The sequence below is a fragment of the Meriones unguiculatus genome, chromosome 4 (genome assembly GCF_030254825.1).
Source record: "Meriones unguiculatus strain TT.TT164.6M chromosome 4, Bangor_MerUng_6.1, whole genome shotgun sequence".
In the NCBI taxonomy this organism is placed as follows: domain Eukaryota; kingdom Metazoa; phylum Chordata; class Mammalia; order Rodentia; family Muridae; genus Meriones; species Meriones unguiculatus.
In genome coordinates this window covers 44,346,768-44,418,856 of record NC_083352.1, presented here as the reverse complement: position 1 = coordinate 44,418,856, position 72,089 = coordinate 44,346,768, and positions in this window count along the sequence as shown.

The following is a 72,089-nucleotide window of genomic DNA, read 5'->3' as shown; positions in this document are numbered from 1 at the left end:
TTGTCCATGACATCCATCCTCTCTGCAGTAAGACCCACTACCTTTCCCAGGCTCTAACAGCTACTATTTCACTACACCCTCTAAGATTTTCACTGCTTTACCTGTGACAGACAAGAAGGGCTTTGTGTTCTTTGCTCTTCTGTTCTTGAATTATTCCACCTAACACAATCTTCTCTACATCTATCCATGCTGCCACCAACAACATTTCCTGTTCTTTCCCACTTCTGGACAGTATGCCATAGTGGTGTTTTACTGTGTTTGACTTATCTATTTATCCACTGATAAACCCCTGGCTTATTCCATAACCTGGCTATGAGGAACAGTGCTGAAATAAGTATGTGAGACATCAAATTGCTGATGCCATTTTCTTTATGCAAACACACAACATAATAGAATTTTTTTAATGAATAATTGAATAATAGTATTTTCTCGTTTTTAGGAACTGGCATGGTCTTTTTCACAATGGCTAAGCTAACGTGTCACTTTGCAGCGGTTTCTGAGCATTTGTTTCTTCCTGTCAGTAACTTGGTCAAGAGTTTTTAATTTTTAATCTTTCTTATGCTGGCGTTCTAAAGGGCAGGTAATTTGTCAATTTTTGTCTGTCATTGATGTTTTGGTTTGTGATATGTAAGCATGTTTTTGTTAAAATTACAAGTTGGGGATTTTAGTTCATCCACACCTGTTAAGTGTCTTGTGTGGAGCGTGGGCTTTGTCAAGTGAAATTAGTTGAATTCTGAAGATTTTGAGGGGTATAAATCAGACATCCTGGAAGAAGAAGGCACAGCTGCTTGGAGGAGGACTGTTTGCTGCTGGTTCATCCTGTTGCTGTATTTGTTGTTTGTTGATTTGCTGGTTACCGGAACTTCTGGATTTCTGGATAACTGATATTGATATATTCCCCCAAAGAACCTATGACCCCACCCAGCAAGAAACAGCAGACAGAACTCTGTTCCCTGTCCCCACTAACCTTCTTTCCCTCTTACCTGATGTTGGGGAGTTGGAAGGGAGGTAGAAGCATTTAATAACCCTAAATAAAGTGGATTTGTTAAAAAATCTAGGTCTTGAGTTTCTTCATGATGTCATCAATACATTTTGATGTATTTACTTAAAATAATTTAAAGTTCTAAAATTGAATGGAAATTAAGAGCTTGTTTAAGGCTTTTTATGTATTCCATTATACAGCATATTGTATTAATTTGTCTTTAAAGAATTTTATTTTGATTCTGTGGGCTATGTCTGAGCCAGGGTTTTAGGTCCTCTCCATGCATTGTCCTTGGTTGGGGAATCAGGGCCACGAGGGCTCAGTTTTTATGGCTTTGTTGGTCTTGGAGCTCCTGTCCCCTCCAGGTCTTTCTATCTCCTCCTTCTTTCATAAAATTCCCAGCATTCTGCCCAAAGTTTGGCTATGAGTCTCAGCCTCTGCTTTGATATCTCGATCGGTAGAGTCTTTCAGAGGCCATCTGTGATAGGCTTCTGTCCTTTTCCTTGTCTTCTCCTGCTTCCAATGTCTATCCCATTTATCCTTCTGAATGAGGATTGATCATTTTCCCTAGGGTCTTCCTTGTTTGTTTAGCTTCTTTAGGAGTATACATTTTAGTATGTTTATCCTATATTATATGGCTAATATCCCCTTACGAGTGAGTTTATAGATTCGGTATTCAAGTGTGATCCCTAGTAAGGGGAACAGGGACTTTAATGGCATGAACTCAGTGACAGGCTCACTGATCACCTTTTTCGGGGGGGGGGGGGTGCAGACTTGACAGGCCACAGAGTAAGACAATGCAACCAGTCCAGATGAGACCTGATAGGCTAGGGTCAAATAGAAAGGGAGGAGGACCTCCCCTATCAGTGGACTAAGGAAGGGACATAGGGAGAAAAGAGGGAGGGAGGGGGGCCACAGCCAGGATACAAATTGAATAAATTGTAATAATTGATAATAATTTTAAAAATAAAAAAGAATTTTATTTTATTTTTAAATTTGTCTATTTGTAGGTGTATGTACATGACTGCAAGAGACCATAGAAACCAGAGGCATAAGATCCCCTGGAGATAGGCTTCTAGGTGGCTGCCCAAATAAGTACTGAATACCAAACTCAAGTCCTCTGTAAGAACATTACACATTCTTCCCTGCTAATCCATCTCCCCAACACCAATACTATAGAATAATTAATTCCAAGAACTTTCTCTTTTGTAATCAGTGCCTAGGCCTTCATGAGTGTGTATCACATTCCATGAATACTCGGAGCTTGTGCTTCGATAGATAAGTGTATAAATAATATCAAAGTTAGGCATTATTCTTTTATCATCAAGTGCAAAGACGTGGCATTTTCTTTCTTTGAACTTTCATTAAACTTTTGAATCTTTTTTAGCAGCTAAATGATAAATCACACTTTATTCAGCTTCATATTTTCATTAGCCTGAGGATTATTTTACTTTAAAATTAGAAAATTTCTTCATAATTGTCCTTAAAGAATTAAGCATTTTGAACATATCTTTATATTTATTGATTATTTCAGGTACAGTCTGCCTTTGTGTTCACTGAAGAAAAATTCTGGTATCTGTTCTTTTATCTCCCAGGCTGAGTACAGTGTTTAACTTCTTCTGCTTACATGCTTACGATCGCCTGCCCCTCTAAATAAAGAGTAAAACATTAGTATGTTGGTCACACACTATATTTCTTGCTTTGTCTTAGAGACTTTTTAAGAGTTACAAAAAGAAAAGATAAGTGCCAAAAAAGTAAGGCTTGAGCTGTCACTCAATTTGTGTAGGGAAGTTTAATGTCCTCTAGTTTTTGATAGGATTGGTGCCTGCCTAGGAATGTGACAATGAAGGTCTTCCAAAATGATAGACCCAGTCTGTCACTCTTTCTTTTACCTCTTGCTTTTGATATTAAAATTAGTTATCTAATAAATTAGGGTCAATATATTCCATTATTACCATGAGTTACTTCCTTTCCTTTATTATTTACTCATTTAAAGTAGTTCTTGTTCTGTTTCCTTGGTATCAAATATTCAATTTTATTAATATATATATAATTAGTTTATACAACCTAATGGAAATGTGACCTTTGAGAGTTTAAGGAACATAAGCGCTTGGATCTAGCATTTTTGTATGCACATATGAAGAAGATTCTGAAATTAGGTTAAAATAAATAGCTGGAAACATACAGAGACCAGGTACATGGTAGGTCATGCACTTAGAACCCTTTCCTGTGAGGTTCAAATCCTAAATCTGACAGGCTTCCTGTTGTTCGCCAAGGCAGGTGGGCAAGCCTTTTGAAATACTGTGTTTTTCTTATAGAGAAAGTAAAACATACTGACAAGTTTTGTCATCTTAGGAGAGAAAAATAAAGGTCAGTTAAAATGACAGATTGTCATCACGTTGGCACAGAAAAACTATTGAGCAAGGTGAGGTATATTTTCCAGAGCTCAGAAAATATGTCAAACTCTGAAATATTGTTTGCTCAATATCATGTGAGTATGTTTGGGAGAGTAGGGTCTAGATTACTATTTCCATAGGCAATATTATCTTAAATATTCATTGTTCCTATATAGTAGAATATATATGATGTATAATCTTTTAAACATTATGTTTCTTAATATTCATGAAAAACCTCTGGCTGTGATATTAGTAGTTTTTGTCAAATAAGATAAAATGAGGCTGAGATAGATAAAACTATTTAAACACCATGAATCTGTGTTTGTGTAAATTGAGATATATTACATTGAAAGAAAATACTTGACCAAATAGAAGAAGATTTTAAATGAAAACGAACATGAAGGAGGAATTCTATTAGGACACAAGATGAATTAAAAAAGAAAAAACAACAACAGCACATCCTCTTGCAAAGGTTAAAAATATGTTAACCAATTGCTTAATGACTAAGGCATTTACCTCCAGGCCCGACAAACTGGGATGGATTCTAGACCTCCACACTGTGGAAGGAAACATTTGACTCTGAAAGTTGTCCTCTGCCATCCATGTGTGAGCATACACACACACACACACACACACACACACATACACACACACACACACACAAATACACAAAATAAATGAAATGTAAAACATTTCAAGTATATTAATTAAATAGCCAGAATTTTCTTTATAATATCCTGGGCATAAACACCTACAATGAGAATAATTAGTCTTCTAAATATAGCATCCTTCAAAGTTTTACCATCTTCACACATACTTATAAATGTTTCAGGTAAAAATAATCTGCCATGGTTTATTACCAGGTGGCAGAAATGTGAATTGCTTCTCCAAAACTATCATGCTACTACATTATCAGCAGAGCCACTAGGGCTATTTCAACTACACTGTATGTGCATTTACAGTAGAGGGCACAGAGAACATTAAGCCTTCATATTTTAATCTATTTAATTTGGCACAGTTGGTACTGTTCTTTATGAACTGTTAATCTTTTTAACCAATGCAGCAAAATGTCAGTATCTTCCTGCACAGAACATAATAGGCTTATATCCTGAAACAATAACATTGTAATAGCTTGTCTGTTGCTTGGTGGAGCTATAGGATTCAGCATGTTCAAATTGTTGCATGACCTATGTTTAGCTCAAGGTGCTTTGCGCTGCTCTTCACTTCCAATTGGAGGCATTAGCCACAGCTGCAGTGTTTCCTATCTAAAACCAAATGCTTAGTTTAAATTGATTTTCCATTGTTACATAATTTACATTCAATTTCCATTATTAATATAATTAGAAACGGAGAGCATTCACACTTTAACATGAAGTGAGATTAATCATTTTGTTAATAAAAGATTGATTGATTTTCTTTTGTGGTACAAAAGAGCAATGTTCTGGAAAATCATAAACATGTAGCATAATTATTGAGATGTGCACACAATATTTGTCTCTTGATTAGAATTTTTTTAATTTTTGAAATTAAAATAATACAGTATTTCTCCCTTATCGCTCCAACCCCTTCTCTATAAACTTTCTTGCTCCTCTTTGAATCATGGCATCTTTTAAAAACAAATTGTTATTACAGGCATATATGGGTATGTCTAAACAAAACACATAATTCATAAATATAACCTGTTCAGTCGGTATGTTGATACCTGTATGAATGTTTGTTTTTGAGGGTGATTAATTGGCACTGGACAGCCAACTGGTGTGCTTCTCCTCGAGGTAGGCCGCCTCTACCATTCCCAGCTTTCCTCAATCACCTTTTATTTTATTTTTTGAGTAGGAGTGATACCTTGTGGGTTTTCCTCTGTCCAGTTTGGCATGTCTGTTGATGTCGTACTTGCTCAGCTTGCATCAGCGCAGTCACAATATTGAGACAGCATGATACTTTTTTCAAAGGACACCCTTTTTATGGGACAGATGTAAATGTATTCTACTGAGCTAATTCCTCTTCTGTTACTATACTAGGAATCAACATTTATTTTTTAATCTCTCATTTTAACAAAACTGAATATAATTACCCCGAAAGAAACCAGTTACCACAAAAACAAGTTTGGGAGCACTGTTTGGTAATTCAGTGACCAGCATACTTATTGAATAATATCAGAGATTGAATTGTTCCCCTGAGCTTGACTTACAGCATTTCTATCCCTTTGTGTACAATGGTGAAAATAAAGAACTTTAATTTGTGATCACTACCACTTGTTATAACCAATTAAAAATTTCTCATCAAGCAAGGAAGGATTATATACATCATGGTTAAATCCACTTTCGGGTTTACTTCAAAACAACCCAGTTTGGTAGTCTAACCTATGTGACATGAAACGAAAAGTACATTCCATGTATTTCTAAGTGACATGCAAATTTAAAATGTGCTCGATTCATAAAATGCCAACTCAGCCCTTAAAACCTTTGTAAGTCAGCTGTGTTGGAACCATGAAATGGGCTCAGCCATTAAAGGTTAAAGCTCATAGCTAAATATTTCTTGAAGATTATATATATATATATATATATATATATATATATGAAATGTTGCACTGACCTACCTGTAATTCTTCTTTTTTACTTTTTAGACTTTTTACTTATATGTGAAAATATACACGCGTATGCAGTGCCACGTGGTGTTAGAAAGCATTGTGAAATGTGTGTTGCTCTGTTAGAGCAAACACATGTCTCTCCTCAAATAGCAATCACTACTTTATGATGACCACACTCAAAGTTGTTTGTTTGGGGTTTTTTTTGTTTTTGTTTTTTGGTTTTTTTTCCCTGGTACTTAAAAAACTCAGACAACAGTGTCACCTTGTCTAGCAGATTTTGAAATACTCAAGTTTATACCCATAGATCTGAACCATTCTCAGCCTTGGTCAGAGAAGCTTCTTAGTGCAATGGGTGGCGATCAAAACAGAGACTCATAACTGATCAAAGGGCCAAGATTAAGTGATGTTCATCTCTAAATATGACATCTGTACCCCCATTCCAATTCTCAAGACAGAAGAAGAAAGAGGAATGACAAAAAATGTTAAAGGGTACAGGGTTATTTTCTGAGACTGATACTCCAGCCAAGGATCACTCATAGAGATGGCCTGGAACCCCTGCACAGAAATAGCCCATTGCAGTTCAGTGTCCAAGTGGGTTCCATAGTAATGAAGACAGGGACTGCCTCTGATAAGAACTGATTGGCCTGCTCTTTGATCACCTCCCCCCTGTTGGGGAAGCAGCCTTACCAGGTCACAGAGGAAGACAAATGCAGCCACTCCTGATGAGACCTGATAGACCAGGAGTAGAGGGAAGGGGAGGAGGACCTCCCTTATCAGTGGACTGGGAAAGGAGTCCTTGTGGGAGAGAGGGAGGGTGAGATTGGGAGTGGAAAAGGAAGGGAGGTCCTCTTCCTCTTCAATCTGACCCTAGCTATCAAGTCTCATCAGGACTGGCTGCACTGTCTTCCTTTGTGGCCAGATAAGGCTGCCCCCCACCCCAGTGGAGGTGATGAAAGAGCCAGCTACTGAGTTCTTATTAGAGACAGCCCCTGATCCCCTTACTAGGATACCCGCTTGGAGACTAAGCTGCCATAGGCTACTTCTGTGCAGAGGTTCTAGGGGGATACAAACTGAATAAACTGTAATTAATAAAAATAAAAAAATTAAAAAAGAATGTAGACTGGGGACACTAGAAGGAACATGGTAAAATGCTGTCTTCTGTTCATGCTGTACAAATGAACTCACTGTAGATGAGGTTACTTCTGCAAGATCTGCATACAACTGGTGACATCAATAATCCATCTAGACAGGGGATGTGCTTATGATGCCTGTTTCTGTCCAAGAGATTTTTGGCAGTTGATTGCTGAGAGAGAGGGAGAAGAAAGACCCCTCTTCTGCAGTGGGTTAGCCAATGGCAAACTACCATTTCTTTTATTTTTCCTATGTTTTTTTTTAAATACAATTTATTTACTTTGTATCCCAGCTGTAGCCCCCTCCCTTATCTCCTCTCAGTCCCACCCTCTCCCCATTTTTTTCCTTTGCCTGTATCCTAGTCCACTAATAGGGGAGGTCCTCTTCCTCTTCAATCTGACCCTAGCTATCAAGTCTCATCAGGACTGGCTGCACTGTCTTCCTTTGTGGCCAGATAAGGCTGCCCCCACCCCAGTGGAGGTGATGAAAGAACCAGCTACTGAGTTCTTATTAGAGACAGCCCCTGATCCCCTTACTAGGATACCCACTTGGATACTAAGCTGCCATAGGCTACTTCTGTGCAGAGGTTCTAGGTTATCTCCATGCATGGTCCTTGGTTGGAGTATCTGTCTCTGCAAAGACCCTTGGGCCCAGAGTTTTGGTTCTGCTGCTCTCCTTGTGGAGCTCCTGTTACCTCAAGTTCTTTCTATCTCCATCTTCTTCCATAAGGTTCCCTGCACTGCTTTGATATCCTGCTGGGTAAAGTCTTTCAGAGACCTTCTCTGGAAAGCTCCTGTCCTGTTCCCTGTTTTCTCCCTCTTCCGATGTCCATCTTGTTTGTTGTTCTGAATGAGGATTGAGAGTTATACCCAGGGTCTTCTTTCTTGCTTAGCTTCTTTAGGTGTACAGATTTTAATATTTTTATTCAACATAATATGTCCAATATCTACTTATAAGTGTGTGTCTTGCTTCTAGGATACCTCACTCAGGATGATCTTTTCTAGTTCCATCCATTTGCCTGTAAATTTCATGATTTCCTTGTTTTTAATTGTTGAGTGGTATTCCATTGTGTTAATGTACCATAAGTTCTGTGCCCATCCCTAAGTTGAGGGACATTAGGCTTGTTTTCAGATTCTGGCTTTTACTAATAAATCTGCTGCAAACCTGGTTGAGCAAATGTCTTTGCTGTATACTTGAGTCTATTTTGGATATATGCCTAGGAGTGATATAGCTGGATCTTGAGGAAGTGCTATTCTAATTGTCTGAGAAAGCACCAGATTGATTTCCAAAGTGGTTGTACAAGTTTACATTCCCACCAGCAATGGAGGAGGGTTCCCCTTTCTCCACATCCTCTCCAGCACATGTTGTTATATGACTTGAGTTTTTTCATCTTAGCTGTTCTGATGCGTGTAACGTGAAATCTCAGGGTTGTCTTGATTTGCATTTTCCCTAATGACTAAGGATTTTGATCATTTCTTTGAGTGTTTCTCTGCCATTCCATACTTCTCTTGTGAGAATTCTCTGTTTAACTCTGTACTGCATTTTTAATTGTATTACTTGATTTGTTGGTGTTTAACTTCTTTATACATTCTGGATATTAACCTTGTCAGATATTGGATTGGTGAAGATCCTTTCCCAGTCTTGTTGGCTGTCATTTTGTTCTGATGACAGTGTCCTTTCCTTTACAGATGATTTTCATTTTCTTGAGGCCACATTTATTAATTATTGACCTTAGAGACTGTGCTGTTGGTGTTCTGTTCAGGAAGTTGTTTCCTTTGCCAGTGAGTTCAAGGCTATTCTCCATTTTTTTTCTTCTAACACTGTGTTAGAAGAAAAAGTGTGTCTGGACTTGTTGATATATTTGATCCATATGGACCTTAGTTTTGTGCAGGGTGATAATTATGTATCTATTTGCATTTTTCTATAAGTAGATATCCAGTTAGACCAGCACCATTTGTTGAAGACTTTTTTCCATTGTATGATTTTTTTTCTTCTTTGTCAAAAATCAAGCATCCGTAGTGTGAATTTATTTCTGTGTCTATGATTTGATTCCAATGACCCACCATTCTGTTTCTATACTAGTAAAATGCAGTTTTTATTACTATTGCTCTATAGTACAGCTTGAGTTCAGGGATCTGTTGTTGTACAGGATTGTTTTAGCAATTCTGGGTTTTTTGTTATTCCACATGAAAGTGAGAATTGTTCTTTCAAGTTCTGTAAAGAATTGTGTTGTTATTTTGATGGAAATTGCACTGAATCTGTTGATTGTTTTTGGTAGGATGACTGTTTTCACTATGTTAATTCCAGTACTCCATTGGCATGGGAATTCTTTCCATTTTCTGATATATTCTTCAATTTCTTTCTTTGAAGTTTTTTGTTTTTTGTTTTTTTCATATAGGTCTTTCACTTGCTTGGTTAAAGTCACACCAAGGTACTTTATGTTATCTGTTGCTGTTGTTAACGGTGTTGTTTCCCTAATTTCGTTCTCAACTGGTTTGTCTTTTGTATACAAAAGAGCTTCTGGCTTATTTTAGTTAATTTTGTATCCAGCCACTTTGCTGAATTTGTTCATCAACTAAAAGAGTTCTGTGGTAGAAATTTAGGGGCCACTCATATACGCTATCATCTGTGAATAGTGATATTTGACATTTTCATTTTCAATGTGTATTCCCTTGTTCTCCTTTAGTTGTCTTATTGTTCTAGGTATGATTTCAAGTACTATGTTGAAGAGATACAGAGAAAATGGACAGCCTTGCCTTGTGCCTGATTTCAGTGGAATTGATTTAATTTTCTTTCTGTTTCTTTTGATTTTGCCTGTAGGCTTGCTCTATATTGCCTTTACTATGTTTAGGTATGTACCTTGAATTGCTGATCTCTCCAAGACTTTAAGCAGGAATGGGTTTTGGATTATGTCAAATGCTTTTATGACATCTAAGGACATGATCATGTGTTTTATTTTTTTTTCTTTCAGTTTGTTTATATGGTAGATTATATTGACGAAATTTCGTATGTTGAACCACTTCTGCTTGCCTGAGATGAAGCCTACTATTACATTTCTTTTATAAATAACTGTCCTAACCATTCATGTCCAAGGGAATAGAATTAAGTTCAGTGGATCTCACACATACAAAAGATGAAACTAGGAAAGATAATTGTTAAGAAGAGATTTCAGTGGGAGTGAGATTAGACAGAGCAATATGACTATGAATAAAATATTATATATTCTTGGAATAGTTAGGAAACAAATAACAATGTACAAAGCTGAACCAACAGACTAATTTTCTGTAAGCATCCAACTACTATCAGAAACCAGATCTTCTCTCCTACTTGCTTTTCTTTACTTTTTCAGATTTCAGTTTGGTTTTGTGACTGGTTAGGCAGAAGCATTCCCATTTAAAACAAAGATAGAATGGAATATATATTTAAACACATATACAGATAGCATTGGCATACAGTCCTGTTTCTCTAGTAAGCGCGAAAACTTCTGATCTTTGTAAGTTCTTTTTGGCCTTGGGAATGCAAAATATAACCCTTCAATCCACTTGAATGTTCTTTTATCTACTGATAATTAAGTGTTGTTTTGTATTTGCTGTAATGAAGTAAATTTAAACTCACCAATTTAAATCATTCAAACCTTATTAAAATAGTAGTAAAAGCTGTTTGTAAAGCTCTATGGACTTTTTGAGATAAAGTGATGAACTCGTTATAACCCATAAAATTATGATTTCTGATTTTATAGGTTTCAAAATTATTATATGTACCCAATCTGCTGTATAAATTTTAAGTAATATACATAATTTGTTTTTTATACCATACCAAATAGAAGAAGACATTTTCAACTTACACTAAAAAACTAAGTTCAGAAATTTGACAGCTTGGTCATCTTTCTATGACCCTGTTCTATGTTGGAATACTTTGAGGAATATCTGTATTGTTCTTTTCCTAAAATATTTGTTTGTTTGTTTTTGTTTTCCTTGCATTTAAAATATACTTTTTTTCTTATATAATATATCCTGATTACAAGTTCCTTCCACTCCTCCCAGGTCTTCATCACATTTTCTTCCTTTCAGATCTAACCCAGTTCTCTCTGTCATTAGAAAACAAACAGGCTTCAATGGGATAGCAATAATAAGGTAAAACAAAAACAAGGACATAGGACTTGGACAAAACAAACAGAAGTTAAGAGCCCACAAGAGGGCATAAGGAACACAGAAACACTTGCACACTCAGGAATCCCATAAAGCATTGACCTGGAAACCATAATATATATACAAAGAACATTTAGGATGAGAAGAAAAAAGGAAAATTATATATGAATAAAATAAAATAAAAATTAATAAAATAAAATTGCAAAGAACAGGGAAACTCATGACACCAACTAATGAGACAAGAAACTTTCAAAGATGATTTTGAGTTCATTTTCTGTTAGCCCATCTACTCCTTAATTGAGTTTGTTTTCACAGTGAGACTCCTTCGGATGAAAGGAATATAGAGGGGAGCAGCCCATTATGGGATTAAGAATATGCCCTACAGGCTTGCATATAGGCTGATCTTACAGAGGCATTTCCTTAACTGAATTCCCTCCTCCCCTAAGTCTCTAGCTTGCGTCAAATTAACATAAAACTGTCCATCACAGCTTTGCAAATCAATATAGCTGGTACACATATGAACTCACAGAACCTGACAGAGCATGCTCAGGGCTGGCTGAGCTCTATACCTGTTGGGGTCCTAGAGCTGAAAGAAGCAGACACATGACCCCAGTCCTAACCCCAGTCCCTAAACACTTGCAAATAAAATTATAGTTTCATCCACTGAAGATGGGATCAGGAAGTGAGGTGGTATGCTACAGAATTGGGGGTAAGAAAGGAGGACTGGATTTGGAGAAGCGGTAAAAGGTGAAGATCTGCAATTAACCTAACTGCTTCCCTGGCCTGTGAGCTTAAATATTTAACTTAGTGATCTTACCTATGTATTATTTACACGTGTATATGTACCTATTGAATATAGGAACATGTGCCATATATGTGTGCGTGTTATCTATCTATCTATCTCTTTATCTATCTATCTATCTATCTATCTATCTATCTATCTATCTATCTATCTATCTATTGTAAAAGGTTTCACTATACAGCTTTGATTGGTCATTATTTAGACCTTGATTTTACAGGGATCTGCCTGCCTTGGTCTAGTGAGTGCTGGAATTAAGGCATGTTTTACCAACTTCCCCGTGGAATGCTTTTTTGTGTGTGACATTTCTAAGAATACTTCACATTGTTTATGACAGTTTCAAAACTAGAGATTCAGTGCAAAGATGTTGGACAGTGGAAAGTGATGTTAATGACTTTTCGTTCTCTGAATTACAATTTCATACTGTAGTGCTGGAGAAATTTTACTTATACTGTAGAAGTGTCATTTAAACTTTGGCCATATGGATCATATGTCACAAAAGAGATCAATAAATTATAGCTTTCATTAACAGTACCAATTGGTAGGTAGCTGTTACACAGTCAGAGATATTAGTCAAATCATTCTGTTGCTTCTAGGCATGTATGGCTTTCAAATAATTAGCTTCTCTATGCTGCAGGTTATTCTTTTTATTATTTTTATTTTTATTATTTACAGTTTATTCACTTTGTATCCCCCCATAAATCCCTCTTTCTTCCCTCTCCCAATCGCCCCTTTCTTCTCCCTTCTCCATCCATGTCCCTCCCCAAGTCCACTGATAGGGGATGTCCTCCTCTCCTTCCTTTTGATCCTAGTCTATCAGATCTCATAAGGAGTGGCTGTATTGTCTTCCTCTGTGGCCTGGTAAGGCTGCTCCCTCCTCAGGGTGAGGTGATCAAAGAGCAGGCCAATCAGTTTATTTCAGAGACAGTTCCTGTTCCCATTACTATGGAACCCACTTGGACACTGAACTGCCATGGGCTATATTTGTGCAGGCGTTCTAGGTTATCTCCATGAATGGTCCTTGGTTAGAGTATCAGTCTCAGAAAAGACCCCTGTGCCCAGATATTTTGGTTGTATTGCTCTCCTTGTGGAGCTTCTGTCCTTTCCAGATCTTATTGTCTCCCCTTCTTTCATAAGATTCCCTGCACTCTGCCCAAAGTTTGGCTATGAATCTCAGCATCTGCTTTGATGCCTTCAGGGTAGACTGTTTCAGAGGCCTCCTGTGGTAGGCTCCTGTCCTGTTCTCTGTTTTCTCTCTCTTCTGATGTTTATCCTCTTTGCCTTTCTGAATGGGGATTGAGCATCTTAGCCAGGTTATTCTTACCTTGAAAGGTAACATGTTCCTCACAGTTACTGATGATTTATATATAAGTTTGCATGTATACAAATTCACTGAAAATGCTTACTAATTAACTGAAATATGTTGATCCTATGTTTGGTAAATTCTATTATACTACATTATCGGGGTTAATCAAAGGAGAGATAGAGAGAGCTAGAGCAAAAGAAAGGATATTACGTTGTGATATTGTGCAAGTTGGCCTAGGACTTACCAGCAGAGAATGTGAACCTGAAGATCATCCTCCCTCCACCTTTTCAGTGCTGCCATTACAGCCATGCATTACATAACACACTTAGTTTATGCTGTGCTGCAGACTGAGTCATTTGTGCATGACCAGCAAGCTCTCTAAAAACTAAACTCCCCCCTTCTCTCTTTGTTTGTAGAACCAAATTGAAAGAGACTCTGAGAAGGAAATTATAAAATTGATTATTGCAGAAGCTTCAAGATATTTGAGCAGATGTTATCCACTTTAGGAAAAAAAAAAAGAAGCATGGTACTGATCTAACCCAAACCAAAGAGAGCTGGAAGCCTGTGAATATGTCTGGATTCTGAGGGTGCTGCATCCAAGGGTATTAATTTGAATATAAAAATGTCTCTGAGGAATCTAGGATGGTTCATTGGGTAAAGACATCTGCTGCTTAACATAATAAGTTGGATCCTGACACATAGATTTTAAAGTAACAAAAATCAAAACAAAATGCAGGAGTGGTCACCTGGCACTGTGACCCCAATGTGATAGAGACTGAGACAGGAGAATACTGGGCCTAATGGCCTCCAGCCAAGCTACAGATTCAGTAAGAATAGAGTAGAAATTGGCAGAAAAAGAAGCATGATGTTCCCATTGGATCTCCATGATTGATTAGGGCTCTTGTTGTCCCTATCCAGGAGTGAGCTTCAGTGTGCACATCTGTAAACACGAATGTAGATGCATTACAAACAGCACAAACCTCAACTCCACTGTTCTCAAAGACTTCTGAAATGGAGAAGATCTTCTAAGCACTATGTGGTTTCAGGCTACTGACTAATAACTCTCCCATTAGCCTTGGATAACCACGTTTCTTCTGTTTCTGTGACATTGCTACTTTAAGAATGTAGTTCACTAAGAATAATATACTATTTATCTTTGTGTGTGGGTGGAACAACACTATGTATAACACCCTCCAAGCTCAACTGTGTCATGAGATTTTGAAAGTTACCACTTTTTTGTCTTAGTTACTTTTCTTCTTACTGTGACAAAATATTTGTATATGCACATTTGAGTGTAAGTGTGAATACCTATGCACGCTCAGTAAGAGGCCAGACAGAATGACAGATTCCTTACTATAAGGCTATTCACCTTAATGCTTCAAGTCAATGCATCTTATTGTGCCATCATCTCACTATTTCTGCTAGACTGGCTGGCGATAGTGGTACGTAAATTTACCTGTCTGTGCCACCTGTATCACCCTTACCTAGTGTAGGCGTGAAAGGCACAGAAATCTAGGTAGGGCTTTTGATCTGAATGCCAGGAACTCAAACTTAGTGCTTCATCCTTTCAAAGCTATCTCTTTGCCAGTGAGCTATCTCTTCAACCTCAGGTCTTCAATTTCTATTTTGTTGATAGTTTCAGGAATTATTTGTTGTTCCTATTTCTTATGTTGCATCAAGGACTGACTTTTAACAGTTACTTTACTAAACAGAGAATAATTACTTTTGCCGGGCATCCTCAGTAGAGTAACATTGATTTAAGCCCTGCTTGGCTATCTCTGATGCACCACGGTGACACCCAGAGAAGACAGGGCCACCTTGAAGTATAACTACTTTCTTAACGTTTGTTCATCTTTAGCATCATTACCTAAAATGCTTCATTGTGAGAGCAGACAATGTGGGCTCCAAGAAAATGCAGCAGATCCTCACGTCCTTGCAAGGGAAGGCTGTGTTTCTGACGGGCAAGACCACCACTGCTGGTCAAAGCGGCAAGCTGCTGCCCTTGTAGCTGCCATTGCCCCATTTGAGGTCTCTGTGACACTGGTCTGGGCCCGACAAGTTCTCTTTCTTACAGGCTTTATACATCACCACCAAAATATCCAGAGAGGTAACACTGAAATTCTGAACAGTGTACAGCTGATAAAAACTGGAGACAAACTGGGAGCTAGTGAAGCCTCAATGCCTAACATCCTAAATATAGATCTCTTTTCCTTTAAGCAGGTCACTCAGCAGGTACTTGACAGTGGCAGCATTTACAGCCTGGAAGTTCTCGGCACTACAGAGAAGACTCTGTATACTTGTTTCCTTGAGGGTGTGGAAAAGGTTGCCAGTGTTTTAAGGCAGATTGGTTACCAGACTATCCTTCACTGTTGCTTCAGTGCCAGAATGTACCATCAATGGATATAGTGGTTTCTGGTTTTGTCTATGGAGGCAGAGTACATCTTCTGACTTCCTGAAAAGGTCAAATACTTCTTGGCTGATCTGTCTGAATTTGTGGTTCCTGCTCTCCTGTTTTCTTCCTAACTTAAGCAAAAGAGTACATGATCCTAACTGCACACTGTCATATCTTCTGTTTTTAAGCATCTATGTAATACTTCACACATCATATCTATTTGTCTCTTTTCATGTTTGAACTTGAGAATAAAGTTTGTCTGACTCTTTTCTTCATGTATGCTTCAATGTGGGAATTCCTTGAAAAACAAGTGGATTATTGACTATTAAATAAACTTTATGATACTATTCGACATAGTTTTATACTTAAAAAATAAGGATAAGCAAAGAAACTATTACCTTGACTGAGCTGTTAGACCAGTAACTGGAATTGTTTGAATGCTGTTGTATTTGGTAGATCATTAAAAAAAATAGTGATAAGAAGTTTAATGCAGTTGAGGAAATATGCAGAGAAATTAGATGCTATAATAGTTAACAAAGCTCCATGGTACTGTGCCTTTGGTTTCACAGCTAATAAGTAGAAATTAGGAGTCTTTTCTGAGTTCAGAGACCTATTTAAAATTTTACATTTTAATGTGGTGAGTTTTATACTTTCTGAGGTCTTCTGCAGTATAATTTTACAAATATTAATTATTCTGAACTTACACTTATAATTTGTATTTTCAAATCTGCTGTATCCTTTTGATTCATTACTTTGATCTTATTTTAGGTTCAGCAATCAATTTCAGTTGAGGTCCTGATCATTCTAGTTAATTCAGTGAACTACAAGATATAAAATTATTGTTAGTAAAATCTCCTCACATTCTCACAGTGGTAGGGGTCAGAGAGAGTTCTTACATGAAATATTTAAGAAACATCTGACTGTAACCCAACCAGCATGTGGGGAAATTACATTATTTCTTGGACTATTTTAACATCAAAGGTAGCTCTGAAGTGAAGGATAGTCATTAAAAGCCGAATTACTGAAAGCGTATCTGGTTAGTGCACTTAAACACATTTCAGCAGACTAAAATAATTTCAAATCTAAAGTGTGATCCAGAATTGCATGTGTCAATTATGCTGTTGTCTGTGGTATTAAAAATGCATGCAGCTGGAGGCTTTAATTACAGGAGATTTCTGTGACTCAGAACTCCGTTGGCTTACATTTTTTTTTAAAATGTTTTTTGAAAAAGTACCTTATCAGAAATCCAAGGAAAAACATTTGTAAAATGCATTCTGCCTCTTTCAATTACCTGCTATTGAAAACTAGAACAACACTAGAGACTGTCAAATGTGAACTGAAAGTGTGGCTTCGCATAAAATTTGATTTTAGTGTTTGCTGAGACTGATCATCTTAGAAACAGCAAAGCTGTCTGTAGGACTTCTCATCTCTAAATCTCCATGTCATTTAAACAAATGAGATGCAGTCTGTTTCAACTTTGTGCCACAGTAAGAATCCAAGACTTTTGCAATTATAGTTTTCAAGTTATATGCCTTTTACATCCTTCACAGACATGCAATGTTTTTTTTTCTGTTAATAAAATTAAACAGTGTCACATATACTCATAAAAATATATTGCTACTAGCATTTTCATAGCAAATTTTTGTTGTCTTATAGAGTTACACAACTTTTCTCTAAGTACCTCACTAATAGGTAGTCTTGTATAACATTATTAAAACATAAAGATTTATGACTTTAACGTGTCTGTTTCAAAGTAGAGGTACAGAAATCAATGAGAAATATGGTGGCATTAGTAAGTAGGCTCCAGTTTCCTTTTTTTTTTTTTTCTGTGATAAAGCACTTTGACCAAAAATTATTTGGAATTAAAGATTTAATTGGTTTGTATTTCTACCTCACAATCTATCCCTAGGCAAACTCATGGCAAAGACATGGCATCATTCATTGTGGACTGCCCTTCCTTGCTTCATTTAGTAATCGAGACCATCCCTATAGAGTATGCACAGGACAATCTGCTTTAGTCAATCCCTCAATCAAGGCGCTCCTTTCACAAGACTCCAAAATATGTCAAGTGGTCAATTAAAGGTTTAGGAGATATATTCAACTAGGTAAAGGACATATGTTCAAGGGTTGACACTATCATGATGATGGATGGTAGAATTATCATACATCTCATGTATGATTACTATTATGTTATAACTTTACTTAATTTTATTAGAAGCTCTGATAAAAATGACTGATGGTAGTTCACTCCTTTAGCTCTCTCTCCTGAGGATGCACGGTTTCTCTTTTTGTGAGGATGCAGTTTTCAAGGCTCCATCTTAACCGCAAAGACAAGGTTCTGCCAGACAGAAAACTGCCAACACTTTGATCTTTCAGTTTTCAGGCACTAAGACTCTGAGAAATACATTGTTTTTTCTCTGTAAATATTTTAGTCAGTAGGATTTTTTTATAGAATCACAGATTCACAAAGTCATAGATCTTAAGAAATTATTAAATCCACTTGCCCTTTAGACAAAAAATAAGGTACAATACGGGGGTTCATTTCTTAGGAGCACAATATATTATGAACATTAATTTTACCTTAACATTAGTTTGTGTCTGAGACACAGGTAAGGCACAAACTCTGCAGAGTGTTTATATATATATGATTATATATATGATGAATTTTGCTCAGAATCAAACAGAGTGCTAGGATAAATCTTTTCTTCACATAACAGTAGAAAAACAAATGTATCACATTAAGTAAAAGTCAGTTTGTCTTGGAATTCTTATTATCTACAGTAGAAGTCTTATGGGATGGAAAATGAGGATATGAGATTGGAAATGACCTATTTTTTTTTTTTCAGATAAGAGTGGCTGTATATAGTGCTGCTATAAAAGATCTATCAAGTTGTCAGGGGATACATATGTGTGTATGTACATATAATGTGTACATATATATGTGTGTATATGTATATATGTATACAATTTAATAAACAAATAAAATACTTTCTATCTTCCTATCAGTCATCTTCCTATCCCATCAATCTATCAACCTATATATCTACCTACTTATATTAATCGTTTATCTCTCTCTCATCAGTCTATCTTACCTATCATCACCTATCTATTATCATCTTATCATCTTATCATCTGTCTAATTACCTATTTTCTAAATGTCTATGTGTCTGTCTGTATTTCTACCTATCTACATTAATGCATAGAAAAAAAAATCAGTCTTTCCAGCATAAGTTTTAAAATAAGTGTTATGCCTTATATTTTCTTATTAAATGTAAGAAAATATGATAGCATTTAATTGCATATTTGTTTACATAATATTATTGCTCTCCACGCTTGATGGAATATACCTTGCTATAATGAGTTACATGAACCTTTGCAGACTGTTGAAGTCTAGAATTCAAAACCACCAAGTTACGATGAAATGCTCTTGGTCAGTATGGGGATACAGACCCTGTTGTCCCCACTGCCATTGACTTAATCCCTAAAAACACTTTATTTTTCATCAGTGATTTCTTTGCAAGAATGACGCTTTCCAGAGAATTTGAAGATATAGTCCTAATATCAAAGAATTTCCTTGGGCGACTTTAAGATGGTGGCAACTAGTATGTACTGAATCTAAGGAGCAGAGACTCCGAAACTCAGAAACTGGTGAGAGGATGGGCAGCTGGATCCAGAACAAGCGACTCTGAAGTTTCCCAGGCTAGAGTTGGGTCAGATTGGGTCACACACACACACACACACACACACACACCACACACACACACACACACACACACACACACACACACACACACTGGATGTCTCCGGGATCTGGGAGTGGTAAACTGTGGACCACCTGCACCTTCCCATGACTTGTTGGCAAGTGCTTAGCCCTAGGCACTGAGACCCTCTGATCCAGCAGCCAGGCAGGGGATCCCAGCTGCTGCCCTGTGGGGAGCATCAGGATCACTGGGACAGTTGGGCCAATCTTATCTAGAGTTCTCTTCACTGCAGCCAGAATCTGAGAGTTGAGAACCCGGGTCCCCTGGGCTTTCCTCATATACCTGCAAGCGTACTGAGTCCCAGACCCTGGGACCCTCTGTCCTAGTAGCCAGATATCTGATCCACCCTCAACCTCCTGTGGACAACATCAGGATTCCTGCTACTGCTTCCCCAACATCCAAGCCTCTGTTCTATGGGTCACCCCATGGAGTCTAGACAAACTATCAACATCAGAAGTGCACTGTTACTGGGTCTAGTATGACACAGCCCAGGCAGATCTGAGTGGCTGGAGCACAGAGTCAGAAAGGCCTGTGGGTCAAGTGTCAGCACATCTGAGACACCTTGCTACTGACACCCATACTGAGCCATTCAGGGCACCAGCACTCATGCACTTTGACCAACTGAGAAATGTGCCAGCACCCACACCAGAGCTTATGCCATGCCCTCCCAGGAATTGCACTTGCTACCTGGCCCTCAAGGCACATTCCCACCCATACTCCTGCACTTGTGCACATGAACCTGCAACCTTCCTTTCTTAGCTGCATTTGAAATGCCAACATCCACCCACAAACACCTGGACCTCTCTCATTATCCTACCATCTTCCTAGACTGATCTAGACTCCAGAGACTACCTGACCCAGTTTGCAGTACAGGCTGCAGGAACAAACAGCCAAGGCTACAGGAAACCAGATTGCTAAAGGCCAGCATAAGGACACATCCGACAGAAATCAGGACATCATGGCTTCCCCCAAAATCAACGAATATTTTAATCCATCAGGGAGAGGGCTAAAACTGGGATACAAAGTGAATAAACTGTTATTAATATAAAAAATAAAAATTTAAATAAAAAGAAATATCTAAACCACCAGAGGAGGTGAATGTAAGAAAGAAAGAAAGAAAAAAGAAAGAAAGAAAGAAGAAAGGAGGGAAGGAAGGAAGGAAGGAAAGAAGAAAGGAAGGAAGGAAGGAAGGAAGGAAAGAAAGAAAAAAAAGAAAGAAAGAAAGAAAGAAAGAAAGAAAGAAAGAAAGAAAGAAAGAGAGAAAGAAAGGACAGTTTGAAAAAAAGATAGGAGTTATATTTTGAACACCTCAAAATTGTCAATAATAAAAAGCATGACTTTCATACTCTTTGTCCAGTTCTTATATATTCATAAAATGGGATGATGGTTGTATTATCATATTTTCTCACCAATGTTTACTGACAAAATTTCTAGGTCCCAGCTTTGTTATCAGAGCATGGTCTTGTAGGGAATGAAGCTGAAAGGTCTAAGAACAGGTATTTCTAAGTACCTGTCAAATACAAACCTCATGAAACTGAAAAGCTTCTGTAAAGCAAAGAAACAATTTTTTCTTTTCACTTTTTAATGATATAGTTAATAATCTTTAATAATAATTAAATAAAGGGCAATATATGAGTCCTTTTACTCCTCATCCTTCTCCAAAGAGGATGAATAGGTTTATTTGTATATTTTATAGTGTATTGGAAATTACCCAAAACAATTCTAAATGATTAAAGTAACAGAACTTCTAATAATAATTCTATAGAAAAGTACAATAAAATAATAAATCAAACTTTTATAATTTTAAAATATTTTGTGTTTTTATATAGCATAATTTTTGTGTTTTTTATACTTAGCATACATATATGTATAGTCTGCTAGCTTATATATTTAATTGTTATTTAAAAATCCCAAAATGTATACTTTTTCCTTGTAAGTATTTTCTTCACATGCTTGCTGAAATCCTGCAAGCATTCATTTCACATCTGCAGTTGGTGGAAAAGCAACACTTTCAAAGACCTTGACTACATAAAGGTAGAATTTGGTAATAAGTACATTTGAGCACACATTCACCTATAAAAACTTATATGTGACCAAAAGAGCTCTTAGATGAGATTCTAAATCAGGTATATTCAGAGGCATAAATACAATTATTCTATGACATTGTATCCTATTTCTAAGGTGTTAAAATGTAAACTTCTCTGATCAGAAAATGTGATACATTTACTTAATAAAATGCTTAAGTGAAAGTATAATCTTTGAAGGACTCCCTTAACAATAATGCTAATATTCATATAACAATACATGATGATATTGTGGCAAAAAAGATTCAAATATATGATCAATATGGAAGGAAGCATTCTGTAATATTAAAGCAACAGATATATGTTCAATAAATTAAATTAAAATATTAGTTGTAATTTAATATTATTTAGAAATGTAGATTAGTAGTTCCTACTCTTAGAAATACTATATTTTCACTACCTGATATTTCCTTGTTTATTATTTTTCTTTCACATAATCTTTATTTAGTACATGAATGCTGTAGAAGCATGGATTATGTAGAAAAGATACATCTTTCTGTAAGCAAAAATGAAAATACGTATGTGATCTAATATTTTTTGCTGTTAGTCTGTTTCCTTTTTATTTTTTATTATAATATTTTTTATTTTTATTAATTACAGTTTATTCCCATGGTATCCCACATGTAGTTTCCTCCCTCTTCTCCTTCCATCCTCATCCTCCCTCTTCTCCACCTTTGTCTCTCCGCCAGTCCACTGATAGGGGAGGTCCTCCTCCCCTTCCATCTGATCCTAATCTATCGGTCTCATCAGAGGTGGCTGCATTGTCTTCCTCTGTGGCCTGGTAAGGATGCACCCTCTGAAGGGAAGTTGGTCAATCAATAAATGGGACCTCATGAAACTGAAAAGCTTCTGTAAAGCAAAGGACACTGTCGCCAGAACAAAATGACTGCCTCTTAATTGGGAAAAGATCTTCACCAACCTTATATCTGACGAAGGGCTAATAACCAGAATATATAAAGAACTCAAGAAGTTAAAACAGCAAAAAAATCAAGTAATCCAATTAAAAAACGGGGTACAAAGATAAACAGAGAATTCTCTGTAGAGAAACATCGAATGGCAGAGAAACACTTAAAGAAATCCTCAATATCCTTACTCATCAGGGAAATGCAATCAAAACGTGATCTGTCTTTTTAATTGTTAACTTGACATGATCTAGATCCACCTGGGAAGAATGTCTCAAGGAGATGTGATTTAGGTCAAATTGTCTGCTGGGCGTGTCTGTGAAGGATTGTATTTCCGGAACTTGCATGGGAAGATGCAGCCTGGAATGGGTGGCCCTTCCCAGCTTATAGTCTGTAGACTTAAAAAGGGTAGAAAAAGCTAGCTGAGCTCTAAACATGCATCCATCCATCATTTGCTTCAGTGATCGAAAAGACGGTGATCAAAAAGCAGGCAACAGAATCCATGTCAGATATGGCCCCCACTCCCTTTACTAGGGAACCCACATGAAGCCCCATGTGCCCATTGGACACATCTATGTGGGGGGCCTAGATCTAGTCTATGCATGGTACTTGGTTGGTGCTTCAGTCTCCACAAGCCCCTCTAAGCCCTGGTTAGTTGGCTCTTTTGGTCTTCTTTTGGAGCTACTGTCCCTTCAAGGTCCTTCTATCCTTCCTCCCACTTTTCCATAAAACCCTTTAAGCCATACCCAAAATCTGGCTGTGAGTCTTGGCATCTGTTTCATTCATTTGCTGTGTGTAGCTTCTCAGAAGATAGTTCTAGGTTCCTGTCTTCCGGAATATTGTTAATAGTGTCATAGGTTGGCTCTTTCTCTCATGGGTTGGATATCATGTTGGGCCAGGGATTGGTTGGATATTTCCTCAATCTCTGTTCTAACTTTATTTCCCTGCGTATCTTTCAGTTAGAGTAAATTTTGGGTTGAAGTTGTTGTGGGTGGATTGGTGTTCTCCTCCCTCCACGAAAATTCCTGTCTAATCTGAGGGTGGTTTCTTCAGTCTCCATGACCACTGCTACTAGGAGTCTCAGCTATAGTCACTGGGATCATCACAGTAGCATACCCTATCCAGTTTGTCAAAAAGCTATCCCTGCCCATGGTTTCTCTTCTCTCTGCAGGTCCTCCATCCTCCTGCCCCTGCTCTTCCTAGAACTGATCTCCATCCTCATTTCTCTCTGTGCTCCATCTCCTTTCTTGCTCCCTCTCTTGAACTGCTTCCTCTGACTAATCTATTTCCAAATCTATTTTTTTTTTCTGATTTGTCACTTTGTCTGCCCTCAATTAGATGTCACTTTAAAATTAATCTTGCTTTGGGATTAAAAGTGTGTTCTAAGGCTGTGTCTGCATTCCAGCCTGAGCACATAGACCTAAGAAGTCTTTAAATGTGATCCCTCTCACCAGAGTAGCCATGTTGCTGAACTAAAATTCCTCTACATTTTAAGTTCCTGCCTTGGCTTTTCACAGTGATGGACTAAAACCCTCAATCATGACCAACAAACTTTCTCCCCTAACATTGCATTTCTTAAGATACTTTGTCACAGCAAGAGAAATGAATTGAAACAACATACCTGTTTTCCATCATTTAACCATCATCTGATTATACATAAAATTGATGCACTGTATTTTCAATTTTCTAATTTGATAAACTCGAATTTAAGGAATGGCCAGAAAAATATATAGTACATTATTTAAATATGTGTTCCATGGTGATGAACAGTATTAATGACATGGGCAGCACAAATACTTAAATTAAACAGCCGAAAATGTAGCAATTATATTCCATCAATGAAATATGCACAAGAAATATTGGCTTTTCAGCTAGGTATTACTTCTGCCTAAATGTTTTTAGAAATAATGAAAAATAATACATGATAAAAATACACATTTTACAGAAGCACTAAAGAGTACATATCACCAAGAGCAAAGGAGATGAGTTATTTCAGGAGGCTGAACAAGTAATATCATCAAGCTTGAATAATATTTTAAATGCATAATATTTTTCTTTCATTGTAATGTTGGTTATATATTTAAATGCTTTTACCTGCATATATGCACATGTATATATAAGTGAAATATTTTACCCAGTGAGCTGAGAAAGCTTGAGATAAATGTAGCAATAGGGAAAACTGAAAGTCTCATCATAGTTTGTAACATCCTTCTGTAATAAATATGGCCCATCAAACCCAGGAGGAGATTATAGAGATAAAGTAGTAACACACAAATTATAAATATAGATTATGAATATAAATATAAATAAACACACAATTACAAATAAATAATTGAATACATGATTTATTGAGAGAAATATTTTTAAAATCTCTACAAAAAAAAGAATTTTAGATATTTTTTGTAGACATTTTACCTATGTTTCTGCTGCATATAATAACCTCTATCCAAAGAATCCAGAACAGACATAAGATTAAGGAAGGTTACTTTGCAGTGGGAGAAACAAGACAAATGCTTCCCTGTGAGATGATAAAAGACAAAGTTAACAGTCATACATCATTTTGGCAGTAGACCCTTGATATGATGCAGTGAGAAAGGTACTTTAATTCAGTGACCTGCTATCAGTAACTATTGTCTTCTTCTGATAGTGGGGAATATTCCAAGTATGAAAAGAATCCTAAAAATATTTGATCTTTACTTCTCAAAATTGTCAAGATCACCAAAATTAGTCCTGAAATCTTTTTTTAGGCAGTTGGGGCCTAATAAAAGATGGTAATTAATTGACTACGAAACTTCCACATAAAATATATTCAGAAAAACTGTGAATATGAATAAATTCTGGAATAGAAACAATAATAATCAATAGTATTTAACTAATATTGGTGCACTAATACTAATGAGAGATATCCTGATCTAGGAGAAATTAGATGAAGGGCTAATTGAGAACTCTAATTATGTCTCCAATGTTCTGTGTGTAGAAAATGGTTATAAAGTAATGTTTATTTATAACTGGGATACTGAACATGAAAGCCATTGTAAGCCACTGGAAAGTTCTGTTTCATGCTGAATGACATATTTTCTAAAATACAAAGCAATATTAGTTTTGAAAGATTACAAAACCCAAGTGCCCTAGCTTTGTTTTTTTTTCTCAGCTGATCATTAGCTAAATAGTCTCCAATTATTCAACATGTAGGATCCATATTCTATACCTACACACACACACACAAACACACACACACACACACACACACGAGTTGCACTGTTTTCAAAGCAGATATGGTTAAACAATATATTTTCTTAGTAATAACCTGCCCAGATTAGCATTGAAAATGCAGTGTTTTTATGAACTTAGTAGTGAAGAGATTGGCATGGTTTTTATGAACTTAGTAGTGAAGCAGGATGGGTAAAATGCTTGGCATAGTGTTTATCATAATCTTATCACTAAAATTGTGATTTTAAGTTTTCATAGTTATTTTCGATCCCATGCTAGTCATGGCCATTTCAATCCACTGAACAAAAATTTATTAGGTTTCTTTTTATTTTGTCTATTCTAGTAATGATATAGCTTCTAGATACTAATTAGTTATAGCAATGTGTTTAATTTTCCTTGCTTAGTAACAATGGTGAATAAGGTTAAGTATTCCACTATTGCTATAATTATAGTGACAGAATGAAATGACAGAAAATAAAAAATTTAAACAGTAGAGAAATATAATGTGTTAATAATATAAACATTTTTATATGTGAATACTGGGAAGTATAGATGGCATGAAATATAGTCCCTCTGGATGAAATACAGATATGCCCTTAGTACACACCTTTAATCCCAAACACTGAAGGTAAAGTTAGTTTATAGAAATAAGCACCCATGTATGAGAGAGATGTCTAATTGAGGAACTGACAGTGACTAATGATAGAAAGATTTGAAAGAATAAGTCAGAGATAGGATATACCCAACTTTCATGAGAAAAGGGAGGAAAGAGAGGCAACTAGAGAGAGAACAGTGCAGAGAGTGAGGAGAGAAGGCAGTTTTACTGGTACAGTATTACAGAGACTGATTGTAGAGAGAACAAGCTAGGCACAGGTGAAGACAGATAAGCCAGAGAAGAAAAGAGAGCCAGAAGATTAGAGCAGATATCTAGAGTTAGTTTGAGTTCAAGCACAGCAATTCAAATTGGCTTTTCTCAGTCATTATGGAGAGGAGGTTGAGCCAGGACAGCTGGGTTGAACCAGACAGTCAGAGTTCAAAAAGAGCTTGAAAGGGTGAGCTTACTCCACAGTAAATCTCAGAGGCTAGGCCTTGATTAAATTGTATGGAGGCTAGAAGCTTCCAGGATTAGGCCTAGGTTAGAAGACTGGGGCAGTAAGCCTTCAAGAAAACAATTACATCTGGAGAATAAAATTCATTTTTTACAGTGGTTTTCTTGTGGTTAAAGCTTCAGAAAGACATGCCTGACTTCCCTATGCTCAATTTCTAAGCTATCGTTTTTTTTTTCAGTTTACATTTCTTATTATGTGAAATAAATATGAAATCTATTGAAAATTACAAAAGAACAAATAACATCTGAAACTATTAATATTGAATTCATGAAAAGAGAGACACCACTATTCAGCAGTAAGAACTTTTCAGTGTTATAAAACTTAATTATGATTTGTGTAAATTATACTTAATAATTACCAGGGCTAGCACAGTAGTAATGTGAGTTGAAACAGTAGAATTAAGACTAAAGGCACATAATTTAGTTCTAACTTGATGGTCTTGAAAATCTGAAAAAGTCAGTAAAAATAAATGGCTTTTCATACTGAGAATTAAAATAAAAATTGGTTGATTATTTAAAAATTAAGAGAATTTAAATTAGTATTAATCTCACATATAGAAACAGTGTTCTTGGTAACTGGTTATATTGTGTGGTTGTTACTGACTACATCGATTTGAACCTACTAGATTAAAAAAGTCACTTCATTGTCTTTTCACGTAGAAAATAATTGCTCTCAGTTTGCTTTTAATCTTGTACAGTCTAAGCAGTACAAGTTGCTGTACAGTAGAATGAGAAAACTTAGATTTCACAGGCTTTCCAAGCATAATCTAGCTCTGCTATGTACTTCCTTAAGTTCTCAACTGTGTCACTGTCTCTGTCTATGCTTCTGTTGTCTCTCCATCTCTCTCTTTTTATCTCTTGCATGCTCTCTTCTTTTCTTTTCTTTTTTATACACACACACATTTAAATTGAATATCTATTCAATTGTGGTAATATTCTGCTTTATTTATAATAAACATGCTATTAAATACTATACTTGATATTAAAGGTAAATTAATATTTATATATTCTATGCAAACAATATAAAACACAGACATTTTATATTTATATATATATATATATGCATTTGTTTTTTGTCTATGTGTTTGTGTGCAGTGTTGTGACCCAAAGCCACATGTACACATGTTCTAGATTGGAATTTAGGGGATAAAAGTGATTGCTTTTTGGGAAAACACATTTTAAAAGCAAGGGCTCCATGAATTCAAGGCTGGCCTTGAAACAGCTATATAGCAAAGGATTACCTTACATTTCTGAACCTCATGAATCTACCTCTGGGTTCCTAAGCCTACCACTATGAACTACTATGCCTGGTTGATGAAGTACTTGAGATTGAACTTGGGATTTTGTATGAACTCCACCCACTTTGCTTCATTACCAGGGTTATTATTTGTGTCTGATTAATAACTATCATGAAACATTTATTATCCGAATTACTACACGGAAAAATCAAAATTAATTAGTTTTTAACTAGCTTTCAACAGACAAATTTGGAACAGGCTTGTTTTTCACACCATGTTTTATTTTAAAAGAAATAAAGTGAACCATGTTTTATTAGAAAATAAAGATTAACTTCAGTTCCCTATGCTTGGCAGAAAGCAGTTGACAAATATAAATAAGTAGAAAAGTACAAACCTATTTATTTTATGTCTCTAGAACATAATGCATTCGACATGGTGCTATTTTCAAGGTGATATCAGTTAATTAAAAAGAAAAATGGCAGCAAAACTCCAAAGACTGAAAGCTTACCTTTATCCTTTAAAGACATGAAACATGAGATTAAGTAACCACTAAAGTTTTCTATGTTTTGTGACTGTATCTGCCTTCTCAAAGTGTTACTGATGTGCATAGAAAAAAATAGCAATTTGTCAATGCATCCCAGCTGTTAATCAATAAGAAAACATTTACCAGACAGAACGAAGACACGAAGAAACAAAAACAAGTCCAATGAAGCAAAGAAAGTGAAGCAAATCTTTAGAAACATTTTTATGAAATTTGATTGTATTCATTCTTATTATCTGTAAGGATTTGGGATTTTGAAATCATATTTTTTTGTTTTTAAGTTTTATGCTAACTCATTTCTCCTAAATTCTATTTCTGGTACTTATAGTAGTGTTAAAGTCATCTACTTTTACATTGATTCATGAATGTATTTTCATATGCATGTGTGTAAGTCCTCATGTATGTGTATCTAAGTTTTCTAATTGTCTAATCTTAGTAAGTATGAAAGTATATGTTTAATATTTCACATATATACTATAGTTAATATACACTATATTGAATATAAAATAAATTATGGATTATGTGATTCATTTAAATTATTATATGACATATAACACAAAATAGCACAGACTACATTATAAATTATGTGGTCTGTATTTTTTTTCCTTTTTTAATTTTTATTTTTTTCTTTACATTTTATTCATTATATATCCCTATTGAAGCCCCCTCCCTCAACTCTCCCAGTCCCATCCTCCCTCCCCTTTCCCGAAGTCCCTTTCCCCTAGTCCACCGTTAGGGGGGAGTTCTCCACTATTGCCATTTGCCCATAGCTTATTAAGGCTCATCAGGACTGCTCAGATCTTCTTCCTCTGTGGCCTGGCAAGGCTTCATCATCATTGGCAAGTGATCAGAGAGCAGTCAACTGAGTTCATGATAGAGGCAGTCCCTGCTCTCCTCACTTAGAAACCCACATGGAGACTGAGCTGCCAATTGGGCATATCTGATGTGGTCTCTATTACGTGTAAAATTACAACATCTTTTTAAATGCAACAAAACAAAGCAGAAAGCCAACATTGCGTAAATAAAATCTTCAGGATGACTGTATTCTACATATGGATATTTCTTTTTCCCAGTGCCATTTAGTCAATTCATTGTATATTCTCCATTGTGTGTTCTTTAAATTTTCATCAGAACCTAATGGATTAAACCAGGTATTGTTGTATGCCTAAAACATCAGCATTCAGAAGGCCCAGAGAGAAAGGTTGTGAATTCAAGTATACCTTGGGACTTGTCTCCAAAACTCTAGCCAAGCAAAGCAAAACAGTAAGTAGTTAGAATAAGGACTTGGAAAATAGGACCCCAGCTTTAAAGATACTAGAAGAAAACACTAGGAGAAGCCTGCAGAGCAATGAATAGCCTAGACTTTAACAGCAGTTTTATTTTAAAAGGATTTAAATACATTATGCTTTATCAAAAAATAAAAATAAACTTATTTTGATCTGTTGACAAAGAAAACATTGGAAGTAAATACAAAAACAAAACAAAAATTCCTCTACTTAATAAATGTAAGTGAATAGTGTAGGTTAATTTGACCATCCACAATGTACTCATACTCACAATTCATTTCATTAAAATTAATTTAAATTTAATTTATTTATATATTTGTGTACATGAGTGAGTGCATGCACACATGGGTATGCAGGTGATTGCAGAGGCCAGAAGAAGGAATGGGATTACTTGGAGCTGGAGTTGCAGGCAATTATGTTAACGAACCCTAAAAAAAATAAATAAATACTAGGAAATGTAGTATAAGAACTAATGTTTAAAAAAACTATCATACTTAAACTGAATGACAGATTCAATGCAATCGCTACCAAGATAGTAACGGAATTCTTCAAAGAACTAAGAACAGCTACAACAAAAACAAAGAAAACTACTCTCAGTTCACATGTGCAGCTGCCTTGTTGTATTGTTTAGACACTATTTCCTGGTAAGAATCCACAATCTCTGTCCCTTAAGCCCTTTTATTCTCTCTTCCACAATAACCCTGGGAATGAGAGGAGGAAAAGCTGTAAATAGGTCCTTTTAAGGATGAGTATTCATCAGGATTTTTTGGTGTTGTTTTTTTTTTCTTTTTTTTTTTCCTGTAACTTTGCTAGTCTTTGAATTAATTAGTCTACTGCAAACAAAAGCTTCTCTGAAGATGCATTTATCTGTGAGTATAACAAAAACTTATGAGGAATAGGTCTAACAGTCTATCATTCAGAAGCATGATAGCAGCATGTTCTCTCCTAGATTCTATGGCCCATCTAGCTACAGGTTCTTGATGAAATAATAATTCTAGCTAAGGTTTTATCTAGAGGAATGGGAGTTAAATTCAATCAGAAAGTAGTTGGTTACTCTCATGAAGTGCCAGTGGGCACTTCCTGTCAGCCCAGTCATAACGGGAGCTTACAGGGTTCACATGTAGGTGAGACTGGTGATCACTTCACCTTCCAAGTAACATCAAAGCTGAAACAGCAGGGATAAAGATTCCAGCTCAACACTAGCTTGATTTCTCGGTGTTCTATGACTAAAGTATGTGTAGTTTTCAGCAAGAGGATCTTATTTTCTATTACTTTCGGGTATCTGAGAGCATTGCCAATAGCCTATAATGTTTGAATGTCTGTGGAACCTCACTGCCAACAATTGCAAAAGGAGTAACACACTCTTGTCACTTTCTTCTCCCTTTCAATCTACTACCATCTTCTGATAGATATCAATCAAACATACTAAGGGAAATGTGCTTCATAACAGAATTAATTTTGTTGTTAACAGAATTCATTATATAAAATTGTAATTCTGCTGTCAACAATCTCACTGAAATGGATTTTCACCAGCCATACATCCCTGAGTGCCAATTGTTTACTCTCTAATTGAACTCTTGCAAACTCTACTTAAGGAATTTACTTGCTGAGGATTTTTTGCTTAAGAAGGTTGTAGTTTCGACTGGCTATTCTTAGGGGAGACAATCTTTTCTGTTTTCAGATCATCCTTAAGACCAACACATCCGTGAAATGCCCAAGGAAGAAACTTCAGTCGATGTATTTTCTTCATGCTCATTTTCTGCCTCCAAGAAATTCTGTCTTTGTGTTCTACAGGAATGCTGCCACTGCACTGTATGCTCACAGATGCACTTACCATTATTCCTTCATGTCTCTCCCACTTTTCTTATGTGCTGTATGAGATGCAACCAAGAATTTAGGCAAGGAGTGAGGTGTTGCTCTATCCTTGTATCTACCCTTTATCTCTTTGCTGTTTTTTCCAAACATTGAAACTTTTTGTCCCAGGAAGATGACAAAGTTTACATTCTCTCCAGTGACTATAGACAATAATAATATAATTTAATCTCTTTGTAATTGATTAATAGTTACCTATAATTTGCAAAATTCCTAGATTCCTGATTTAAAATATACGTTGATTTCCAGAATGAGAGTTACTCTTTAGAACTTCTTTGACATTCTTCTGAAATATTGTAAAAATACTTTAGCAACAACTTTTCTTCCACTACATACTTTCATTGTGATTTTCTTATTATAAATTTGGATGTTTAATTATCCATTGCGTTTAGTTTGGACATTTTAAAAACTGTAGTAGGATGGTAAAACACACAAAAATAAATAAATAAACTATAATTGCTGCAATTTAACCCTGCTATCAAAATTTCTCTGTTAATTAACTAGTTTTCTTTCAAAGTCAAATAGTCAAACAGAGGTTCAGAAACACTTTCATGTGTGAATTTTTTTTCATTTGGCATATTTGTCTTATTTTATGTTTTTAATATCCTCTCTTTTTTTCTGTTTGAATGTATTCACTATCATCTCATTTACTGTTCAACATCATTATTTATTCATTCTATTATAACTGAAAAAAGTGTGAGTAACATAAGGGAAACACATTGATGATCAACAATATTTTTAGTGTGCTAAGGTCTTTTTAGAGGTAAAAAGACACAACTGTTTCTTTCTGAGGTTTAAGTTTTAGCGAAGTTGTCTTTCATCCGAAGAAAAAGCATGTCACATTAAAGTTGTGACAAGCTAGTGACTAGCTAAGGGGCATTCAAGAATCTCAAACATATTTATGTTTGAAATCAAATAAGCATATTTTATTATCAAATGAAACAGTATATTTTCCGCTTATTAGCATTTTATGAAGTACTTTGGCAGAAAGATCTTATAACGTTCATTATATTAAATACAATTTATTATATATGGTAATCCTCAACCTGCAAAGCAAGTGAGTTACAAACATTCCAAAATGTATTTTTGAAAAAAAAAGTTATTTTACCCGTCACTAATAATAATTTAGTGCAGAAAAAAAATCGCACTGTTTATAAGGCTTTAGATGAAAAATGAGTTACAGAAGACAGAACAGAAATGTCATGGCAAACCAAAGAGAATTTTTTGTAGCAAGAGGTTTAACTTTATTAATAAGTTCTTGTTCTGCATACAAAAATGTGGTTGAATATTTATATAATTTAGATTAGTAATTATCAAGGAACTATGTTTTCAATATTATGCTGCCACATTTGACAAAACCCATAACACTTTAAGATAAAAACAACTATGTGTTAAAAAAAATAAGAGATGTGTATTTACTGTGGGAATATAAAATCAAACTAATATAAAGGATTACCATCAGTGATAATGACATTTAAAAACATTTTTAATTCAAGGGAAACTGTTATAACAACAATTTTTTTTTAAAGAATCCAAAAGCAGAATAACACCATCTACACCATAGCTTAATTGTATGAGGATATTTGAACTGATTGCAAAATATTTTAGTAAAATTTTTTGGCCAGGCATGGTGGTGCATGTCTCTAATCTGAGCAGCTCTGGAGTTTGGGCAGGATCAGGCTACACTGTGTGAGTATAGTCACTGTAAGACTGAGATCCTGCCTCCTAATAGAAAAAGATGGGAGGTGTAGACACTCATTTAATCCCAGTAGTTGGCAAGAGGATCTATATAAATATGAGTCTGGTTGGTCTACAAATTGAGCCCAGGACAGTCAGGGCTACACACAGAATCCCTGTTGCAGGAGCCCACCAGCAAAGTTGAACGGTTCTTGAGTCGGGAATGAGGATTGAAATTAATAAGCCAACACACAACACATGGGAACTTTCTGAGAGGCCTTAGCAGAAGCTAAATGCCTTGCTTTATTCCAGACTCCTTTTAAACCAGAGCAAAAGCTCCTCAGCACAATGAGTGAGTTCACAAGGAAGTGAAGCAAAAGGTGTGACTTTGACAAGACATCCCACCTGCTGTCTCAAACAAAAGGTGATAGGCTTGAAATTTCTCACTGACTCCAGGGAAAGTCATGGTAAAAGCAGTCTTTCCGCTGAGATCTAAATATCAAAGCAAGCTGGCAGACCAAGGGCTCCCAACACCCTGTGCTCAAAACAACAACAACAACAAATAAAAAAAAATAAACAAACAAAAGGAAAAAAACAAGTTTGTAAATTTTTAATTCAGAAACAGGAAATATATATTGAATATATTCTCTAGGTAAGTTTCAAGAAAGATATGTTGGATTTTAGGAAGTTTCCTTCAGTTCTGTATTGCTTGTTAGTTATTTTTAAATTGTCTTTATGGATTCTAGAGTATAAAACACTATCTATTGACAATATATATTGCTAGGTTTCCCATTTGACACTATATACCACAAGCAGGATGAAAAAGATGAAAAACATAATTTGCCGTATTTCTTTTTAAGAGTCCATTGGATTCCCATATTAAACGGAAAGTATTGTCTGAATCTTCAGTTTCAAATAATCGCTATCTATTTCTTATTAAAAACATTCTCCTTTCCTTAATTATATTTTTGTGAAAGAAATGTCTCTATTAACAATTCAAACAAATTAAAGGTGTTTGTAACACAAGGTGCAGAAATGTTTTTAGTTTTATGGAAGGTAGACTTTATTTGGACTTATGGTTCCAGAGTCATGATGGCAGAGCCAGCAGAAGTGTCATGTCAAAGCAAGATGCAAATATAAGTTTCTTTTTTTCTCTTCTTCATTTTTTATTATCATTTATTACAATTTTTTCGCCTTGTATCCTGACTGTGGTCCCCTCACTCATATCTTCCCAATCCCACCCTCCCTCCCTCTTCTCTGCCTGTGCCCCTCCCCTAGTCCACTGATAGGGGAGGTCCTCTTCTCCTTCTATTTAACCCTACCCTATCCGTTCTCATCAGGACTAATTGCATTGTCTTCCTATGTGGCCTAGTAAGGCTGCACCCCACCCTCCACAGGGAAAGCTGATCAGAGAGCCTGTCACTAAGTTCATACCAGATAAAGCCCCTGCTCACCTTCCCAGGAAACCCACTTGGAGACTGAGTCTAATGGCTGCATCTGAGCCAGGGTTTTAGTCCTCTCCCTGCATGGTCCTTGGTTGGGGGTATCAGTTTCTGCAGGTTTCCCAGGGCTCAGTATTTTTGGCTCTTTCGGTCTACTTTAAGAGATCCTGTCCCCTCCAGGTCTTTCTCTCTCCCCCTTCTTTCATAAAATTTCATACCTGCTGCCCTAAATTTGGCAATGAGTCTCAGCCTCTGCTTCAATACCCAGATCAATAGAGTGTTTCAGAGGCCTTCTGTGGTAGGCTTCTGTCCTGTTTCCTATCTTCTCCTGCTTTCAATGTTTATCATGTTTGTCCTTCTGAATGAGGATTGAGCATCTTCCTTAGGGTCTTCCTTATTGTTCAGCTTCTTTAGGAGTATAAATTTTAGTATGTTTATCCTATATTAAATGGCTAATATCCAATTATGAGTGAGTATATACCATGTGTGTCTTTATACTTTTGGATTACCTCACTTAAATGAAAAACTTCTGTAAAGCAAAGGACACTGTCAGAACAAAAACAACAGCTTATAGATTGGGAAATGATCTTCTTCAACACTTTATTTGTCAGAGGGCTAATATCCAGAATATATAAAGAAGTAAAAAAGCAATAAACCAATTAATCTAATCAAAAATGTGGTACAGAGCTAAAGAGAAAATTCTCAATAGAGGACTATCAAATATACCAAATATATCAAAAATACCTAAAGAAATGTTCAAGGTCCTTAGCCATCAGAGAGATGCAAATCAAAACAACCCTAAGATTTCACCTTATACCCATCAGAATGGCTAAGATCAAAAACTCAAGTGACAACACATGTTGAAGAGGATGTGGAGAAAGAGAAACCTTCCTCCATTGCTGGTAGAAATGTAAACTTGTACAACCACTTTGGAAATCAATCTGGTGCTTTCTGAGAAAATTAAGAATAGTGCTTCCTCAACATCCAGCTATACCACTCATAGGCATATATCCAAAAGATGCTCAAGTATACTAGTACATTTGTTCAACCATAGCAGCTCTATTTGTAATAGCCAGAATCTGGAAACAATCCAGATGTCCCTCAATTGAGAAATGGATACAGAAATTGTGGTACATTTACACAATAGAATACTACTTAGCAATTAAAAACAAGGAAATCATGAAATTTGCAGGCAAATGGTGGGAACTAGAAGTATAAGAGTTTCTTATTTGCCACACTACAGATAGCCCAACTATAAAGTAAAGAAAGAAAGAAAAAACAATATGAACTAAGTTAGAGAAGAGTCTGTAAGAGCAGTTGTGGGGGGGAAAAAAAAGGAATAATTTCCAAGTTGCAAAGCTATTATTTTTTTTAAAGACATCTTCAAATAGATAGAGGAAAGTGAGTATAGAAAATCAATCTTGTGATGTCTGATTGAAGTATGTTTCCTGAGAGACAAGATAAAGATGTTAATAGGTTTCATACAACCTCAGAAAGCTGCCAACAATAAAAAACAAAAAAACAAACAAACAGAAAAAACACACAAAAAAACCCTTTCACTTAAATTCCACATATTGAATAAGGAGAATTAGCAATTTTTAATTATTTCCTTTTTGATGCAACTGGAACCACACACCTATATGATATTTCTCAAAATGTTTAACTTAAATATAATTTGAAGAAAAAATATGTCCATTTGATCTTAATTCTGTGGTAAAATAAATTAAAACAGAAAACTACATAACTAATCTAGATTCAGTAATAATAACAGTGATGATGATGATGATAATGATGATGATGATGATATGGATAATTAGTTTAAAAAATAAAATGTCAACATCTTAAGAGACTTTTATAATCATCAGGTATAATTTAAACTAAGGACCATGATCCCCTGTTCAAAGGAAGCCCACTGGCTGCTCAGTGTCCAAGTGGGGGCCCTAGTAATGGGAATAGGGGATGTCTCTGACATAAACTCAGTAGCTGGCTCTTTGATCAGATCCCCCTGGGGGGGGGTGCAGCCTTAAAGGCCACAGAGGAAGATGCATGGAGAAGGACCTCCTCTATCAGTGGACAAAGGGAGGGGCATAGGGGAAGAAGAGGGAAGGAGGGTGGGACTGGGAGGAGATGGAAGGGCTACAGCCAGGATACAAAGTGAATAAATTGTAATAAAAAAAAATTAAAACAGCTTTAAGAAGCCCTAGAAAGAAGGCTCAGTGTTTAAGAACACAGCTCTTGTGGAGGACCCAAACATTCAGTGTTCAGCACCCATGTTGTGCAGATTATAAGTGACTCTAAAGAGCTCATACTAAGTTCTCCCTTCCATAAGTACCTCTACTCATATGAACTCACTGAGACATACATACACACATAGGCTTATATATATATATGTACATATATATATAATTTTTAAATAATAATAATGAATAGGGGCTAGAGAGATGGCTTAGTTACTAAGAGCATTCAAACAATGAATCAGTCTGTTTTCACACCCACATACTTCCTCACAGCTGCCTGTAAGAGTCCAATTCCAAGTCACCTACCATTCTCTTCTGTCTTTGCAAAACTCTGTACAGATGCTGTACTCGTAAACACACATGCACTTACACATACACATGAAAATTATATTTATATAATGGTAATAACTATAATGTACCTGCAGAAATTTTTTTTTAATTGAGAACAATTTTAGAACTTATAGAAATTTAGATTCTGAGAATTATTTGGTACTTTCAATGAAATCATGTGTTCTTTTGATCTGAAGTGTAAAAAGAATCTTCTTTTGGGAGATATATGTAATAAAGTGAAGGTTTGAATGTTATTAAATATATAGTTTTAAGTCATTCATCAAAAAATTCATGCAAGGAGAAAAAATACAAATCCATAACATATTGAAAAAAATCTAGTGTACCTAAGTAATACTTTTGACTTGTTAATTGTAATTTATTACACATTTTAATATTGTTTATTAGCATTTATGATAAAAAGTTGAAAACCATTTCATTCACTGTGCATAATTCAAGACATCTATTGTAATAATAGATCTTTTTCTCAATGAAAAAGAAATCAGTACATCTTTCATTTTAAGAAAAATTGCATTAAGATCCAATTAAAATTGGGTTTTAGAATATGCCCTAATCTTCTAAAAATACAATGTAATTAAAATTTAATCCAAGTTTTAGTATTTTAATTATCTAATTTATAATTATAAAATGAAGAAGCTTGAGTTATAAAGAAATTAATGTAGGTTTGGGGAAAGAAAATTTGAACACTCACGCTTCATTTCAGATTATAGAACTACGGCATTTTTACAAAAATAAAGTGAAATCTTTATGGGTATAAAGTTACCAGTATAAATGCATGTTTTGTTTCAATATTTATCAGTAATCTTTTACACAGTTTGGACTTATTAAGGAAAGTTAGTTCACTGGCTTATGGTCTTAAGACAGTATGAAGAGATTTTTCTTTTTTATATTTTTCAAATGTTCATTTTTCCTTCCATGTTGTTTTGAGATGGCAACTACAGTAAGCCTTTAACTTTTCATGCAAGGCATATAACCAATTGCTGTTGATCTTGGTTACTTCACAGAGATTGGAGGTGAGTTCCTATTGCTTAAGAGATCTCACCCCTTTGGATAGAAACCTTGGAAGACTTGAAATATTTGAGCTGGATCTAGCCTGAAACCCTTTTTCTTGCTGATCTATCTTTCATAGTTCCAGAGTGTTCTGTGCAAAGTGTCAGGAAGAAAGCAAACAATAGTCTATCCAGCTGAGATGTTTTAAGAAAGAGGAAAAACACATAGAGTCCCATCCATTAAAAAGTACTACAAGCAACTCATGGCTGATGATAAAGGGAGAATTAGTTCCTCCCACGGATGATCCCCCTAACTGGGTTGAAAGGGTTAGACTAACTTTATAACCTGTATGTCTTCTAAAGCCTTAATTTTGAGTTTTAGGTTCAGGTTAAGCTAAAGCCTCTTAGTACCTTTCTAGAGAATGGAGAAATGTGACCCTATCTGTGAGGACAGATAGAAAAATAAGCGAGCAAGCAATGACCTTCACTCAGAAAAAAGAACGACCAGACCCTTGTCTTCGAGATACTGTTTCTTAGCAACCAACCCAGAGGGCCCCAATCCTTCTTCTGAGTAGATCCTGACCTCCAGCCAAAAGTCCGCAGCCCCAATCTTCAAGGATGCGCTAACCACCCCCATCTTCAATTGAAGCTGCATCCACACTTGGTAGGACTGGCCAAGCCTGAGCACCTAAGACTAACCAATTATCTTACTTTATAGCGTCCTCATCCAATCCTAAATTGCCAAAACTGCAACTTCAAATTTCCGGCACTTTTTCTTTTAAAAACCTAAGGTCTTTGTCTCCTCCCAGTGCCACTCTTTGCTGACCGGCAGGGGTGACCCCATTACACAATGGTAAAATTAAACCTCTTGCTTTTGCAACGAGTCCATGGTCTGTGTGAGTTTCTGGGAAGGGCACGATCTTGAATTCCTGAGCTTTGAGACCCCAGGTCTTACAGGTTATTCAATACCACCTGGAAAGCCCTGAAATCATATACCCATAAGTAATAACAATTAAAAAATGACTCAGCACTTTGTGTGTATATATATTTTACCTATAATTTAAAAAGTACATCAATTTGAGAGGTAATGACAGTGTTTGGGGTAGCATGGAGACAAGGGACATGAAACAGGTAGAGGCAAAAGCAGGAAAAGAGAAGTGCCGTAATTATAATTTAATTAAAATAAAAATAATTATGTGTCTACTATTATCTATAATTTCTTTCTTATTAAATTTCATCCTTCATATATTTACTTTCATCCATATTTTTATTCACATCTTTATGTCATTATACATATAGATTCATTAATATTTTATATCAAAAATACTTTCCCCTTGTATTTTTAAATAAGATTCAAAATAGTAGTTTTGCTAGTTTTTTACATTTTGTTTTGCTTTGATGCCCAGAACCATGCTGGATAGAAAAAATAAAAGATGATGAAAGTCTTTATCATTTCTTAATATGACAGTAAACTCCTAAATATTTATCCCTAATTCTATTTTTTTGAGTATTCTTAATCATATATAAAACATCCTTCAATCACTAAATTATCAGACAGTAAGAAACTTTTGCCATAATCTGAGAGGTATTTTTTATGTACATTTTTTCTAGATTTGACATACTAACATTCTGGTTTTATTTTCTACTTCTATATATATAGGAAAGATTCTTTTTGGATCCTTCTGCCTATCATTGTTCTGATATTTTGATGTAAATTTTATTCTGCTCTTGTTAAAAGCACTGGTAGTCACTCTAGTTTGCTGTTATTTGCAATAGTTTGTATACTGTTGATATTATATTCCCCATTAATGTTTTGGGGGTTTATAGGTGAATTCATATAAACTCCATTTTTAATAATGCTAACATCATTGAGTAACTTATTAATATTTCATAATTAGAAATGTAAATATATGCATGTCTTGTTTTATCAGCCTTGCTGGATTCATTTTACTTTCTTAACATATTTTTTTAATATTTCATAATTTGAGATTTTTTTCAATGTTGCCTTCTCTGTCTTTTATGTGAAGTTTGTTTATATATTAACAAAATTAAGTGGTGAAATATTAAATTTTGTAACATTTTCAAAGAATAGTACTTATTTGTCAATATATTTATATTTTCTTTTTACATTTCTACATGTTTTTCTTTAATCCTTCCATAGTATAAATTTGTCTTCTTTTCTTCTTATGGCTTAGAAGAAATTTTAAAAACTTTATGACCTGTTATCGTGATGTGCATTGCCATACTGATTTTGTTATATTTGGTTGTTGTAATTAAAAAAAAAACAAAAACAAAAAAGCACAAGCAGAAATACTCACAGAAGCATTTATGCTAGCTTAGGTCTGTGGAAAAGTTCAAAATTTGGGTATAGTCATTGAACAGGGAGCTGGAGCAGAAAGCTGCGAAACATCTTCAACTGCAGACAGTAACATGGAACTAGAGGAAAACCATGAACTCTCAAAGCCAGCACTCAGTAACGGACCTCTCTTGAAAGGCTCCACGCAACAAGGGCTAAGAAACCTCTGAAACGGTGTCACCAGTCAAGAACCATGGACTCAGATACTCATGGCAATGGGACACATTGCTTCTTCACACCCCCAAACATAATTGAAGGAATACTTTCATATGGGTAGTGATTATTTAAATATACTATAACTTCTAAGGAATTTTATTCTGGAACTCTGGAATTTTCCAGTTTATTTCATTCCACCTTGTGTACTAGTACTTGTCAGCATAGACAGCTTACTCGACTACACAGTTTTTAGGAAAATAAAATTAATGTGTTGCATGGTACTTGGAAAAAATTGATTTCCATGTTTTATGGTGCCACATTACTTACATAGAATGAAAATTTTACTGTTAACTATATTTTTTAAACACAGTGACTTATCTGTTGAATATATTTGCATTATACATTATATATTTATATTTTTTTATAGTCTGCTAATGTTTGTTATTTTAAAATCAATTTCTCAGCAGCTATAGTGTTTATGATATTATGATCCTGGTATGAAAACCATGCTGTATGTTTTAAATTTGGCCGATATCTTTTGAGAATACTGGTATAGTAGGATTATAAGTAAACTGAATTATGTAAGACTAATGATTTTGTTAGATAACATATACTCATTATTAGAGGTAATATTAATTGGTTTAATGTATATATTTTATGCATTTTCTATGAAATTGTTTATTTTATTTTGTTGTCTCTTTTAAAATGTTTTAACTGATCTGTACTTTGCTTAATAATGAAATATTCTAGATTCGGCAAGATGGCGGCGCCAGGACGACTCTCATTCTGACCAGCAGCACAGCAGGATCTGCATAGTGACCAGTAGTCAGAACTCGCGGCCCTAAAACACAAGTGATTATGTTTCCCAGGTGAGGGGATACCTCACGGTGGGGGATTCAATCAGCTTTAACTCACCCAGCTAAACCACTGAAGAGATCCCAGTTCTACCAGTTCCCTGGGGTGCTTGGTCGCCATCCCAGAGCCACACGCCAGCATGATCTGATCAATGCCCCAGACTGAACTGTGGGCACCACAACATCAGAGACTGAGATTTCCAGTCAAGAGATAACCCCACAGTGCAGGAAACAATTGGGACAGACCTTAGGTCACCCAGACATTCCCTGAAAAAGACTCGGGTTCTGCAGACGCCCAGGAGCCAGCCCAGAGCCTGAGCTGGGGACCCAGGCACTGGCACAGAGCCCTGCCTGTGCACCTGATTGGCTGCCCCAGATAGAACTGTGGGCCCCAGGGCAGCAGAGACTGAGTTTCTCTGTTGGGTGCAAACCCACAGGGAGAGGAATGGCTGGTCTGATCTCAGAGCACTCAGCCAATACCACCACCTCGAAAAGGTCTCAGAAAAAATTACCCAGTTTGGGCAGACTCCCAGGCACCCAATCCCCAGAAAGGCAGAAAGGCTGAGCCACATAAGTCTGTGCCTGTGGGTTCTACTCGCCATCACAGACAGAACGCTGTCCCCAAAGCAAAGACTGGGTGTCCCTGTCAGGAGGAAACCCCACAGTGGGGGGATCATCAGGTCCAACACTCAGGACACCCAGCTCCAAAAGACTTTCTGGATTCAAGCAGACTGTAGGCTCTAGCCTTCTACTGCAGGCATGAGGGCTGTGTTCAGCCACCATTATTGAGTACCACTAGGGCATAGGGGCACACAGCTGCATCCTCAGACCTACAAAAGCCAGAGAGCCATTACAGCAGCCCTCAGATACTGCTCCAAGGATCAACCAGTTATCCCTAGCTAAACTGACAAAACTGTGGGAATCCTGGTTCTTCAAGAAGGCTGTACCCAAAAATTATACCTTAAGAGCAACAGCTGCTGCTCATTAAATTCAGAACAAGAAACCCAGCTGCAGGGCAGCCATCACCAGGACCTCTCCTGATGAGAGGAGAGTCTTCCTGAACACCACAGTTACCATACAGGTACATATACCTGAAGTGAACTGTGACAATTCCTGAGAATCACCACCATTCAGTTGACCATACCCAAAAAACAGAGGAGAACTTCAGAACCCTGCCAAGTAGATTCTCCCCACCCCAGGACTTAGCAGGCACCAGAAATTAACATACAACACCTGAGACAGAGATATGGGTAGAGGCCAGTCAAAAATCACAACCAACAAAAGGCAGAGCAATATGGCATACCCAGAACCCAGTTATCCAGGGGCGGGAGGAGGGAGGGAACCACAGGGGGAATACAATGTGAATAATGTGTAATTATAAAGAATTTAAAAAAGGAAAGGAAAAAATTAAGAAATAATGAAATATTCTCATATAATTCAGTTAATAGAGGGCAAACAACATATAATTTAAAATGGTTTTGTCTTATGTGTAATACTGGGTGTATTTTTTTCTTTCACTAATAGTTTTGTCTTGTATAAACAATATTTAAACTCATTGGAAGATTACTTTTCTTATTTTTTTAGACATTCATAATTTTCATTTGACTTTTAGGTTTCTACATTGGATTTTTTTTTTTCTGTAGTGTCTAATTATTTCTGTAGATTATGTTCTGTGTAATAGGTAAGAAATTTGTAACAGAAGATTTCTCTGACCCTAAATACTTTTTTTTTGGCCTTAACTCAATAATTTTAATCTACTTTTTTCTGGTTTTAAAAAAATCAACAAATGTATGATTTTGTATTTTTAAAACCTTCTAGCGTCATAAAGTGTATTAAATTCAAGTGCTCAGTTTTACAGCAAGGAAAAAACAAGTGTCAAAATAGCTGGAGAAATAAGGGTTCCCAATGTTCCAATTAGCTTCTTGTGATGAAGTGTGTATGTCCTTAGAGTTGAGAAGAATCAACACTAGCCATAAAGAGAAAAAGAAAAAAAAAGTGATACCTGTCAAACGAAACACAAACCTGAAGGCTACAAATATTTTAAGTGATAGACTGAAAATTGCTATAGCTCTAGATTCCAAATACAGAGAGTTAAAATACTTAGTCCTAGAGAAGCTAAACAGCTGGGAGGACCCTAGAGAAGATGCTTAATCCTCATTCAGAAGGGCAAGTGGGATGGATATCAGAAGTGGGAGAAGACAGGGAAAAGGACAGGAGCCTTCCACAGAGGGCCTCTCAGAGACATTACCCAGCAGAGTATTGAAGCAGATGCTGAGACTCATAGCCAAACTTTGGGCAGAGTGCAGGGAATCCTATGGAAAAAGAGGGAGATAGAAAGATCTGGAGGGGACAGGAGCTCCACAAGGAGACCAAGAGAGCCAAAAACTCTGGGCCCCAGAGGGCCTGCAGAGACTGATGAATCAACTATGCATATAGAGGACCTAGACCCCCTGCTCAGATGTAGCCCATGAGCAGCTCAGTCTCCAAAGGGAGCCGGAGCAGTTACAGGCACGAACTCGGCTGCCTGCTCTTTGATCACCTTCCAATGGTGAAGTGTCCTTACTAGACAACAGAAAAAGGATCCAGACAGTCCTGATGAAAGCTGGTTGGCTAGGGTCAGATAGTAGGGAAGGAGAACCTCCAATATCAGTGGACTAGGGGAGGGATTTAGTGGAGGATGAGGGAGGGAGGGTAGGATGGGAGAAAATGAAGGAGGGGGCTACAGCCATTATACAAAGTGAATAAATTTTAATAACTAATACTAATAATAATAATTTAAAAGGGAAAAATAATCTTTTCTACAAACTTGTATTGTTAGAGGTGAGTTTTGTTTATTTACTTAATCTACTATTACTTAGTAAGTTAAATTACTATTTTATTTTTATTACCATGTTAAATTACTTAATTTAATATTTTAGTATTCATTTATGTTAACTAACATATAGAATACTAAATTTCATTATGACATTTCCACACAAAATTTTTCTTGTTGGCTTTCCATTGTGCCCTCTTTTCTAAAAGCCCTTGTACCCTCCAACCCTCAATGGCTTTTTCTCTGTTTTAATGTCATGTATGCCCTACTGTCCTTGCTCTTTTCTTCAGTATCTATTATAAATAAGCAATTGACACAATGATGAGAAGAGCTGCGATCTGAGAACAATGGTTACAAACAAAGGTTGAAAGAGTCTTCCTTACAGTCCTCAGAAGAAAACCACCAGTACCGTTATCTTCAGTGTTTTCACGTTGAGTATTCACAAATATCAGGAGACAAAAAACAGATGATTACTATTTAAACGTTGGTCTTAGCTACATAATGACACTTTCTCTGAGAAAAACAAATAACAAACAAGCAAACAAACAAAAAAATCTTAAAAGGAAGAAGAGAAAGAAAAACAGGAAGAGGAGAAAAGAAATAGAGGGAGGAAGAGGAGAGTGAGTGTGAAGACAGGACACATTAATTTCAGTCGTGTATGTCCTTTCAACTCATTTGTGATATTTCAATATGAAAACTTAGCAAACAAATTTGGGGAGAAAGAATGGGGTAAAAAAATATTTGGAAAATAATGGCTTCTATTTTTTTATCTAATTAGAAAAATGAGCTATGATTTAAGAAAATGGTATAATAATGAATGCTGGTCTGCATGTGAAGCTATTGTAAACAGCTTGTTGCTTTTTTATAAGAAGGGTAAAATTATTAAATATTTATTTTATTTTGCATGCATGAATAGTTTTGTTTGGATCTATGTTTGTACACTAAATGTATGCAGTGCCCAAAGAGGCCAGAAGAGTGTGCCTGAGGAATTACAGTTTCTTTTACACCACATCATTCAGGGAAACGAACTTAGGTCATCTGTCAGAGCAGTAAGCACTATTAACAACTGAACCACTTTTCTAGTCCATTGGTTATTAATTTTTGCATGTAATTTTTTTCTTCTTCAACTTTACCTAATTGTGTTTACCAGTGGTAGGAGTTTTCTGGCATAGTCTTCAAGATCTTTTATTTATGAATCTTATAATTTGAAAACAAGCATACTTTGATATTTCCCATTCCTATATTTTTATCATTTATCTTTCTAATTAATATTATTCATCTAGATAAGACTTCAAGAACCATATTGAACAGGAGCAAGGAAAACGAGCATCATTTTATCATTTCTAATTTTGGTGTGTTTCTGGTTTTCTCCATTTATAATGGTGTTAGCATTAAATATATTGTATATTATCTTTTTAAAATTTATTACTTATTTTTTAATTAATTTACTTTTTATAAATTACAGTTTATTCACTTTGCAGCCCAGCTATAGCCCCCTTCCTAGTCCCCTACCAATCCTACCCTTCTTCCCTCTTCTCCTCCTTGTCCCTCCCCCAGCGCACTGATGGGGTGGTCCTCCTCTCCTTCCCTCTGACTCTAGTTTATTAGGTCTCTTCAGGACTGTCTGCTTTGTCTTCCTCTGTGGCCTGGTAAGGCTACTCCCCCTCAGAGGGAAGTGATCAAAGAGCCAGCCACTGAGTTCATGTCAGAGATAGTCCTTGTTCCCATTACTATGGAACCCACTTGGAGACTGAGCTACCATGGGCTACATCTGTTCAGGGGTTCTAAGTTATCTCCATGCATGGTGCTTGGTTGGAGTATAAGTCTCAGAAAAGACTCCTGTGCCCAGAGTTTTTGGTTTAGTTGCTCTCCTTGTGGAGATCTTGTTCCCTCCAGGTCTGTCTCCCCCGTCTTTCATAGAATTCCATACACTCTGCCCAGCATTTGGCTATGAGTCTCAGCATCTTCTTTGAAACCTTGCTGGGTAGAGTCCTTCAGAGGCTCTTTGTGTTAGTCTCCTGTCCTGTTCTCTGTTTTTTTTTTTTTTTTTCCTCTTCCGATGTCTGTCTCATCTCATTTGCCTTTCTGAGTGAGGATTGATCATCTTACCCAAGGTCCTCCTTCTTACTTAAGAGGAAAAAAAAAAATTAGAGGTGATTACTAAGTAGAAAAAAGCCATCTTTTCTGTACAGGACAAGACAGCTGCAGCTATGAACGCTGCAATAGTGACAGTATTCACAAGACATGAATAAGCTCAAGCCAGGCAAAATCCCAGCATGAGGTGTATGTATGAGCCAGCACATCCTCATCCCTAATGGAGAAACTATTTGCAACTGATAGCTTCTAAAAGAGTGAGAGTATCTGCCTTAATGATATGACATCTGTTAGATCCAGGAGTGCTTGTGGTAGTTCCCAAATCCAATAGCATTTGGCCACACAAATTGAACTCGGTGTGTTGAAAAAGGGAAAAATAAATAAATAAATAAAAACACACAGTTGGGTAGATGAGGAAGTGGATGAAAAGAATTGGGAGAGCAGGTGAAGAAGATTCAAATAAATTGTATGAAATTCACAAAGAAGTGATAAAAATGTTGTTTAAAAATAGATAAACGTACAATATATTGACAAATTTGTTGTTATGTTTAGTCTTTTTCATATAAAACAATCAAATCAATGTGTGCTGTACTTCAAGTACATGATAAAGTTATCATGAGTCATCTGTGGCAATAAACATCCTTTGCTTGACAAACACACTAAGTGTAGTGAGACAGGCATCAATAACATATGAATTCTTTTTTTATCACAAACATTTCCTTTATTTCATTTATGAAATGTACACTCATTGATCTATCCAAAAACTTTAAAAAGAATTGTTGCAAGTCTTATACATAGAACATTTTTTTAAAACCCCAAGTACCCCATGGTATATGTACCTCATCTCAGTCGAAGGTGGGTTGCATCAGAGAATGGACTGTGGTTTTCTTTTCTTTTTTTTTTCAATGCAGTTTATTCAGGAACCTTGAACAATCTTCTGACCCTGGGGAAAGCCAGCCCACAGCTTAAATAGCCTCTGGGTAGCCAACCCCAGTGCTGGAGAGATGGCTCAGTGGTTAAGAGCACTGTCTGCTCTTCCCAAGGACCCAGGTTCAACTCCCAGCACTCACATGGCAATTCATAACTGTCTGTAACTCCAGTTCAAGGTGGTCTGACACCCTCAAACCAATGCACATAAAATAAAATAATTAAAAAAAAGAAAGAAGAAGAAGAAGGAAAAAAAAGGATACCATCCACTCAGTGCAATGGTGACTACCTTTAATCCTAGCACTGGAGAAGGCAGAGGCAAGCAGGCAGAGCTGTGTGAAGTTTTCAAGTCTAACCTGGTATACATAGTGAGCTCTAGGACAGGCAGGACTGCACAAAGAGACCCTGTCTCAAAAAGAAGAAAGGAGGAGAAGACACATGAATTCTTAAATAGCTTTATTGTAATGTTGACTAGTGATTTAGTTGAGTAATGGCCATAACAATTACTTACTGTCAAGAATTTAATTTTACTCAAAAGATACAGTTTTATCATAAAGCTATGGATAGTTGCTTTACAAAATTGGTTGAATAATTGTGTTAATGTTATTTAAACTATTCAAAAGTATGTCCACAGTTCAGAGGAAAAAAAAATCAAGATGTTTAGGAACAGCAGTAAGTGGATCGCTGTTCTCCACCTATGGGCTGACTCTTCGCTACCTTGACAATTTTCTTTGTAACAGAAGGGAACAAATGTAGAGATCCACAGCCACACATTATGCAGAGAAATAAAGAGACCTTAGAACAAACAGTGCAAACTGAATGCCTCTGAAAAATTCTTCCCATCAAAGCTTTGGAAAATCTGTGGAAAATGGGCAGAAGAGGGTAAGAGGCAGATGGGATGGGGGACACCAATAAAACAAGGTCCTCTAATTCAACATGAGCAAAGATCATATGAACTCATGAGCCCAAAAGAGCATGTACAGGTCCCATGAGAATCTGCACCAATTCCTCTGCATATGTATTATGGATTCCAATTTAGTGCTCTCATGGGATTCTTGAGTGTTGGAAAGTATGGCTCTCTGATACTTGTGCCTTGTCTTGTTCTCTTTTCCATCTGTTGGTTTGTCTTGTACAGCTTCAATGTGATAGTTTTTGTTTTCTCTTATTATGTTTTATTTTATTACATATTGTTATTATCTCTTTGAAGACTGTTCTTTTCTAATGAGAGAAAGAAATGGAATGGATGAGATGGGAAGGATTTGGCAGTAGTAGAGGATGAAAATGCCTCAATCAGGATACATTGTTTGAGAAAAGAATATATTTCAATAAAAAGGGAAAAACAAAACAAAGAGAAGAAAGACCAGTATCATTTACATGAAATTTTCTGGGTTGTTTCCCCTCAGAGTCAACATATGCTAGCTGTGTTCAGAGGTAGTCAAGGTTGTACCTTTTTCTGGCAGCCAAACTTGGTCATGTGTAAGCGTCTCCCTTGTGGTGTCAGTTTTAAAGGCATGACGGAATCATGGAGAGCAACTGAGAGGCTTGGTCCTATGAGAGGCCACTGGAAAAAGTGCTGCAGGACTGGCAGTGGAAGCATCAGGGGTGAAGGGACCATATAGAAAGTTGAGGCTCTGCAGCATGACAAGAGCCCAGGAGAGGCTATTGCTGAAAGTGCAGCCCAGTTGCTGCAGTAGACTCCAGCATTTTGGAGATTCCAGTACCATGTGAGGACTATCAAGAACAGCAACCGAGTGGAGTGGAGCTGGTCTGAGCCCAGAAGATAAGTTGTGTGTTTTGCAGGTAGGAGAGACTGAGAAGTGATCCAGGCTCTTGGAGAAGGACAGAGCTCATGAGTGAATACCAGATTTTGGATAGTTTATGATCAGACTGTGAGAGTTTGATATTGCTTTGAATGATTGTGACTATGCCCTGATTCTTCCTTTTAGCTGTTCTTTGCTACTTGGTGGGTTCTTTTCTTCACACTCTTTGTCTCCCCAATTTCACCCTCTAACATTAGATAAGAGAGAAACAGGATGCTGGGAGAAAGGAATTAGAAAAATTCCCAAATCTAATTTCATTCTTTTTGTTCCTTCTTTGACTCTGGCTATTAACAAACCGCAGCCAGCAACCACCGACAGCGCCTCTCCAAGCATTCACATATGTACCCTCTGAAAACTTCCCTGGTGCAGGATATTCGATCATACAGTCAACCCGAGATTGTGTACTGGAAAAACCTGTTTCTAGTTGTGGTGTGGCTCAGCCCTAGCACACATTTTTAATGCAAGAGCTTTCTGTAAACAGAATTAAATAAAGGCAACAATAGGGCAAGAGGCAGACCAATTAACCAGTTGACAGGGAGAGAACATAGGGAAAAAAAAAAGAGTGAAAGAAAGTCTGGAGGACTTAGAGACATGCAAGAAGTAGAAAGGAGGACGATTCAGTTTGAGGAGTTCTTAAGACAGCCTGGGGAAGGAGAATGGGATGCCTGTCTGGGATGCCCTCTGAATAGATCAGTCAGTTGGGTGTTTAAATTTGTTAAGACTGTGGTACTTTTTAAGTGTGTAAACCATTGCATATTGTGATGCTTATAATAATGCATGATATTGTGGATTAGCAAAAAGGAAAGGTTGTGACTTTGTAGTAATGTTCTAAGTGTTAAATTAACAAGTGGTAAAACCATATGCTATATGGTTTTATCTCAATTTGAAACAAAAGCCATCTTAGAGGATGGAATCTCCATTAAGAAAATGTCTCCATACATAACATTGTGAGCAAGAGTGTAGGGCATTTTCTTGATTGGTGATTGATGAAGGAAGGCCCAGCCCATTGTGGGTAGAGCTATCCCTTGACTAGTTCTCTTGGGTTTTTATAATAAAGCAGTTGAGCCCATGACAGTTTGCTATTCCTACCCCTTTTAGGATCAGGACTACAATGGTAGCCCATTTAATCCTCCATTACATTGGGTCAGTTCCTTTCTGAAGTATATGGTAATTAAATTAGAGACATAAAACTGGTTAGTTTGGGGAGTAAGTTACTAGAGAGGGCTCTGCTCTAAAAGTAACAATTACATCACACCCCTTGCCCTTTCTTGAATACTATTCTGGAAGAAGAATACAGAACATTGTGAGAACAGGAAGCTATGGGCTTTACAGGGATACATTATTCATATAACGTACCATGTCTGTTGCACACATGAACTCAGTGACTGCCAGTCTATGCATGAAACCTGCCTAAGTTTGAAACAGCCAAGATTCTACCATCAGTTATGAAGGGTCATAAGACATACCATACTTACCTGAGTAGCTATTGATGATTGAAATAGAATTTTGCCCTCTTTAAGGATGTAGCCCTAATATGCTACTCTTGTTTCCCTACACCCCATGTTTCACAGCCTGTATGCCACAATCCCTTGAGGGGTAGCATTTCAGATATCCTCCATATTTACATTACATTTCATAGCTATAATGGAATTACAGTTACCACAACTATTTTATGGTTGGTGATCTCCATAACATGAAGAGCTGTAGTAAACGGTTGTAGCATTAGGAAGATTGAGATCCACTGCCCTAGAAAGCCCTGTACTCACACATTTATAATTAGCACTGAGTGGTCTAGGTGTATTTAAAAAAAAAAAAAAGCTCATGAGGTTGGGAGAGAAAAGTAGTGGTGGTACCAGTGAATAAGGGAGGAATTGGAAGGGAGGGAATAGGGAATATGTTTAATCATTTAATCATTATATGCACGTATGAAAAATCTCTAACAATAAAAACATAAAAGGAATTGAATAAATAATTGAGGATGTTTGCGTAATGTTTGAAAACTAATCTTGATATCCCTATGATTGATTTGCCTTCAGGCAAATAAAACTGCAGACCAAATCAGGCTCTGATATATGCTTGAAATGCCTATTAATGTAACACAATAAAATCCCTTTTGAGAACTTATAATGATATTAAAGATGAAAGTTGTGACTGAAGGCAGACTTTTAAAAATAGTTTATAACATATAAAAATAGTTTATAGCATAAAATAGATTGTCTAAGCTCATAGCCACAGAGAAAAGAAAGGCATAATGATTCTAAATGAAGCCAACCTGAATTTCACATCCGGGATGGCTTTTATATGATATTTTGTGATTGCATGAAGACTACTGATTCCACAAAGGCTGCTACTTTGTAGTAACAATTACACCTATTTAAATCAAAGGGAATTTTATAATTTAGCAAAGGGATTGAATTGAGCCCTGAGTAATTAATTAAAATGACAAATGCTTGTAAATGATGAGCACAGACCATTGTAATTAGATGCTCACCAGGTGTGGTAAATCTGCTGTTTTCCACACTCAACATTGCTTATAGCCAAATGGCAACATGGTTTTCCAGTGCTCATTTGAAATCCTTCTTCTCCGTAGAAAACGAGTGATCCGGTTGCAGCTCTGCTAATAAGAATATTCATGTGAAGATACAAAGATATGATGAAATAAATGACAATAAATGTAGTAGAGAAGTATTACTCTCTGTCGGAGGTAAGGAAGGGAATGAGATCATTTACTTACAGTTGAGAAGAAACGTAATTTATATATTGTCTTTAGAACAAGGTTACAAAAAGTATATTTTGTACCTTTAATTTTTGAAAGAATTTTATATTTTAGTTTCAATTTTAAGACATGTTTTTACTAATTTTCCCAGAATAGACATTGTACCATACTCTAGGCCTGGCATGCTGTGAGTTTGTGATTCTCTTGACTATACCTCTTACACAGCTAGATTTACAGAAATATCATCTTTAAATAACCTGAGCATTGTTTTTCCAAATTTGATTGGTAATTTTCATAAAATGAGAATTCAAAATTATTATTAATTCTGATTGTACCTACTGTGAACTCATCCATAAATTGTCCATCTTTGTTGGAAGATTTAATTTTGTGTACTAGTTCTAGTTAACAAATGCAACTTCTAATTTTTAGGTTCTGTCCAATAGAGAGCAATTGTTTTAATGTACTTATTTAGTGTTAAAGTATTGGTATTGAATACTGATAGATTTAGAGATTAACGAAATTAGTAGCAGAAATGATTTTCTGTAGATAAAAAAGAATGCAGATGACATATCAAAAGATATTACAAGTTAAAGGTTCTTCCTAGGAAGCAGTGATGTCCTTGTGGCTACTGCCTACAGCCCCTGCAGATTGACAAAGGCACTCTTGTTAGGATATACTTAGATAATTGAAAAATAATACCTAAATCTACTCTGTGGGAGGTATCACGGTTTACTTTCCTCAAGTAGCTTTAGACATGTCTGTAAACCTAGCTGTTTAAGAGGTATACTCAGGAGGGTCACACATTCACAGCACGCCTGTCCTAGAGTATGATATCAAGCCTATTCTGGACAAATTTTTTAAAAACTTGTAACATTTGTAAAAATTAAAGGGAGGTTGCACAACATGTGCAATGTCATAGGTTCAATCCCTATTCTTCCTCGTCCCAAATCAGTATTTTACACCTTTATGGAACCTGTTTGGGTTTGCATAGCCAGTAATCAATACTACAGCCAAGATGCAAACAAAGGCATTTCTAGTCCTAGATCCCATCCTACTCCCCAGAGTATTCAAGTGTTTAGATGCCTTCATTTATTTGTCTACTTCCTCTCGTCTCTGACCAACCAGATACACATGTATAAAATCTGCTCATGCTATTCATAGGCACAAGTAGATATAAGACTCTTGTTGGTCACAGCCAGGGTGACAAATTCCTTGCTATCTGTGGTCTTCCCAGAAGCTCATAAATTTCAGCAATGCCATATTTTGGAATTGTTTCTTTCATATACAAAAGACTGACATATTTGAATAATGAGGAGATAAAATTTTTTGATTCTAAATAAATAGCGTGCCACCTATAGTTTCAGTAAAGCAACATTTTTGGCTTATTTGATCCACATTGGGTAAAGGATTATGTGGGCCACACATTAAAACTGCACAAAAACTGATAGAAGCAGATGAACCAAAAAGAGATCCATATTTAATCGCCTTGTTGATAAAACAATGTCCAGGGACAAAGTTGGAACAAAGTTTCCATTTGTTTTGTATTTAACAGGTCACAATAACTTGAGGTTTATGATAAATCAACTGTCAATGAGGAAGCCATTTTTTTCTTATATACAGTTAGATGTCAACCTATATAGGATTTATTACTGATACATAAATGTAAAATTTTCCACTAATAGCAAAATGAAAGGAAAATATTTAGAAATATACTTGGGTGTCATTTATTTGGCTTTCATAATTAGGCAATATTGTTAAGATTAAAATAAGTACATAAAAGAGAAATCTTAACAATATTATCTTAACTTGTAATATCTTAACTTGTAATATCTTCTGACATGTCATCTGCATTTTTTTTTATCTACAGCAAGTCATTTTTGCTACTAATTTCGTTAATCTCTAAATCTATCAGTACTCAAAACCAATACTTTAGCACTAAATAAGTACATTAATATTGTTTTCTCTTAATATCAATCTGTGTTAAGATTGATATTAAGAGAAAACAAGTTACTATAAATTGAAGAGTATAGATTTGATTTTCAATGACCTCTCTACATATCACCCTGGTAAAATCATGGAAAAGAATGTCTCATTAGTATGTTATTTCTCAAAACAGCAGTAAGGTCTTGTCCATGAAAGGGTATTTCTTTTAAGTCTCATATGATTTTGCTATGCTCTATTTTGGGGACAGAGGTTATTTGATTTGTATTTGATGAACTCAGAAATGAAGGGAATATCCTTTTGTTGAGTTTACTGATATTTTTATTTGCTACCTAGACCCACATTCTTGACTAGTTTTTTGACTACAATTGATATCTTGCAATTAACTGACTATATTTTCATTCTTCGCCCTTTTTCTATACCTTTACTCATATTAGCCTCAGTTACTGACTAATTTTTCTTTTAAGATCTTTGTGACAACATTTAATATTCAATTATTGAGCTAATTTACAAGTCTATCTCAAAAAAAAAAAACACAACAAAACTGAAGTTACTTACAAACAGCTCTTTCTATTTTCAGGTACCTGAGACCTATTGTCCACCTGCTGCAGTGGCTGATGTAAATGCCTCAGGACTCCACAAGGGAAGCTACTTTAGAACAATTTCCCCCTTGAAACTGCCACTAATTCTAAGTGCTTGTAGAACTGAGTTCAAGGATATTACTAGAGAAATATAACTTGCCTGCTTAGGAACATTTTTTTTTTTTTTAGAAACTGAAGCCTTCTTCCAAGTGTCAAGTAGATACAAGCACATTTTCCAAACAAAGACAAATTCCAGAAGGAACAGTTTAAAATGACAGAGATTTGCTAAAGGATCTTTTTATAATACCAACTTTATTCTCTTTCTGAAAAACTTAAAGTCATCAAAAAAAATCTTATTTTAAAATATAATTTTTATTATGAATGCATTTAATTTCAATTTTAATATACCAGTCATAGATAGACATTTAGTCTACATCAAAACTATACTTTACAGTACTGTGAGAAGGAAATAACTTATATTTTCCATGTAATATCATAGACCATATATAATCACACTGACAGTAAATAAATGTAATAAAGAAAACTTGAATAAAACACAGTAAAATAGTCTACTTTTAATGCTTAAGTAGCAGCAGGCCATTATTGGATGAGGAGAATGCTGAAAAACTTGTGTGTATGAATCTGAAATCTATTCCTCATGAACATAGCACTGAAAGCCAAATGAGCATCCATGGCTTCCATGAGAATGTGTTCTCCTGAGCAGATTTGCTGCTGTCAAAGCGACTGAAGCTGTTTTAAACATTTCTCTCCTGTGACATTGGGGTTTTCTGTGCAAGGTGACCAATAGAATAAACAAACAAACAAACAAAAAACTGGGCCCAGGGGGACTGCAGAAATTGATACTTCAACCAAGGACCAAGCATGAGGAGAACCTAGACTTCGTGTTCAAAAGAAGCCCATTGGCTGCTCAGTCTCCACTTGTGTTCCCTCATAAGAAGAGCAGGGACTGTCTCTGACATCAACTCAGTGGCTCTTTGATCACCTCACTCTGGAGGGTACAGCCTTGCCAGACCACAGAGGAAGATGATGCAGCCAGCCCTGATGAAACTTGATAGACTAGGATCAGTGAGTAAGGGAGGAGGACCTTCCCTATCAGTGGACTAGGGAAAGGACAGAGGGGGAGAAGAGGAAATAGGGTGGGACTGGAATAAGATGGAGGGGACAACATCTGGGATACAAAATGAATAAACTGTGATAAATAAGTTAATTAATTAATTGATTGATTGATTAATACTATAAACCTTTTTGAGGTATTTCTTGATATCCACCTCCAGGAGGTTATGCTTTCAAGGATAGTGAACATGATTTATTTATCTGAAGAACCCCCAAGCCCGCTCTAATTCCTGTCACATTTAAGAACTCAAACTGTTAACTAAGCAGGGTCACACTAAGTCAGAACCCCTGGCTATGATTTTTTTTAAAGATACCTTAGTTCAATAATTGAATGTGATTGACTTAAAAGTGAATAAAAGATCATACAAAGGAGAAAAGATCCTAAAGCAACAGGTTCCTAATTCTGTGGGAGTCAGATCTCATGGTCTTTACACACATTTTTCCATTCCTGCTATAAGGAAGGGTGAATGGCTCTGTCTGAAGGCACAGATATCATACTGATTCACTTGGTTCGTTGAGTACTCTCTAAAGTTGTCAATGAATTACTATAGGCTGTGAATTTTTAACTGGTATATCTGCATCATGACAGTCCCTTTTGTATCTAAAACTGAAATTCTCAGGTTTTCCATATAAAATATTTTGTGTGTAATAACCTCCAGCTTAGCATAAAGAAGAACCACATGGCAGAAAGGAGTTTCCTCTGAGGATCAATGATGGAAATAAGAAGCCTAGAAAAACAGAATGTGCAAGTACTTATGGGAATTATGGTTGGGATATAGCTCGGATAGGAATAATTAAAGCAAATGACACAGGGTGTGGGACTGGGAGATAAAAGTTGGTTAGAAGGTTTGTTTCTGACCAGTTCCAGTGTAGATTCTCACTAAAATCTAACAGGTATTTCTGTCTTTTATTGATATGGTAGCAGGTTAAGTAATAATCATTACAATAATTATATGTATTAATAGTAGATATCAATAACCAGTTTTTCTACAATACCCTCCATCTCTCTCTATCCTTCCTCCCCACTCTTCCACAGAATTCCCAGAGATCAACCTATTGTTTGGCTGTGGGTCTCTGCATCTGTTTCCAAACGCTGCTGGATGAAGCCTCTCAGAAGACAGTTATGCTAGGTTCTTGTCTGCAAGCATAGCAGAGTATCATTAATAGTGTCAGGGGTTCGCTCTCTTCATTGGGGTGGGTCTCAGGGTGGGCCAGTCTTTGGTTTGCCTCAATTTCTGTTCCAGATTGACTCCTGCATTTCTTTAGGCAAGAAAAATTTTCAGTCTAAGGTTTTATGGGTGGTATCCCTCTCCCCCCACGGGAAGTCCCATCTTGCTACAGGAAGTGGCTACTTCAGACTCCTTACCTCTTGTTGCTAAAAATCTCTGCTAGGGTGGCCTCCATGGAGTTTTAGAAGCATCCTGTGTCCCAGAGATGGCTCCACCACTGATTTCTATTATCTCTCCCAGTCCATCTCCCACTATGTATTATAAATAAGTATTAAATAATTTTATGTGATTTTGTCTATATGTTCTCACATTTCCTACATTTTCACCAAATTCTTTTATTTCCAAACTTTTTTTTTTTTGAGTCAGGGTTTTGCTGTGTAGCCTAGCTTGTTCACAATGCTGGTCTTGAACTCATAGAGATCCACTTCTTTCTGCCTTCCTGAGTACTGGGGTTACAGGTGTGTGCTACCATGCCCAGCTTGTTTTCAGCTTTTTAAAACTCACTAATTTTTAAGACACATTTCATGTGGGTATTTTCCCTTGTCTTTCCATGGTTATAGGTAAAATAAACTTATACAGAAACATTGATTCTTTGGTAATATATACTCTGTTTGTTTCATCTTTTATAATATACCAAAATAATCATGTAGAAAGTATGAAATTCATAAAATTCAACCAAATGAATCAAATAAATCTATGTGGCTTCCATTCAGATAAACAATGACTCACATTTAAAACTCTAATCACTCTAACCAAAATACCATGCTCCAATGTCCTTATAAGATTATCACAGTCATGATGACCAATATCACATCTATGCTTCTTTTTGAAACTACAGCTTCAAACTTCTTTGTCAAACTACGTGTGGCTGGAGTGACCACATAAGATGACCTTATTTTAGTTCTCCGCATCATGTCCAGTGATGCAGAAAGCTAACATATGCAATTATGCAGTTTCTGAGTTACTCTTGATTGCTTTAAAGAAACAGCATGAGTAGGCATCTTATAAAAGAAAGAATTTAATTGAAGAGCTGGTTACACTTTCAGAGACATAGTCCATGACCATAATAGCAGCCAGGGTGGTTGCAGGCAGGAAGGCAGGAGGCCCATGCACACGCATGCACACACACACACACACACACACACACACACACACATACACACATACACACACACACACAGTGTGGGTGAAGGTTGGGAGCCGGGCCCAGTGTGGTTTTTGAAATCCCAAAGGTCACCTGAAGTGAAACATCTTTTCCAACAAGACCAAGTCTTCTAATCCCTCCTAAATACTTCAATAACTGGGAAACAAACATTTAAACAAATGAGCCTATGAGGCATGTTTTTATATAAATCAATATATATACTTCACTACTTAAATAGTTGTGCTGGAGGTTGCTCTTTAATTTATTTCGTTTACTTTACATTCCATACTCACCCCTTCCTTCTCACCTTCTGGTCCCACTCTCCAACCATCTTCCTCCTTTCCTCCCTCTACTTCTCCTCAGGAAAGGGGTGTTTCCAACCTTTACCAACCCACCCTAACAATACTCAGTGGCATGAGGACTAAGCACATTCTCTTCCACTGAGGCCAAACAAGGCAAGCCAGCTAGGGGAAACTGATACAAATACAGAAAACCGAGTGCATGTCAGGGACAGCCCCTCCCTGACACGCTTGCTTGGAAACCTGCAAGAAAACCAATCTGCCCATCAGTTACATATGTGTCAGGGACCTCGGTTTAGTCCATAACTGCTCTTTGGTTGGTGTTTCAGTTAGGTCCTCATATGTCTAGGTTAGTTGACTCGTTGGTCTTGGGGAGTTCTTGTTCCCCTTTTGTCCTTACGTTTTTCGCCCTACTTTTACCAAGACTACCTGAGGTCCACCTAATGTTTGGATATAATAGTTGGGTTTTTGTTTGTTTGTTTTGTTTTTAATCTGGCCTCTTCATTCAATGTTATGTTTGTTAAAGTTCCTCCAACTAATGTGTTTCTGTGCTGCACTTTGTTCTGTTGTCATGTACATTTGTTTTCTTGTTTACATTTTACTACATAGTGCTTCGAGGTGAAAAGTATTATTTTGTTTGCTTACTTTAATATTTATAGGCACCTGTATGCTTTCCTTTTGTGTAATATAAGGCATAAAGTTAAACGTGACAGTGGCATGGAAACCTGCCCAAGAACCCACGGCTGTATAGACCACAGAACCTAAGTAAGAACCTACACCTGCTATTTTACTAAACAAATATATTTTTTTTCATTTTTTTAAGATAATAATGTAATTGCCATATTTTCCCTTCCTTTTCCTCCCTCCAAATCCTCTCCTCTACCCCTTCTGGCTCTCCTACAAATTCATGATCACTTTTTACCTAATTGTTATTTAATACATGTATGCATATGTAAATGTACATGTATTCCTAAATGTAATTCTTTTGTTCAGTATGTTATATGTATGTTTGTTTCCAGGTCCTTGTTTTTACTTATTTTCTAAGTACTTGTCTCATACTCATAGATTTCAACCCTCATCAGAGAAGTTTACTTTTACAATAAGCAGAGATTAATTTTAAAAAAAAAAAAACAAAAAAAAAACAAAAAAACAACCTATGGCAGGTCAGAGTAAAAAGAACAATCAACAATAGAATATTTAGAAGATCTCATCCTCCTTCCCATTTGGCTCAAAAGTCATTGAAAAACAGGGAGAAGAAATATTATCCGTGTCACAAGTTGGGAAGGACTGCTAGGAAACTGTCTCCTGAACATGGGAGGACCACCAAAGTCATGAATTCAGAGCAGCTGTTGTTATCTGCTATGCTGGGTAGTCTTACGTTAACTTGACACAAGCTAGAGTTATCTGAAAATAGGAAACCTCAACTTAAAAAAGGTCTTTGTAAGGGTCCAGCTATAGGATATTTTCTTAATTGTTTATTAATTGATGAGGAAGGGTCCAGCCTATGTTGTGTGGTGCAATCCCTGGCTTGGTGGTCCTTGGCAGTATAAGAAATCAGGCAAACCATGATAAACAAGCCTGAAAGCAGCACCCCTCCATGACCACTGCATCAGCATCTGCCGATAGGTCCCTGCCCTGTGTGAGTTATTGTCCCGACTACCTTTAATGCTGGACTATGACATGGAAGTGCAAATTAGATAAACTCTTTCATCCCTAACTTGCTTTGGGTTACAGTATTTCATCATAGCAAAACCTTAAACAGGACATCTGCTAAAGGTGTAAATGTACAAGATCGATCCAAGCAAAGGTCCAGTACAGATATGGAGAATTTCAAGAAGTCCCACTTGTGGCTGAAGACAGTTCCTAAAGGTGCTAGGATAGGGAGAGTCAATTTTCGTTATGGATCTGATTACCATTTGGTTGCCTATGATCCAGTGAATCTCCCCATACATTTATATATCTTCATTTTGATGTATATGTGTGCATTACTCCTGTATATGTCTAACAGGGAATTTTCTAAAAAGCAAAATCAAAACAAAAGCAAACCAAAAGTGTAGGGCGTACACAGAGTTAAATTTAGCAGATGACAGCATACAGTATGGTACATTTAAAAACTAATAATGCTGTATTTACTCGGTAGAGCTGGACATTTTAATTACATTTCATTTATTATACATACATGGGTATGTGCACACATGCATGTGTTGGTGTAAATTTATACTTTTATGTTTCACTTATTTTTAATATGATTATATAGCTTATTCACAGGGACTGACATGCCAATGTTTCTGAAATAGCTTTCATTCTTTTCTATCTTACTGTCTCTGGCTCCTTTCCCTACTGCTATCAATTTCTTTGTATTCTTCCTTATTCATCTTCTGTTCTATTTTGTTGTCCTATTATTAATATACTCAAACTATTATGAATGTCACAAATACCTGGTATGAATAACTTCAGGAAGGCAGGACTTATTTTAGCAAACATTTTCTGACACTTATAAAGCCAATTGGCCATGTATTTGCAGAGTGTCAAGATAGCAATTGTAAGTGGTGGAGAAGTATATTCCCCTTATGGTGCCCTGAAGCAAAGGCCGAGTGTCAAAGAGAAAAATGGTGATAAGATGTAGTTTTTATGACCCAAAGAGAAAAGATACAGTACCCAAGGATAAAGGCCCAGGGATTTGTTTTCTTCATCCAGGCTCCAAGCCATAAAGTTATAGAACTCTTCATAAAGCACCATGAGCTGGAGACAAATCTTATTTGAGCCTTCTTAGAAGGATATTTAAATTCAAGGTATAAGACTATCTCCATTGTATGTGATAATTTATCAGGCCGGTATGTTAGTATATATTCGTATACCTATATACAAGTTACTCTGTTTCCTTTTTGCTGTTTGACCTTTCAATCTCTTCTAAAAATTTGTATCTTCAAAATTTCCTTCTTTCAAAATAATTCTATGACTATTCAAGCAAAATTATATTAACTTTCTTAAAAATTTGTGTATATAACTTCTAAAGAATTTTTTTCAAAATCACTGGATAAGGAAGTTTATCTGAAAGCTTGTAAACTGCTTTGTAGAACATGCAATATAAAAGCATGCTGATTGACAGGAGTCTACTGAGCGCATCTGAAAGACTCTAACTAGCAGTGTTTTCAAAGCAAAGACTCATGACCAAACCTTTGGCAGAGTACAGGGAATCATAAGAAAGAAGGGGAGTTAGTCTGATGGGGAAAGGATAGGAGCTCCACAAGGACCAAATATATCTGGGCACAGGGTCTTTTCTGAGACTGACATTCAACCAAGGACCATGTATGGACATAACCTAGAACCTCCACTCAGATGTAGCCTGTGGTAGCTCAGTAACCAATTGGTTTCCCAAAGTGAGGGGAACAGGGACTATTTCTAACAGGAACTCGATGACTGGCTCTTTGGTCTCCCCACCCCCGAAGGGAGGAGCAGTCCTGTTAGGCCACAGAGGAGGGCTTTGCAGCCAGTCCTGAAGATACCTGATAAAACAGGATCAGATGAATGGGGAGGAGGTCCCCCCCATCAGTGGACTTGGAAAGGGGCATGGTGGAGATGAGGGAGGGAGGGAGGGAGGGAGGGAGGGACTGGGAGGGAATGAGGGATCGGGACACGGCTGGGATACAGAGTTAATAAAATGTAACTGATAAAAAAAAATAAAAAAAAAATAAAAATAAAAACAAAGTGACTGCCTACAGATTGGGAAAGAATCATCACCAACCCTTTATCTGACAGAGGGCTAATATCCAGTATATATAAAGAACTAAAGAAGCTGAAAAGCAGCAAACCAAAAAAAAAAAAAAAACAAAAACTATTTACAGTTATTCTGTAATAAACATACATGTATGTATAGATTTACTATGTCATGTGTGATTTGTTAGTTATAAAGACTTGTATAAAAGAATCTATGTTTGCCTTGGCAGGAATACCAAGACAAGTGATATGTGGCAGGTTAATACTAAATAAATCACCCTATGTTGTTAGTAAAAAAAAAAAAAAAAATAAAAAAATAAAAGCATGCTGAAATAAATACTCAGTTCTAAGATATTTATAACATTTGCTTTTATTGTTAAAACGATGATTACTTCTAAAACTATTATAGTAAAACAATACATCACAAATCACATTGATGAAGTTTTTTTTTTTTAATACTTTATAGCCTTAGGGTTATCAGGACATACTGGTTGTCCTTTTGGCTCATGGGCATCATAGGTGGGTGGGACCCTCTTCTACAGTGTTCCTTGAATCGTAGGTGTGAGGTTTGTACTGTAGATGTATCTATTAGGCTATTGCTGAGAAGACGATGCACCTCAAGGAAGTACCAGAGGCTCCTTAAGCCACATTACGGAGGAAAGGACTTAGGTACCAAAAGTTGCCCAAATAAGCTTGCAAGGGAAGGAATCAACCAACAGTCTTATATAGCCACAACTACTTAGCCAAAACCTTTCAAATTATTATTTAGAAAGATAAAAGCAAATGTTATAATTTTAAAAAATTATAAATATTACACATTTCTAAAATTTCTAAAATTATAAATTATGAGTGGAATACTTAACAAGATTCAGAAAACACTAACAAAAATGTAATCACTGAAACTTTGAGGTTCACAAATAATTTAGGATGTCAGATAAAACTTTGTTTTCTCATGGTATTGAGGAGAAAATGCAGCTTAATATTAATTAAAATCACTGCAGTATGAAATGAATGTTTGAGTATAGAGAGAGACTCAGTGATCAAAGCTTAAGCATACAACTCTTTTTAATGTAACGCATTATTAATAGATAGTATAAAACAGAAATAGAAGTTTGAAGAAAGTGAAACTAGCTGTTTCAATAAATCAACAAATTCTCCAATTCTTTGAGGAACTATCCATCAAAAGCACAGGCTCAGGTGGCTTTAATGCATTTTTGCTCAAGGACTGAAGATAATGAAGAAGAGTGTGTACCTGTATGACAAAGATAGAGAGGAACTTTTTAGAGAAAATTTCTTCCCAAATGATGAGGCAAAAAGAAAAGTAATGATGATGAAAAGAGACTTTAAAAAGGAAAGCCAAAGACTACATAACACACACACAGAGACACAGAGAGAGACAAAGACAGAAAGAGACAGACAGACACAGAGAGAGAATGTATATGACAGGTTTGGGCCATTAAACGCTACCTAATGGTGTCTTCTAATGCAATTTCATAGGCTTGGTATAATAATTTTGCACTCATTTTATTATTGTTTGAGGTGTAACATGATTATAATTCAGTGATTACTTCCATTGAAGTGTGTTCCTTCAAACTTTAAAATTTACTTGCTCTGTACTTTTGTAATGCATTGTTCTTATTTGAAAAAAAGTATATACTATATTATGCAGTATAAGTTATAAGTAGATATATACATATATGCGTGTGTTGTGTGTATGTGGGTGTGTGAATGGATATGCCCAAAAGTGCCAGAAAGACACAAAAATCTGGAGAGAACTTTCCTTGGAGAGGCTTTAAAAACTTATTTCTTATTTAAAAGATCAATTCACTTACTTATTTGTCTGTTTGTCTATTTATCTGTGTGTGTGTGTGTGCGTGTGTGTGTGTGTGTGTGTGTGTGTGTGTGTGTGAGAGAGAGAGAGAGAGAGAGAGAGAGAGAGAGAGAGAGAATAAATGAGCCATAGGGTGAGTGGTTAGAGAATAACTTTTGGGGATCAGTTAGTCTTCCTTTTGTAGGTTCCAGAGATTAAACTCAGGTCATCAGTCTTCATGAAGATTGATTTTATCCACTATTTCATCTTGCATTAAACTGATTAAAGTATGTAAAAAAAACGAAAGAACGATCAAGAGTGAAAATTACATATCATTTAGAAAAAAATTTTTAAATCAAAACTATTCTGGAGTATGGTGGCTTGAATAAGTATGGACCCTTTAGAAGGATGTATTTGAATGCTTTGCCCTTAGTGGGTGGCCTTGTTGAAGTAGGTGTGGCCTTGTGGGAAGAGATGTATCATTGTGGGGAAGGACTCTGAGATCTTCTATGCTCAAGCTACTCCTGATGCTATACACAGTCCCTTAATACTGCCTGCAGCTCGAGATACAGAACTCTCATCTTCTCCAGCACCATGTCTGCCTGGATGCTCCCATGCCTCCCATCATGATGATAATGGACTAAACCTCTGAAACTGTTAGCAAGCCCCAACCAAATGCGTTGTTTTATAAGTGTTGCCGTGGTCATGATGTCTCTTCACAGCAATAACACCCTAATTAATACATGAAGTGTTTATGTTTCAATTCAAAATGTCACTTCATCTTGTTTATACATTTATTTTTAAAAAAAAATTATATTAATATAATTTGCAAGTTTTATGTGCCATAAATAAATTTCTGTATCAACTTTCATTTTTTGAACATTAATCAAAGTACAAGGGTTATCAAGGTGAAGACTGTAATAACACTTCAAATAAAAATCAGAATATTTTCTTTTTAAACATTTTAAGAAAATTTAATTAAAATATAGCTATATCACACCTCTTCTCTTTTCTCGCTCCAAGTCTTCTTATATGCCCCCTTACTCCTCCTCAATATATGTATACATACAAAAATATATAAATATGTATATACATATGTATTAACACATGTATGTCTATATTGTGTGTGTGTGTGTGTGTGTGTGCAGTACATGTTGTAGCTCTATCAATTGGCATTGGGAATCCCACTACTAGTTGTTTTCTGCATTTTAATCATTTTAAAATTTTTGCAATATTCTCTGTCTATTGAAGAAAAGGAGGTTCTTTAATGAAGAGCAAGAACGATAGCTGTCTCTGTGTAAACAGGCATGTATTTAGAATAAAGTCAGAGATTATAGCAGTTTAAGGAAATGTGTTGCTGTAATTTTTTCAGCTATCTGGTTGGATGCTTGTACCCCTACTTCTCTTCCAACCTTTACTCCAATCTAATCCCTTCCAACCCCCTCATACTAGGTAGGAGAGAAAAAAAGTTTAGAGGGGAAAGAAGGCACAGACCTCTATAGGCTGCTTCCTGATGATTATGGACATTGGGTTCCTTGGGGCAAGTGCAATTTTCATCATCAGAATATCCAGCAGTCCAGAAAACAGCAAACCAGAAATCCAAAAATAACAAGCACAACAGCAAATCCATCTGCAAGATGGACCCGCAGCAGGAGGACAAACCAGCAGTAGCAAGGGCAGCAACAGGGACATCAGCAGTTGCACAGGACATTTTGGGGCTCTCTCATTTATACTCTCTCCTGAGTCCCTGGAATTAAATTATCTGCAGCTGGCAAATATTACGCCTCTGCTAGTGCACAAAGCAAGTCCCAATCACCTTCAAAGGAAAAACATACTCAAATAAGAAAACTGGGTTTTAAAGAAACCAAACTGCTCAGTACAGAGGTGGTAGTAGTCGCATTTATTGAGGTCATCTACCAATCTACGGTATATGAGCCCAAAAGCCACAGCAACTTTGCTGGAGTTACAAGGAGAACATGAATCCCCTACTATCTGTGATTTGCTTTTACAATGATGCCTTTGGGGATTTTTGGATTGTTTAAAGTGAGTAAATTACTTAGAGTATTTCCTTTCATTAATTGTATTGAAATCATTGAAATGGCTAAACAAACACAGGTCTTCCAAGCATTTGTTATATTTGGAGAATAATAAGAGTAATTAAGTATAAATTCAGGGGTTTTCCTCCCTAAGTATTTTGAGTTGTTTTAGATTTTTACTTTTTATTCAGTAACTATTCCAACAAGACCGATGAAAGGTTATTTTAATAAAATTATTTATTTATTTAAATTTATTCACTTTGTATTTCTGCTGTAGCTCCCTACCCTTGTCTCTTCCCAGTTCCACCCTCCCTTCTTTCCCCCTCTCCCCGTGTCCCTTCCCCAGTCCCCTAATGCGGGGGGACCTCCTCCCCTTCTATCTGACCCTAGCCTATCAGGTCTCATGAAGGCTGGCTGCATCATCTTCCTCTGTGGCCTGGCAAGGCTTCAAGCCCCAGAGGGACGTGATCAAAGAGGCAGCCATTGAGTACATGTCATAGGCAGCCCCTACCTTCCTTACTAAGGAACCCACTTGGAAACTGAGCAGCCCATGGGCTCCCTTTGAGTAAGGGGTCTAGGTTCTCTCCATGCATGGTCCTTAGTTGCAGTATAGGTCTCTGCAGGCCACACTGAGCCCAAGGGTTTTGGCTCTGTTGGTATAATTGTAGAGTTCCAGTCCCTTCCAGGTTTTTCTTTCTTTGTTTTCTTTATTATTTACACTTTATTCATTTTGTATCCCCCCCTGTGGTTCTCTCCCTCCTCCTGTCCCAATCCCTCCCTTCCTCCACCCTCTGCATGCATACCCCTCCTCAAGTCCACTGATAGGGAAGGTCTTCTTTTCCTTACTTCTGATCCTAGTCAATTAGGTGTCATCAGAAGTGGCTGCATTGTCTTCCTCTGTGGTCTGGTAATGCTGCTTCCCCCTCAGAGGGAGGTAATTAAAGAGCAGGCCAATCAGTTCATGTCAGAGACAGTCTCTGTTCCTATTACAATGGAACCCACTTGGATATTGAAATGCCATGGGCTACTTCTGTCTTTAGGTTTTTCTATCTCTCCCTTTTTACATAAGGTTCCCTGCACTCTGCCAAGTTTGGCTATGAGTCTCAGCATCTGCTTTGATACCCTGTAGAAGGCTCCTGACTTGTTCATTGTCTTCTCCTGATCATAATGAGTGAGGTATCCCAGAGGCAGAAAGACACATAAGGTATGAACTCACTTATAGGTGGGTATTAGCCATATAGAACATACTAAAATGTAAAATCCTAAGAACTAAACAAGGAGGACCCTGGGAAGAGGCTGAAACCTCCCTCAGAAGCGCAAACAGGAAAGTTTTCTTAAATGCTTCCACTTTCCATCTGAATATCTGTTTAAAAAATTCAATAGTGTGTCAGAATAAAACAAGTGGTACATATTCACATAATATGATTTTTTAACAAGTAACTAGTTTAATTATAACCAGGGAAAAACATATGTTTTCTGTATGGAAAATGGTATATCATATTACATATATATATATAACATATATAGTATTATGTATATTCTTAATTTTTATTAAGTATATAAATATATTAGTATTTAATAAAGCTAAATATGATTAAATAAATTAAATATTTAAATTATATTAAGTATATAGGTATTTTATATTTATACATTTTATATATCATAAATATGATAATATATAATATGAATATAAATCATATAAAATAAATGTAAATATATTTATTAATAAACATACATATTTGTATTAAGCATAAAAATGAATAAATAATATAAAACATGGCATTATTTGTATACTTAATATATATATTTTCATATACTTATTTTAATTTTCTGTATATGGAGAAGGAAGAATGAAATGATGTGTACAATTTGACAGCTGCATTTTATTTTTAGAATATGTCTGTCCTGCATTAGTTTTACATCCACATGTGTGTAGGAGAGACTGTGTATATTCACTCAGGAAGCATTGATTCATTTTAATACCAGAGTATTGGACAATGACTTTCTGAGTCCTTTCTACATCTTACCTCGATTTCAGATTCACTTTTATTGAGTCACGTTTGTGATATGAAATACACTAGTTTCCAGAAGCTGTGTTATCTTTTTCAGTAAGTAAAATTTATAAGTAAGTAGTGAAATGTGCTTTCATATATTCTAAATTCATTGTAAATCAATTTAACCATTGGAGGGACACATAACATCTCACTTTAATTTTCATTTCTAGTCTAGTTGTTTACCATTTCAGCAGACTGATGGTCATTTCAACTGCTACTTTGCAGTATTATGTGTGTTAGTACAGTGTTGTGCAATGAATGTTGGAAAACCCAGTACTTTGCAGGTGCTGACATCGTCTGGTATATCAAAAGGAGGAAGGTGTTCCAAAAAGTGTTTAAGTATATAAGCTGTTGCATCTATTACAAAATTAAACAATCTTAGTTTTTGTTTTATATAAAATGTTAAATAAAATAATAAATCTGAAACATTTCTTGTTTAAATAACATGACTCAATAAAAAATGATAAAATGTGAGACTAGGCATGGTAAAAAAATGAAATTCTGATAATTATAATTGTCAGATAATAGGATTGTGGGTTTTTTTTTTTTTTACATAGTGATTTCTCCATTACTAAAACATTTCAGCAAAAATTGGATGACCATCTGTCAAAAGTAAGATTCCTGCATGAGGAGGTATTCCCAATGTCCCTTTACTAATTAATTGTTAAGATTTCAAATTTTAAGTTATAGAATATTGAAGAAAAGGGCGTTCCTTTTGTTGTAGGTATCAAGATTCAAGATTTTAGTTTGACTTTATCCCCTGCATAATTTTGTAAATGAGGAGGATAAGGTTGTATTTTATCATAGTCTTCCTGCATACTTGCATCATGTACATGATTTTGTCATATTAAAGATTTTTTATCTTTATATTTTATGCTAAGTGACCTAAAGTTTGTTTCTGGTATATAGGAAGTGGTAATATTCAGTGAATAAGATGTAAATTATTTTTCTCTGTTACAAAGAAGTTTGTTGTAAAAATTAAAGTAAAAAAGGGAATTGTAATTTTGCTTCAAAATTTTAGACTATGAAGTCTTCAAATAGAATGAACTATGTTTCATTTGTTATCTATCCTAAGTTAATAGAGTATCTACGAGGATGTAGGACATGTTAGTTATGAAGGCAACAGTGAATGAAGCTAAGTAAAGAAATCCCTTCTAAGCAGCTTCTACTCTGATTGAAGAGATGACTGATATTAAATGAATAACGTGATATAACAAATTTTCTCTCATGAATGTTTATGGGTAAAATAAGACAAAGGGAATGCTGAGGCACACTCTTATAGAAAGCAGTCTATCTACATATGTGTGTGGCCCATGTCTTTAATATATTCATTTATCCAGTGATGAGGAAAATACAGAAAGTACCTAATGTTATATTTTTAAAAATTTAGTTATAGGGAACACATTAACACCTCATTTTATGGTGGGCTGTCGAGAAAGTAAAATGAAGACTGAAGGGATATGAGAGCAGAGAATTTTGTAGACCCAGGTCTTTCAGGCATAACCTGTTGTGATAAAATACAGTACTTCATTGAAGGAGATGTAAGGTCTTATGAAATCAGCAGAGGAGGTACCATCTCAGCATAATCGACTGATTCTCTTTCAAATGGTTCAGTTTTTCTTACTTATTTGTGTGTAAGAGTGTGTGTGTGTGTGTGTGTGTGTCAGAGCCTAGTTGAAACAGAAGGCAACTTGAAAGAGTATTTAATTTCTCCACTGTGACCTCTGGGGATTAGATTTGGGTCTGTGGCAAGTGCTTTTATCTGGTAAGCTAGCTTGCTGCCTGAGACTTTAGATTTATGCTATATTTTTTAGAGTACATTACAGAAAACTAAAGGCATTAACTCAGAGTCTTTAGACTAAGAACATAGCATGACAGGCTAGCATTGAAGGTCATTTGCACCACAGTGCTAGTAGAAGAGAAAGGATAATTGATTTTTGACAAAGAAGCCAAAACAATACAATGGAACAAAGACAGCATCTTTAAAAAATGGTGCTGGTCTAACTGGATGTCAACATGTAGAAAAATACAAATAGATCCATATTTATCACCCTGCACAAAGCTAAAGTACAACTAGATAAAATACCTCAACATAAAACCAGACACACTAAATTTAATAGAAGAGAAAGTGGGGGACAGCCTTGAACTCACTGGTACAGGAGACAACTTTCCAAACCGAACACCAAAAGCTCAGGCTCTAAGATCAACAACCAGTAAATGGGACCTCATGAAATTTTAAAATGCTTCTGTGAAGCAAAGGACACTGTAATCAGCACAAAATGACAACCTACAGACTGGAAAATGATCTTCACCAACACTTTATCTGACAAAGGGCTAATATCTAGAATATATAAAGAACTCAAGAAGTTAAAAAGAAAAAAAAAATCAAGAAAACTAATTTAAAAAGGGGGAAGCAGAAAGACGCACAGGATATATACTTATTCATAAGTGTATATTAGACATATAATATAGGATAAGAATACTAAAATCTGTACACCAATAATAACTAATCAAGAAGGAGGACTCTAAGTAAGATGTTCAATCCTCATTAAGAAAGGCAAAGAGGGGCTGGAAAGATGGCTCAGTGGTTAAGAGCACCGTCTGTTCTTCCAGAGGTCCTGAGTTTGATTCCCAGCAACCACATGGTGGCTCACAACCATCTATAATGTGATCCGATGCCCTCTTCTGGCATACAGGTGTACCTGCAGATAAAGCACTCATACATAAAAATAAATAAATATTAAAAAAAAAAGAAAGGCAAAGAGGATGGACATCAGAAGAGGGAGAAAACAAGGAACAGGACAGGAGTCGACCACAGAGGACCTCTGAAAGTTTCTACCCTTTAGAGTATCAAAGCCGATGCTGAGACCAATAGCCAAACTTTGGGCAGAGTGCAGGGAGTCTTATGAAAGAAGTGGGAAATAATAAGACCTGGAAAGGACAGGAGCTCCAAAGGAGAACAACAGAACCAAAACAATCTGGGCACAGGGGTCTTTTCTGACATTAATACCCCAAACCATTCATGGAGATAACCTAGAACTCCTGCACAGATGTAGCCTATGGAAGTTTGGTGTCCAAGTAGGTTCCATAGTAAGGGGAACAGGGACTGTCTCTGACATAAACTGATTGGCTTGCTCTTTGATCACCTCCCCTTCAAGGAGGTGCAGCCTTACCAGGCCACAGAGGAAGACAATGCAGCCACTGTTGATGAGACCTGATAGACTGAGATCAAAAGAAAGGGGAGGAAGACCACCCTTATCAATGGACTGGGGGAGGGGTATGAGTGGGGCAGAAGGAGGGAGAGTGGGTTTGGGAGGGGAGGTGGGAGGAGCTACAGGTGGGATACAAAGTGAATAAACTATAGTTAATAAAAAAGAAAAGAAAAAAGAAAAAATAATGGGGTGCAGAGCTAAACAGATAATTCTCAACAGAGGAATATCAAATGGCAGAGAAACACATAAAGAAATGCTCAATGCATTTACTCATCAGGGAAATGCAAATCAAAATTTCACCTTACACCCATCAAAATTGTTAAGATAAAAAATGAAAGTGATGATACATGCTGGAGAGAATGTGGATAAAGGGCAACCCTTCTCCATTGCTGGTGGGAATGTAAACTTATACAACCACTTTGGAAATCAATCTGGTGTTTTCTCAGACAATTAGTAATATTGCTTCCTCAAGATCCAGCTATGTGATTCCCAGGCATATATTCAAAATATGCTCAAGTATACAATAAGGACATTTGCTCAAACATGTTCCTAGCAGCTATATTTGTAATAGCCAGAATCTGGAAACAACCTAGATGTCCCTGAACTGAGCAATGGATACAGAAATTGTGGTACATATACATATTGGAATACTACTCAGCAATTAAAAACAAGGAAATCCTGAAATTTGTAGGCAAATGGTGGGAACTAGAAACGATCATCCTGAGTGAGATATCCCAGAAGCAGAGACACACACATGGCAT